This window comes from Sebastes fasciatus, chromosome 22 (genome assembly GCF_043250625.1).
Source record: "Sebastes fasciatus isolate fSebFas1 chromosome 22, fSebFas1.pri, whole genome shotgun sequence".
Classification (NCBI taxonomy): Eukaryota; Metazoa; Chordata; class Actinopteri; order Perciformes; family Sebastidae; genus Sebastes; species Sebastes fasciatus.
Window position 1 is genome coordinate 7,933,538 of NC_133816.1, and position 72,089 is coordinate 8,005,626.

The 72,089-nt window shown below is 39.4% G+C and overlaps 1 protein-coding gene across 7 annotated transcripts; it reads left to right on the forward strand.

Moving 5' to 3' along the window:
• The first annotated feature begins 13,344 nt into the window (after window positions 1-13,344).
• elavl2 (ELAV like neuron-specific RNA binding protein 2) lies at window positions 13,345-46,952 on the forward strand. Of its 7 annotated transcripts, none has more exons than XM_074623410.1 (8): window positions 13,345-13,366; window positions 29,439-29,529; window positions 30,685-30,928; window positions 36,034-36,137; window positions 39,031-39,184; window positions 41,144-41,330; window positions 42,095-42,133; window positions 44,312-46,952. In XM_074623410.1, exons 1-8 carry the CDS (start codon window positions 13,353-13,355, stop codon window positions 44,640-44,642), a joined length of 1,164 nt encoding a protein of 387 aa, XP_074479511.1. In that variant the 5' UTR covers window positions 13,345-13,352; the 3' UTR covers window positions 44,643-46,952. The 7 variants fall into 7 exon arrangements, with proteins under 7 accessions (XP_074479511.1, XP_074479505.1, XP_074479507.1 ...); XM_074623404.1 differs by having other exon boundaries at window positions 13,347-13,366; window positions 41,144-41,369; XM_074623406.1 differs by lacking the exon at window positions 13,345-13,366 and adding an exon at window positions 13,373-13,848 and having other exon boundaries at window positions 41,144-41,369.
• Window positions 46,953-72,089: the final 25,137 nt, after the last annotated feature.

Genomic DNA, 72,089 nt, shown 5'->3' on the forward strand with positions numbered 1-72,089 from the left:
ACATTTTGGCAGGTGAATTTTTTTGGGGGTCGTTGTCAGGATAATTTTTCAAGTGTTTTTTTGTTGTACTATTCATTTCAGCCACATGAGGCTGTTGTGCACCACTACCCCATGTTCTAAATAGAACAGCATTCATATTTTCTTCCAGGTGAGTTTTCATTTCTCGGTGCACGCTAAACACAAGGTACATATATTTTGTTTTAGCAAGTTATGTAACACTACTCTCGTGTCTTTCTTTTGGCGATAAATGTATTTTAATCTGCGCTAAAATGCCGTTAGTGAAAACTGAATTATTTTTATACCCCCGCGACAACATAGTCCGAGGTATATAGCGCTCCGCGTGTCCATCTGTCCGTCCTTCCGTCCTTTCACATGTCACACTTTTGTTTCCGGAGCAGAACTGGGAAACTATTTCACTTAGGAACTTCAAATTTGGTATGATGGTTCACAGTGTGGTCTAGTTGTGCTTTTTGGGGGTGAGAAGTCCAGGGTGCCCAAATTTTTGAATTTTTTCCAAAAGGGCAAAACCTTTGGCCCTACTTTAGTAGGGGTCAAGCAGTTAGTGGCGGTATGTAAGCCATGCTCACTTTTGCCTTGTATTCCTAATTAGAACACGTGGTAGTGGTGCACTTCAACCTCTTTTGGCCAAAATGAGTATTACAACAACAAACACTTAGTGTTTTATTACAAAGTAAATGGAGCAGATATGAGGGAAGATAAATAGTGAGGGGAAGCGTGTCCTTTTTCTTGCTTTCAGCTCAACATCTATCGAAACTGATCTTTTAACTTGTTACTCTATACTGACTGTGAGTGAAGGAATTTAAACGTATAAGCTATTCTCTACAAGGCCTTGGACCAAAGTAGTTCTAAATGAGTGAGCAAGTCCGCTTTGTCCTCTATGGATGCTTTTCCAATCACTTCACAATAAATCACTTTGCAATAATGAACGAGCAACATGCTCAATTCATCTTCCAAGTAAAGCTGGGCTGTCTAATTTGTACAAATATTTCTTTGGGTGAAAGCAATTAACTATAGTGATGCACTAATGTGACACTGCAGAGCTGAATCGTACCTCAGATGGTGAACCAAAATAGGAGCCAACGTGTTTCTCTTTAGTTAAATTCATCAGGGCGGAGAAGCCATTATCTCAGCAAACTGCCATGGCTGAATAATTAATCATCCCATCACTTGTTTGTTTGACTGTATAACATTTATCCCTCGCTCTTCGCCTCCTAATGAAATCCTTTCTTTAATTTGAGGAAAATGTTGGCTCTTCGTGTTAAGTCCAGCAAAGTCCTGGCTGACTCTTGATTTGGCTAATGCATAATAAATCGCAATTATGTGGCACTTTTGAAATGCAAGGTCAGGAGCACCTTGAGATATAACAAGAGGCCTTTTGGATTTCAAAAGTTTAACCACCACATAATCCTTTGTCTAAGAGAAATAAGTTGGGAGTTTTGCATGTTTCTTAGTTGAATTTCCCTCGGGATCAACAAAGTTACTATCTATCCATCTAGTTGCCACTCAAGTGGGGTCAGTCTTCACATGTCACACACGATAGCCAAAATGTGAATGATTCTCAATACTCTCAATGTTCTCATCGTGCTGATTTTGGACACATCCACAAGCAGCTGTTTTCTCTGATAAAAGCTCTAAAAACCCACTGTACAGTAGGCAGACACAGTTCGCGACTAGCTGGTGAACATAGTGGAGCATTTAGCAGCTGAAGAGCCAAATATTTAACTCAGTAGTTTAGGGGAGACCAAAATAAAGCTATAAGGAGAGGGAAATTTTGGACTTACGTTCATTAGGTGGACACAAACATGTCTCCAAATGAATGACAATAATAAAAAAATAAAAATAAAAGTCCTGAATTGAAAATATTATTTAAAGGGGGCAATGTGTAAGATCTGGTCAGAAATTTAGTTTAAAACATTTACAAAATGAACAAACATTATCAACATAATGTGAAGAGGTTGACGTTATGTCAAAGACATCTATGTATTGTGTTGCAGAGATATCAACTGAAATGAGCATGTTAACCAGCTAGCCTCAGCCCATCCTGTCTTGTTATACCACTGGTGCCTCGAGAGGCGATAGTGAGTCACTGTAGCGTCCAGTCTTCCCTCAGTCCAACATGAGAGGCCGAAGAAGTACAGCTGCCCTGGGAGCTTGTCAATCACATCGAAAGGAAAAGGTCTATATACATTTTGATGGTTTGTTTATTGGATTAAATCCAAAGTGGCAGAAACGAGAAACCAGCTTGTGTTTTCGTTTCGTCCCTCCCCCGACCACTTCGCCGGGAGGAGGGCAGGCGATGCCTCCGGGAGACGGACCTTCAGTTAGCCCCGACTTTGGTTGCCCCGAAACTTTCTGTTGCTGCCGTTACACAAGTTAGACCAGTGATCCACCAGCCCGCAGAGACTCCCGACGCTGGGGTTTGTGCTGGCTGAATTCAGTCCGTCTCCAGTGGGGGTAGTTTCCTGGCCTCGGGGAGGACGAGGCGAGGTTGTTTTTTTACCGTTTCTGCCACTTTGGATTAAATCCAATAAACAGACAATCAAAACGTACACGGACTGTATTAGTGGTTTCCATAGTTTGGTCAAGTTTTGCATATTCTTGCCCTGCTGTCAGTTAGTAGTTGGCTTTTTTTTTTAATAATTAATGACTGTAAATTTAGATTGTATGAACCCAGTAGTAGAGGTGAAATGCTGACCCATATGTCTTTAGAGCATGTATCCAGACTTTACACATCGCCCCTTTAAATAAAGGTATATATGTAGCAATATGTACTTAAAATATCAAAAGTAAAAAAAAGTACACGGTGCAGAAAAATGGCCCCTATGACTGTTTTTATATATTATATCATTAGATTATGCTCATTGATGCATTCATGTGTAAGAAGCATTTTACTGCTGTTGTGTGTTAAAGTGAAGGTAATTATTAACTATTTTTATAAAGGGCTACAATGATTATTTTCATTATTGATTAATCTGCTGATTATTTTCCTGATAAATTAATTAATTTTTTTGGATTGTAAACTGTCCGAAAGTGGTGAGGAATGTCCATCACAATTTCTCAGAGCCCAAGCTGGCCATATTCACTTTGTGCGACCAATATATTAAGTTTACCATAATTTAAGACTAGGAAAAGCATAAAGTCCTATCATTTAGAAAGCTGAAACCGTGTATGAGTTTGGCATTTTTTCTCGGAAAATGATACAAACGTTTAATCACTTATCGTAATAGTTGACCATATTTTCTGTCGATCAACAAATCCATTAAGCAACCTATCATTTCAGCTCTAATTTCATATATTGCATCATATTTTATAAGCTCATTATCTGTTTTGCATATAAAATCTTAATTTGTAAAGTAGCTCTCACATACAGTAAATGTAGTGGAGTAAAAGGTACAATTTGTCCCTTTAAAATGTAGAGCAGTAGTAAAAGTATACCTCAAATTTGTTCTTCGAGTCCTTTCAGAACTACGTGGACACATTAGTGACTTTTATATTAGAAATGGGAAAAAAATGCCATTTGTTTGTTTTTGAAAAGCTGACATTTTAGAGTTACAGTATTAAAGGCTTTTACATGGCAATGACCAAAACACCACAACAATAGCAGGCGGAGGTGGAAATAGATTTTGGCTGACAACAATAACCACAACTAATCATGCAAGTGACTGCACAACAATGGGGCTTTCATGTTTCTAAGCCCCAATAAAATGAAAGTGAAACACCCTCTGAGCTCTGCTATGTCACTGATTTTCTTGGATTGACTTTTATACTGTAATTGATCAGGCAGGTAAACATGAGTTTTAAAAGCACAGATTGTAAATGGACTTGTTGTTTTGTTAGCCAGGTGGGCAGCTGCAAATAAATAGCCTTTTAAAGGATTGTGCTTAATTGAAAAACAATCGTTTTTATGAGCTGAAAGAAATGCACTTATCTGACATAAATTAGCTAATGACTAACTTTCCGCTGGTCACAGTTTGACCCCTGGATCTTCACTACTGTATGATGCTCTTGATGAAGCAAAACAAACCTCACCCGTGTCATCAATTAAGACGCAATGTGCTAAAGCGTTACTGTTCTAATGAGCATGCATTACAGAAAACCGGATAAACACTGGAGACACAGAGGAGAAACCGCTGCTGATCAAAGAGCTTATTTTCTCAAAAGTCAGTGTATTTCTTGTGTAAAGACTTGTGCCAGAGGCTGAAGGCAGAGACAATTGGCTTTCAATCAGAGAGAAACTCCCCCTTCTTCTCAGACATTTGGATTTAAAAGGGAGCCGAAGATCAAATTGCACTTAAGAGACAAAGTGTGAGCAGTCTAGAGCTGCTGTTTAATGATGCCCTTTGTCTGTTTTCTGGGAACTTCACTTTCTAATCTCCTGGACTCCTGTGAAGGCTTGCCAGGGAGCGGTGCCACATAAAAACCCTTGATTTCTTATTTTATCTCTGGACAACCAAATCGATCGTTGTCTCCACCTGCACCTGCTCCCCATCCACCCCTCCCCTGCACCCCCCAAAGAGATAGGCCCACGCCGTCCATCCCGCTCTCCAATCAGACTGTTTAGGACCAAGCTATTTCAGGGAGAGAATGAGGCACTGGGTGGTCAAGCGCTCCTCACTGTCTCCAAGAAAAAAGTGTGTGTGAAAATAAACAACAACAAAAAAAAAAAAAATACATTGAAATTTCCCAGGATCTTGACACACCTAATTGAGATTTCATGCCCTATTTTCTCAGAGATCCGTAAACCTTGCACTGTTCTACCGCAAGCAGTATTTCCCCAAGGATCGAGATGAAAGAAAATGTTTTCAGGTTTTATTTGGTTTTTGTTGCTTTAAGGGCTTTTTTTTTATTATCACATCGGAGCAGCTTTTCAATAAAAGTGCCTTTTTTTTCTTCATTCAGTAGACAAAGTGACTGCCGTAGATTTGGTTTGTCTGAAAGGTAGTGAAAAAATGAATTCCAATAAATGTTCAGTTTATTTCGTCAGCATAATTCATTTGACTGCATGTGTAGATAAGTCATAAGTCTTGCAAAAAAACAAAACAGTAATACTATTAACTGCTGCGTGATAATGCTCATTTCAGCCTTTTTGACCTTCAATATTTGAAGGAAATCTATTAAAATGTAGAAATGTCTTTGTTTAGGTTTTCCTACTGTATCTCTGTGGCCTGAAAAGAAACTGGAATTGGTTAAATATCATATCACAAAAAAATGAATATTTGCAATGCACTCTACTTTTGGCATATATTTTGGCAAAGTGCCATGTAAAACAATTAAATATACAAGATACTTAATTTTCAATAAAGCCCATTTGTCCCATATCCCATATTAATCTGTCGAGCTGTATTATCTGCTGCCATGTCACACTGTCATATTAGTCTCGATGGTCCCTGTGCACTTACAATGACATCACCCAGTCTTGCATTACATAGCCCTGTAACAGTCACAGTGGGAGCTCTGGCTTCCCAGCAGGAACCCATATTGGATGGTCTACAATCAATGACATCATTCGTGAGCATCAGCCTCTAATCCCACTGGGAAATATACAAAAAGGGGCTAGTGATCTCAGCCCCCCTAAGGCCTTTTCTTCTGGTTTAAAGCAGGTGACATGACAGCAAGACATTAGCATCACAAGAGCAAAGACATTAAGTGATCGTGTTCTTCGGGGTTTGAGATTTGATGTTCTTTCTGTTTGTTCTTTTTTTTTTAATGCCTCACACCTTCAATGCTTACATAAAAGTAAGTTACTTTGAATGAAAACATTTTTGTATCCAAGAAGGGCTTATGATTGAAGTACAATACAGTAAGGCTTTATCAAAAAAGAGAGCACATGAATACATGAACTTAATGCTACAAGAATTTAGTAAAATACAAGTGTTTATGACACTGTGTGCTTCTATGAAGGGACAGTATACTTCGTTGGTTCATTAGACTTTTGTCAGACCAGGTTTCGCTTGAAGCAACATAGATCTGGGTCATTAGGGGCCTACTACGCCTACTACGTTATGAAAGCGAAACTTAAAAGCAGCACGTTCTAACACGTTGTAAAGCTGAATGAAATGTTACATTTTGAACACAAACAAAAAGACTTCTTTAGGTTTAGGCAACATAACTACAACTTCTTTAGTTTGAGGCAACAAAACTACAATGTATTTAGGTTTAGGCAACAAAACTACAACTTATTTAGGTCTAGGCAACAAAACTACACCTTTAGTTTTTAGGCAACAAAACTACAACTTCTTTAGGTTTAGGAGACAAAACTACAACTTATTTACTTTAAGGCAACAAAACTACAACTTCATTAGGTTTAGGCAACAAAACTACAACTTATCTAGTTTGAGGCAACAAAACTACAAATTCTTTAGGTTTAGGAGACAAAACTACAACTTATTTACTTTTAGGCAACAAAACTACAACTTCATTAGGTTTAGGCAACAACGGACTGGAGGTCGTGGTCGTGTTCTTTTATACCTTCTTTCGGTGATCTACCATGTGAGTAGATGATAAAACCTACTATTTGGTGTAGTAGGCCCCTATTTACCCACATCAATGGTGCTTATAGCGACCGGTAACACCTATTTAATAGCCTGATAACAGTCTAATCGGCTGGTTTGAGACTGGACAGAGGTGGTTTATGGAATGACTGTTGTGTTACTAGTGCATTGTTCTTTACTTGAAGGTACCTAGAGAAGTGTTAGCCATGCTAAACCATACTAGTTTGAAGGTGATCCCCTATTTGGTGTCTGGGTAAGGAGATTTTACACAGAATATTTGAGAAAGTATTTTTAATGAAATGTTTCCTGAGATATAGGTTGTGTTTTTGACATAAGCTCTTATTTTATATATATATATATATATATATATATATATATATATATATATATATATATATATATATATATATATATATATATATATATATATATATATATATATATATATTCTATTTGCTTTATTCACTTTTGTAAGTTTCATATCATATTTATTCCCCACTGGTCTTGTCTTTGGGTCTTTAGGTGCATCACTTACGGTAAAGGCTTTTTATTTATTCATTAATTGACTGCCCTAATGTATTGTTAATGGTATGGTGTGCTCCTCAGCTACACTGATATCATCTTGGAATATCTGTGTTGTTTGTGTTACTATTTTTGTGGATTCATATCTTTCACATTTTCTGCTGTGACCTATCTGACTTGTGTATGTTTTATATATTTATTTTCGACCAAAGCAGTTTCCATCTCTGTATATTTAGTTTGCTAATTCACTTGACATTCTCAGTTTTTCCTACAACTGATGACGCTCTGCACAAGATTCCTAAGAAGTGATTTCCCTGGAACGTAACACCAAAAGCTGCTCCCCAGACATTACACTGTGTAGTTAGATACACGTTTAGTTTCCACACAAAAATAGTGTGTGTTTTAGCATTGCCAACAATTATGTAGCAGAATTGAACCCTGTTTGGGTACAAAAAGATTTTATGTCCCATGACTTCACAAATTAAGGATAAATTGGTTTATATTGTGTTAAACGAAATGTACTAAAGCCAGGAGTGCAACATGGGAGTTCCTTAAAATGGTTGCATGGTCCTTTCTTTTTAAAATAAATAGAATAGAGCCATAGCTTTGTTATGCTAAGACATTATTGAGCAAAACTGTAGTTTGTCCCCTAAGAGAGCCCCCTGCCTCTGCACTTCTGTCTGATCATAGCAATCTTTGGGCTCAAGGAGCAAAAGGCATTCAAAGAGAGATTTTTGCCACAGTTTTGCTTATTACCCTCTTTTACCGCCTTTCAGGAGGCTCATCTCGACATATTTTTGTCCAGTCTCAGCAGGGAGCATTAATAATCACCTCCATGCAACACTGAGACCATTATCACACAAGAGGCTCCAGCACAGGGAGCGTTAATGTCTCAAAAGAACCACTATTGACATCTTAGTCCCTTTGGAGAGAGGACGCCTGTGTACGATAAAATGCTGGCCTGTCAGCCTCGCAGGTCGCCAGTAAGTGTGATGGGGAGGGCACTCACCCTTGACATTTAAAAGCAGGGGGTGGGACCCACTGGATCAGTCATACAGATTATCAATGAGCAGAGAGGAGATGATGGGGATCCAAAATGGAGGTACCAGGTCAGTACCTCGGTACTGGAGGCGCTGTTTCTGCCTCATCTGTGTGGCATCAATTTGTATTAATAGGATGCATTTTTCATCACCATATCTTACAATAACACGAGTGGGGTTTGCAGTCATTAATTTCCATTCACTTTGCTGTAGACTGCCATTCTGATTAATTACGTGCATTTTCCTTTAAAGTGCACAGTGGCGGATAAAGATTATGATCTTTCAAGTAAAAGTAACATTGCTAGTCGGAAAATACTCCACTGCAAAAACAAAAATCATCTGTTAAATATGTTACCTATTTCCTTCTGGAATTAGTAGAAGTATAAAGTAGCATATACAGGAATTACTCAAGTAAAGCACAAGTACCTCAACATATACTTAAAGGTGCTATTGATAACATTCAGCCACTAGATGTCGCATTCTCCCTCCCTTGTTCCATTGCATTCACTTCACAACAAATGGTTGCCAGGCACTTATCGTCAAACTCACCTTCCACACTAACTGGCAACTTGATTGCTGAGGACTCAGAGATACCATGTGATGCCAACGTTGTTATATAATTGGCTAACAAGCCTTGTTAGAAGTGGGAACCAAACGTCAGATAGAGAGAGATAAACAAAACATTCATTTTGGACCTGTCAACATTTTTAAAATAATTAATTCGCAATCATAATATTTTTTTTAGGAAAAGCCATACTTTTTTTCCGGCAAATTTCTAAGAGCTCTGTGGATGTATTATTTAAAAAAAAAAAAAAGATCATCTAAATAAAAATGTTATCAATAAGACCTTTAAGTATAGTATTTGAGTATATGTATTTTCCACAACTTGAGCGTGACCTTTTGTTCTTTTTCTTGCTGAGTTTCACCCATTACTCCACCCCTTGCATGCCAGATAAGCTACAGACCACAAAAAGCACAAATCTGAGGTACTTTGTGATTTACTGCATGAGTCACTTGGGCAGAAAAGACCGCCCCCTACTGTGAAGAGTCAGCGCCTTATTATTGACCTGAAGCAAGCAAAACAGCTCCCAATCCCTACTGTCCAAATGGTTTGACAACTTGGCGCTTCACATTACAGAGATGGATTATGTTAACGACCATTGACCTACATTCCCTCCAAGGAGGTGTACATATTACACTTTTGTTCATATTTGTGGCCCTGAAATATAGATGGCGACCTGATCCGCCGACAGGTTTTGGATGCTAGGGCTTTCTCTCCATTAGAGTCGTATTGCTTTACAGTAAAGAGTCCCCTGATGAACCTGTTTGCCACCTTTTAGCCAATGGCCAGTAAGCACTGTGACATAGCTGTAACTCCCAGTTCTTTTAACCAAAATCTCTTTGAATTATTGTCTTTCAACTGAATACACACATCTGTAGATCATTCTGTATTTACTCAATTCTCGCTTTGAGTATGTTCTCATTTCTTGTAAGTGGTTATCATAATTTAAGGTTGCCTTATTCATAATGTGATATTGTGTTTCCTTTAAGACCACACCCCTTGCACAGTCCATCATGAGTCAGGAAACCGTCCACATCAACAAGTTCCATTGTGAGTATTGGAACAAGAAGTGCAATTGATATGAGCCACAACGATGGGCCTCTCAAAGACTCTTATTAGCTTAGAATATGGATGCATTGCACATTTTATTTTTCATCATAACTATTTGAAAAGATGAATTGGAAGTGAGTAGTTGTATAAATGCAAAATGCATTTTATTAGAATTGTGAAGGTGTCAAGTATGATAGCTCATTGCAGAACAACATCGATTGGGATAAAATTAACTAACAAAAGGCCGTTGCTGCTGTTGGCCAGACTGTGTGGAAAAGAAATAAACTAATACATACAAGTTAAAAACTGCTGGTTGAATACTTTAGCCAGAAGGGGGGAGGAGCAATGTGCTAATATGCAATTTTCAATTTCCACAGGAAGATGAAAGAAGGAAGAGGAAGATGAGGAAGACCACTCATTGGGTACTTCTACATAGAACTACTGTTGCAAAGTCAAATATGTCCATTCCCCCACACTGACTGTACTGTGCTTCTTTGTCTCCTTGGTGGAATCAAGATGGTTGTTTTCTTACAGCTCCCTGGGTGCGGTGTGGCTGGCCAGGAGCATGCTGTGAGGGCCTGACGGGAAGATGGTGCTGGACCAAAGCTACAGGAGTCTGGTAAGATTCTCTAATGATTGTTGCCTTGGCTGCCACGCAGAGAAGTCTCCCGAGTAGCATAATATTTAATATGCCAGTGTTCAGAGAGTTTTTGTATTTGTTCAACCCCAAGCCAAAATTATTGACTGCTAGTCTGTGATAATGCCTCGCGGGGATTCAGCTTCATGTAAGTCAGACTTTAAGAAGAGGCCCAGCAGTGCCTGAAGTGAAAGAGTTGATTTGTCAGTTTGTTCAATTGACCCTTTATTAGGTGTTAATTTGCTGTGTCCTTATTTTTCCCGTCCAATTCTATCCCTGGAAACAAGTCACACGGAATTACTGATTTATCCTGATATATATTGACCCTCCCTTGTGTCTGATCTTTAAAAATATAATCTACCTACCCAGTAAGTCTTCCTGACATTCTTTTGAGGCACACTTTCACAAATCACCATTAAAAATAGGGCCAATAGGTCCATGTTCTCTCTCATTTTAAGAATTCTTATATGCTATCTAAATGCTAATGATCTAATTGATATTTGTGGGCATGAATAACTTCCCCAAAGAAACCAGAGCAGCGAGACTTAAACATGTGCCGTCATCAAGATGTGAAGCCTGGAAATACCTTTCAGAAGATTGATTTTGATTTTAACCTTAGAATGTTTGAGTTTTGTCATGCAAATTTCGAGTCGTCGGAGCCGGAAAATTGGACCGACATCAAACTAACTTAACTGATTTTCAGTGGAGCTGTACTTCAACGTAACATCCCAGATTTGAGCAGGAAACTCCTGTGTGTATGATCAATCGCACATACGTCATTTATTATATAAATCATACATGTTAATAGTGCAGTATTAACTAAGAATGATGCATAGTGGACCTAATTCATGCTGTGACAGAAAGCTTACACTAGTTTGTATTTGAAAATATCACAAATAGAATAATCTGAAATCCGCATTTTAAGTACAGCTTATTTTGTATATGTGCATATATATGTATATACTGTATGTAAACTGTGTATGTATACTGTGTATGTATATATATATATGTGTGTGTGTGTGTATATACAGTATATACTGTATGTGTATATCTGTATATATGTATATGCGTATATATGTGTATATGTATATGTGTATATATTATGTATGTATATGTGTGTGTATATGTATATATACATATATATATATGTATATATGTGTGTATATATATGTAAGTGTATATGTATATACTGTATATATATATATATATATAAAATACAGTATACAGTATGTATATAATGTAGTATAGTAGTCTATACAGCATGCAGGACGTTATAATTAATTAATTTCTGCGGTATTCTGTTCTTAAATATCGTCATCCTAAAGATCACTGAAAGGTTGTGATCTATTTTCAAATAAATACACTAATGTACACCCAAATTTGCACATTGATATATCGATTTAGTACATAAAGTCAGTCGTCCAACAGTTCTGAATAGAGTATATTGCCTCACACCCTATGGAATTATTCAGTTTACCTTAAGTAATGAATTGGCTGTGTTATAATGACAGATACTATGAAAGAGCAGTATGTGATACTTTCCATGACTCTCGTCGCTCCCTCTTTGTTGTGATTGGCACAAAGGTCCTCAGCACGCTGTTTATTTTATAATGGGCTTTAACCTAAGAATGTGGAACACATAAATAGTAGAAATCCAGAGAGATGTTTTTTTTCCCTCTAAAGGTTGGCTTTTCGATTTTAGTTTGTACATTCTCCAGGATCCCATTGTACACATTTCTTTATTCTGTATCTCTGAATTGAGACTAGTTCTTCGAGTAGAGTAGTATAACTTGAGATTTTCCATTATTTGTATTATTGACAGTATTGAGAAAAGCATCTGAACATATATACAATATATAAGGTGTCATTTCATGGCTATGGCTTTCCTCTGATACCGGTCCTATTGTGTCGAAGGCTTTCTGCAGTGAGCTTATGAGCTTATAGCCTTTCGCCACTTGCTACTGTACAGGCTTATATGTTTGAAAGCATCGATCCCCCCTCTTTTCACGCGTATCCATGCGAGCCTAACTGTTGCTCCACCCTCTGAAAGTCGACAAAAAGATGTGCATGGGATAAGCCTGCTGCTACTACCACTCCTGCTGTAAAAGCTCCACTATAGTGTGCATCGTGCTCACACTACTGCTGTGATGTTACTACAGGTGAAGCTTACATAAAAATATCTATTGTTTAAAATGTGTCAGGGGAGCCCAAACTGAACGCCCACCTTTTGTTTCTAGCCTTATAGGTGGAGCATTGAGGGCTGACCATTGACTGTAAGTGTGTGAGGCAGACAGTGGGAAGCATGTAGGCTGATCCACAGTCAGCTATACTGTAAGTGGAGGAACTGCGCTGTCCGTGGTGCTGAAAGATGCTGAAAGATGCTGAGAGCTGCTTGGATGCAGAGGGATTTTGCTTTCCTGCACTGATGCAAACGTTTATTGCAAAAAATCATTTTTCAGATATCTTGCCCATGACAATGATGATGTGAGAGTAATGAAATGGCGCAGACAGTGAGGGGGCATGATGTAGCAAAAAAAAAACACACCATGATGATGACGAGCGCGTTTGGTTTATTATAGGAGAATGTTTCAGAGTTGTTTTATTTTCTCATGTGAGGGCTGAAGAAGTGGAATAAAACATCCAACAGTGAAAACAGCACACAAATGAATAAAATAAGGATTTTTTTGTTCCTTTTTCTTTTATGATGGTGACATGATGTGGTGTGAAACGCACAAAAAACAAACAAAAAAAGAGGAATACTCTCCAAAGCCACGGTGTTATTCCCGCCTGCTGCACTGTGCGTGTCTTTTGCGAGGCGATGTTTGACTTCAAATGCCATATTTAGGGGAAAAAAATGCTTGATCGCGTTTGAGTGACTGTTGCGACGACGAATGGCATCTTGTGATTTTTGGAGAGAGACGCGTTGAGCAACACAACGAGGAGCGCGTAAAGAGCCAATCGCTGTCGGAGGAAGCTCCTGCGCGCATAAAGCGGTGGATGGAGCTACTCCGGGTATACTTCCGCGTCCAATGCGTGTTCATGTGTAGGTTGAATGGATGAAACGGAGAGAGAGCGGAGAGGTATAGGCATGCTGTGATACGGCCCTATATATTGTGCGTGCAGGACTATCTTCCTTTTAAAGACAACCTCCTCCTCGCATTGGTTTCCACTCAGTGATGTCGCGTGTTTGTGTGGCGCACCTGTAAAGAGCGAGACAGGCAGAAGCCGGGCTTTTTTAATTATTTGATTCCTTTTATTTCTTCTGTTCTGTTTTTTCCCTTTTTTTTTTTTTTGGTTTCATTGCATTTTGCTGAAAGGAAACTCATTTCTGTGTTTTTGATTTAATAAATATTTCATTTTCCCTCATTTTCTCTTGTTTGTGTTTGGCTTTTTATGTTTCCAAGTTTGAACTAAAAAGAGAGAGAGAGAGGAATCCATCATTTGACACTGCTATTTGGCACAGGTGTTTTCATTCAGAGATTTGTTTTGCCTAAAGGACGTCCATAACTTTCATTTATAGAAACGGTAAGATCTATTTTTACACATTTTGCTCATTCACCTGAAATCGATATTTTTTAATCCTTGTGTCAGTTCTTTTTAAGGACAGTGTGTGTGGAGAGCAGATCATGCATTCACTGCAGTCTTCTTCAGGCTGTCTTATATTGCATGCAAAAACGCGATAGGAAAAAGTGACCGTGATGCATTCATGTTTCCATTGACGGCTGATTTTCCAACTCTGATTTGCGGGTGCCTTGGGGATATCATAGACTTACACGATGGGATAAGTAGGCTATCTCTGCACGTGCTCATTTCAACATCTCCCCAGTATTAAGACATGGGCGTGTTTATTGCTGTAGTGTGTAGAAATATAGGCCTTGGTAGAAAGCTGAAACGTGGGATCCGCATAGTAGTCGCTTATGTTACTGCATCTAAAGTAAAAAAACGTTGGAAATATTGGACTAACACTGTTTTATAGCATATGTAGAATTTCACAGTTATGGTTGCAGTAAATAATAACCAAATGTACATGATTTTTAATCTGAGCATCAATATTATTATTATTAAGGATATACATTTAAAAACGTATCCAAATACGAATGTGATTCATAACTAAGTGGTGTGTTGATTTAAAATGTAAAATAGCTGAGTATTGCTGAGGTGTAACTTCAAGTGTAACTTCCAAAATGAGTAATGCTATATAGGTTAAGTGCAGTCTACTTGGAGTTGCTGGATGATATGTTCCAAGTTATTCTGTAATAATGAGCATATTTGTATTACATTTGTGAATTCCAGGTCTTATAGATGTAAAGTGTAGACAACACTAAAAGAAATCACACTCTGGATTTCATCTTTTTTCATGCAAAAAAGGCCACTTATCATGCAGCATTCACATTTTATTAGGTTTTTATTCCTATATTAATGCCAGATACATGATGTCTGTCCTGTATAGGCACAAACAGTGGCGAGATCTAAAATAGAAATGCTTATAGATTCCTGTTGTAGGCCTAATTGTAGTGAAATTAAACTCTTAATTTTGCTGGTTTCCCCCTGAACACCCCAGGGACCCTGATGGTGGCACCTTTGCTGCAGCTTTTGGGGACCACTTGCTCCAGCAATTTTCATGTGCTGTGTGTGTTTTTTTTCCTTTTGCATTGCCATTTTGGCTCCAAATGGTACTCAGGCTATAGGTAGCATGCAGCAAAAGAAAGTACACCTGCAGCAAATCAATGCGTTGATAGTGTATTTCCGGGTTTAGAGAGCGGGGTCTTCTCTGATTGGCCGAGAGGGTCTGATTAGTTTACTTAATGTAGCCGCGTTCCCGCCACCGCCCCCTTTTTTTCCTGCTGCGGAAACAACTGAGACCCAAAAAAGTTTGATGTCTGCAGACTTTACATCATTAAATACCCGCGACGCCGACTGAACGCCTTCAAGGTAAGACACCACAAAGGAATAGTGTAAAAAATATGAAGTTGCACGACCAACTGTGCAGAAAATGGACGTAGAACAAAAGGCATTTAACGAGTTACGGTAGCTAGCGAGGCCAAACCAAGTCGGACATGTTGGCGTGCAGAACTTCATTGGAAATATGCGCGTTTTAACGTCACACAGTGTTTGGCCTGTAATATCTAACTTGTAAGCTAGCTAAATTAATCATGCATGTAGTAGCAAACCCAGACCTACATATCGGGGCTAGCTTACATGCAAGATATTCTCATATACTCATGCAAACTTGAGTTTCATGCACGAACCGCGGTGCACCGGCGGAGTCTGCACGGCGCTAGCTCTGGTGTAGCGTCAAATGACGACTAGCATGCTGCAGTTTCACACAAAAGTTAAAACTAAAATGCAATTTGGACTTTTATCGTTTGTTGTATGCAATAGTGGTGTTGTGGAGAATGCACTGCGTAGTTTGGACTTTGCATGAACCGAGTTTCAGTCGTGTTGCGCAGTTTGCCTGCAGTAGCACACCACCAGGTGTCACAGATTAATCAATTAAGGAGAGCAAGGCAGCTCTCAACTCTCCTCCTCAAGTCACCCTTGTAGTTCTCCTAATTAGCATTACCTTTAAACTCAGTTGGGTTCAAATGCATGCATGTATATGGAGCAATGTGGCAGGTGTACTTTTTTTGCAGCATTACCTAAATACATGCATGTATATGGAGCAATGTGGCACTTTTTGTAGCACTATTATACCACTGCTGTTGCATTTTACAATACGTTTGGTAGATATCTTATCAATTCTTTGAATTAAAACTACATTACGATAATATTTAATTTAGCTATGAATTTATTCTGTGTTTACACACAATGGCCATTATTTTGTCAGTGCATCTGATTTTTTTTTTTTAATCCAGTACATTAAACCTTATTTTGCTATATATGTGATGTTTGACATTCATAATTTACTACCTGATATAATGGTGAGTGATGCTGTTACTCATACTAATGAGCGTTTTAACTGTCCACTTGGTCAAAAAAGGATGTTTTTAGCTTCATGGGGATGTGTTTAATTCAGACCATATTCACATGAATAAATACATGCATGTATATGGAGCAATGTGGCAGGTGTACTTTTTTTGCAGCACTATATTATACCACTGCTGTTGCATTTACAATGCTTTTTGCAGATATATATTCTTATCAATTCTTTGAATTAAAACTACATTACCATAATATTTATTTAGCTGTGAATTTATTCTGTGTTTACACACAATGGCCATTATTTTGTCAGTGTATCTGATTTTTTATTATCCAGTACATGAAACCTTATTCTGCTATATATGTGATGTTTGACATTCATAATTTACTACCTGATATAATGGTGAGTGATGCTGTTACTCATACTAATGAGCGGTTTACTGTCCACTTGTAAATGGTCAAAAAGGAGGTTTTTAGGTTCATTGTAGTTTTTGTGCTCAAGGGCTTTGAGGACAGTTGTTAATACTGTAATTTATGGTATAAACAAAGGCATATTATTTTCTATTTTGCATATTTTTGTGCTTATGATTGTAGTATCTGGCCTTGAATATTGAGCAGGTGAATGTGCTGAAGCCACAGGCGTCTGAGTTATAGTTGGCAGTCTGCGGTGAGTAATCTTCAGTTGGTAGGTCATGAAAAGATTACATATCGTCGAAGCCAGCAGCTAAGAGCCCGGCCAGTTAATTTACCAGGAGGTTGCCAACACACAGGACATCTGTGGTCCTGTGGGCATAGGGGGGACAACCCAGTAAAATGAAATGGGGATGTCACTCCTTACTGAGGATTCAAAGGTGAGATACTATGAGTGGAGATTCCTAGTATTTGTTAGTTAGAACATAGACGTTTGCACGCTGTAGTGTTTATTATTATTATACGTGGTTTCCTCTTAATTTTTTTTTTCTGATTTAATGATTTGACTCTGTGACAAGTGAGACATTTTTCAGACAGATGAAATGGAATATGATTAACAGACCAGAAGTTCAATATTTGTCAGTGATAAAGTAGTGGGCTTTGCCACCTTTTGTCCAATCACCTGATTACATATAGTACTTATGGTAATTAAATACCACAACTCTTTGTATGCAAAATATATTTTTCTAAAAAACAATGCCTGAATCAGGTTCCATTTTACTTGGGTCTTGGTGTTTGTGCTTTTTAGAGAACTGTTACTTAAGTAGTGATATTGTGCAATTTTGCTATTAATATCAGTTATGTCAAAAGCCCAAGAAAATATCTTAATTAATATTAAGTATCCTTACAGATCGCATCACAAGTCCAGCTTTAGTATAGATACGATATGCTCAAATGTTCATATTTATATATGCTGCTTTTAGGCATTTTCCTCTTCAGTGTTCATGCAACTTCCACAATTTCAGCAGCCTCTGTGCTCCTGAGAGCGACAAGAGATAAGAGCGGCTGTCTTAATGTATTATTGAGCCCCCACGTTTGCCTTTCTAAATAAAGGCTGCTGACAGAGTGACTAAAATGCAGGACAGGAGTGAACTTCCAAAGGCCACATCACTGTGCTCTGTACAGCAATGTGTGCTGCTGTCAGAACTGGGTTAGTATACAGTGGGTGGCTTTAAAAAAAAAAAAAAAAAGCAATTCCCCCCCTTTTGTCCTTCTTAAATGCCCATCCCCCTTTCTTCTCTTCATGGCCTCCCCCTCTACCCCTCCTATGCAGTTGATCTAGTCTGGGCTCTGTGGATGCTGCACAGGACTGTTTTCATTTGGTCCTCCATGTCTGTTGGCCACAGGGTGGCCCTCACTCTGCACGTGTGTGGGTCATTACTGGAGGCCAGCAATGCAGTGTTCTTGACCCTGTCACTGCATCACAGCAGCTTCTATAGATCACATTTCATGCTCTGTATAGGTGTTATGTGGTGAGTGTTGATTTGTGTCTAATGTTTGGCTGTATTAGTGTGTAGGCCTGTGATGGTGAGAAGAAGAGGTAGTATAAATAAACCTAGTGGTGCCTAAACATTCAAGACATTTCTTTTTAATTTTAAATTATTAGACTGAAGCTCATAGCGACTGTATTGCAATCTGTAAACCCTGATTTAGTGTTTGGGGCTTGGCTGCTAAATTGACAAAATCAAAGTAAGGTTAATAGTCTAAGACCTCTAGTCAAAAACAGTTAAAATAGCTGACGCGCTTAAGAGACTGAAACATCACAACCTCATCGATGAACCCAGTGCTAAATGAACAATCACAATTGTCACTCTCTTCTTAGTTTTAAACACTCTGACCTATAACGTTTTAAAAGTTGTACCTTGTAAATATATGGTTTGTTGTCTTGTTTTATCTGATATTAAGCCAAGCTTTAGCATGACACTCACCCTTTTTTTATAATATATGGCCCGTGCACTTTTTTATATTAAAGTAAATACGCCAGTAGCTGAAAATATGTTACAGTAGGTTTTACTAACAATCCATTCTTTGGTGATGTTACTTTTAGAGTTTAGTTATTAGTACAAAATGTGTAAATTCTCAGAATGAATTAATTTGTCATTGATTACTTGGTATTAAGTACCAATCAGTACCTCTGAGTTAACACATATTCATAACCAATAGTGTTGGTATGTTAAACAGTTGCAAGAACAGGCAATTCATGTGATAACAGATTCAGACTTATTTCTATATTTTTTTTATGAAATAAAAGAAAATTGTGAGAACGGATCAGGATATTTGGGCAATATTCTTTTTCATAAGTAATGACAAGTTGATATTTTTACATTGGTTCTCTAACAGCATCAAGCCAGAAAGAATAAAACATGCCTCTGGTCAAAATTCAGAATAAGTCAAATATTGATGAACATGTGTTGCAGTCTCTTGAGCAATACAAACTACCCAACTGAATATTATTTCAGGCAGACTCTTTGGTAAATGGTTTATTTTTTTGGTGAGAAATTGTACAGTTCACTTTGGAGGCAGCCTGCCAATTATAACTCAGTATTGCATCACTTTTCAGTATTATTCTAACTGGCTCTGGTATTAGGGAGCTGCTGCATAACTAACCCACTGTCAACCCTACCCACTGTAGCATTGCACCTTCAGGATAAACTTTATCAAAATATTAAGCACATCTATGTTGATACATGCTCATCTTTAAATGTTAATCTGTATTCAAAACTGATTTGCTAGGAGGAATAGTAGAGCAAAAATACATTGAAACACTGAGCAGAGTTTTGACTGCTGAGCAACACAACATCTAAGATAGCAATTGTCCTGCCAGCATGTGATGTAAACTACATGGTCAACAATGTTCACTTGTTGTCAGCAAAAAAGATGATTCAAAGTCGGCTACAGAATTTAATGGACCAGATGCAATTAAAATCAAAGTAGTAAATCTTTCGAGGTAAAACGTGTATTTCAGGCACACCAGGGAAAACTACATTCATTTTTCACGAAAAGAGAAATCAGTTGATATATGCATGGGCAAACTTATAAATTCACCATAGTTAATTGTACAGTATACCTTATTTTTCTCATCAAGGTACAAGTAGTCTGGATCATTTTACAGCATCGTATGTTGTAGCATTTGCCTTGGCACACTTCAATGTGTGGGTAGACTGGTCACATCTGTGTTTTCAGCTGGGATATTTTGAACTGTTACTTGTGGGCTTTTAGTTTTCAAGGACAGGCCGTGCATGTCAGTGTGTGCACTCTGGAGTTCTTCACTCTGCAGCTTGTCACGCATACTTGGTCAATTTAATCCTCCGAGGAGCTAGTAGCAGAGATTCGTGCCTCCTCACTTTAAGTGCTCAGTGTCACATCAGTACATGCTGATCTTGCTGTTGGCTTCAGGTTCAAGTTCAAGAAGTTCTTCTTCTTAGTCAGATCTGTAAATGGGCTACATTGCCCAATTGTTTATGTATGATAAGATCTTTAAGGTACTCTATATGATATCCAGAGCATTAATATAGCATCAAACAAGTATTTGCTATGTAAAGATATAAAGGAGTAATGGGTACCTGAGCAGAGAATGAAGTCTCTCTCCCTGTGTGTGTGTTGTAAGCAGAGGTTCTCAGTGCTTTGTTGACATAGCCGGGCCGGCCGCATGTGGTTTTAGTGCATGTTAGTGTATGTGAACGTGCCCCCCTGGCTAGCTCACGGCTGCCGCTCAGCACCTCTCCCGTGCTGCGGTTACATCTGATAACCCCGTCCCCACCGATGGCACCGTCGCGGAAGTGTAGTACGTACCATATTGCCGTTGTAGCTGTGCAGAGTACTGTAAGAAAATATGGAATATCGTGATATGTTTTGTGATGCTGTATCGATTCCCAAAAACACAGTACCGATTTTTAATTAATAGTTTACATGCAATGATTAACTCAGTCAGTACTTTATTTCATTGGCAAAAAGGTGCGTCCTCTCAGTGTATCAAACTGTGTCAAAGTAGTGCTATGATGTTGAATGTTATAGGGACTGATAAATGCAGATCCCACTGTTCTGGTGGTGTGTTCTTTATACTATGACAGAATTCCTAAAATAATTTTAAATAATTTTTAATATATCGCTTTACTTACAGTATTGCAATACGTCTTAATATACTGAATCGTAACCCCTGTATCATGATACGTATCGTATCGCCAGATTCTTGCCAATATACAGCCCTTGTGTGGCGGCAATAGAAATATTTCCAATCTTGCAATTAGCACCTTTAAAACTTTGTCCTACTGTATTCCCCCTCATCAAACTAATGTTTGTCAAATATACAGTAGTTATTTTTATCTTGTGTTTTGATCCCATAAAAGGTCTCACAGAAAGGAACTATATACTATATTGTTTTGTATAATCCCTGAAATTGACTGACTGGCTGAAGAAAATGCCAAATGCCTTTTCAACCAATATGTAATCAAATATAACCATTTTGTGCAATATTACTGGTAATACTTTAAAAGTATGAATCAGTGTGCTCATACTGGAAAAGAGGGGAGGGTGTTGGTGTCTTGGCTGTAGACTACATTTGTCAAGTACTGTAGTGCATCAGAGTTTTACAAGTGAACAATGTAAGGGGTGCAACTAACAATGTGTATTAATTCGTCTGTTGATTATTTTAATGATTAAGCAATTCATTTGTTAGTCTAAAAAAACATCAGAAAATAGTGAAAAAAGCTTGTCACAATTTCTCAGAACCCAACATGACTTCATCATATTGCTTGATTTGTCCGACTATCAGTCGCTGAACAGAATAGACACAAAATGTTATCAGGTTGTGACTGATTCCCTAACAGTTGATTTCCAGCTGTACTTCAGTCAAGAGGTTGATCAGCTGTGAAATATTGCTTCCAGACACCCACTCAGTCACTTTTCTGTGTAATTAATTAGCACAATTAGTGAACTGCTAAAACAGCCAGCATCAGAGGTAGAAGCATGACACAGGGCTAAAGCACAAAAGTATAGCAGCTGTCAAAGTATTTGAAGTAAAGTAATGACAAAGCTTTGTCGTTAGTTGAATGTCCCTTATGTTTTATTTTTGCATATTGTCCTAGTGACTAAAAAAAGATAACTTAAGCTTGTGTGTGTGAAGTCAAAATCATTCACTCTATTTGAATTGTGACTCTGTATTCTCTTCATAGTTACTCTGCGTGCAGAGGCTTTTCCCCCCCTTGTGAGAAGGCTGTGGGATCTGAGAGTACCAATAACTAAACACGCTACACTTTAATGAGTCCTAAAAGGCAGCCTGCTCGGTGGGGTAAAATTGTGGAGGTGGATGGGTTTATCTTAGCAATGATGGGAAAACAAAAAAAGAACCTCGTGGTCTTTATCTTGGGCTGGTTTCTGACGAAAACTGTGAGGCAAGGCCTCTAGGGAAACAAGATGCTCCGCACTCAAATGCCTGCACTAAGAGGAGGCTGCTGGCTGGCTGCACACAGTGAAAGCCTTGACTGAAATTTTTGGGGAGAGGCGTCTTGCCAAGCTTTCTCTTCCAAGTGTTTATCTAATGAAATATTTCTGCCTTGTGGCACTATCTCAAGCGGGACAATAGCCAATGTTTGTGCTTTGTACTTGGAATAAAAGGTGAAACATATGAAATGGAGATTGAAGTAAGTCATTTTCTTCAACACAATATGTTCGCTTGTGGCCTGCTTTTTTCTGTTACTCCGCATGTGGGGAGGCTGTTCGTGGCTTTGAATTGTGATTTTTGGCATATGGAGAACTTTGGCTGAATATCACTTTGGTCTTTGAGATGTCTGTCTTTGTGCCCTTTTTTGCCATGTTAACAAAACTGCAAAAAAGTTGACATGTCAAAGCAGTACTTACATTTTGCAGTCACCTGGTTTTATATTTTTTATATTAACATTAAGTTGCAGGATACAGGAAGTCGGCTCCAGTCTCTGGCTCGCTTGAGCGGAGCGAAAGAGTTGTACTTTCGTAGCATTTATTCAACGACAAATAAACTGTACACACACACTGTCTGCTACACCTACGTTCACAGCTATAACGCAAACAACCCCACACTTACCGCCAACACACGGTCTGTTGGAAACTCGCTAAAGTTACGCCGCGCTGACAGACTACGTGTGCGGCGGCAAGCACGAAGCCTCCGGCAATGCTAGAGCTGTCGGTTATCGGTTAAGAACATTTTTCAAAATGAGCATCCCTATTTAGAAGTATGCCGTTTATGATGCCTGGTGTGACTAGTGTGCGTTCATGTTTGTCATGGCCTGCAACCAGACATTACCTGCAATGAGAGTAGTCTAATGCAGCATTCAGTAGCACCACATGCAAGTCTGTGCACTACTTTACACTACTCTACTACAATTAACAAGGGGTTTGAATCTCCAATGCAGAGGGCTACTTTTAAATCATACTATATTTGTAATGATTCGTAATTAAAATAAACAAATGAATTAACCCACCTTAGAAAATAAACATGATGCACATGTTTACGTACGTTACGTTTCACCTTCCAATAGATTGATGCAGGGATGACGTACTTTTGTAGGCCAACCAGGAAGTTAGCATCCCACTGGTTCTCTCGACAAAAAGCCAATGGGTTTTTTTCCATTGCATTTTGGATTATTGCAGAAAATAAGCTCTGTGGCAAACAAATGTTTTTGATACTTACACGTTTTGTTCAGCAAGATAATCTCTTAACCACTTTTATGACTTTTGAAGTGTAAATGCAATCGCCAGAAGTCCAAAGCTAACGTTAGGCTATAAACTAGGGCTGTTAATGAATATTCTCAATTCAAATATATATTCTAATAGTAAAAAACAGATATTCAAATATGAAAATTAATATTCAATTTTGAAGAAAGAAAAAGCAGCGTAGACGCTGTTGGATCGTTACTGTATTAATGACACATGGACCATGAGCGGCCTGGCTCAGCTGCAGGAGATTTGGTGTGTGTCACCTATCCTTTTCCCTGTGACACGTGCGGTTCACAGCAAAAATAGACAGTGAAAATGATCTGTTGAGTGCTGGCAGTAACAGCGCTGCAGCAGCAATGTTGGCTGTGTGGACACCACACACGTACTACGTAGCAGTTCAGCAGGCTGTGCGGCTGCTCTAACCTGTTAACATGGACGCCGAAATGAAAAGCAAGAGGTTCCGCGTCGAAACGGACTATAGAAAAACTGTGGCTGTGAAGTAGCTCATTGGGTGTTGTATCTCCCTTGTGTGTGAAACCCTCTCCCTTGTCTAAAACCAAAGCTTATGTTTATCACGGCAATGACGTTATTGCAAAATCCATGTCGTGGCCTAATGAAACACCGGTGAACGTGATGAAACCAATATATCGCCCACCCCTATCTGTATGGAGTAAGTTTGACACTTACATATTATAAGGAATATTAATGATTAATTGAATATTTATTTCCCACTCTGGGACATCAGTTCCTAGGGTTGTGGTTTCCTATACAAGAGAATAGGGGGGATGATATTGATAAAATCCTCCATCATTTTGTGTAGTTTTCTATCAAAATGGCAGATTTTCTGGCAAAACTGCATGGTGAAAGTTGGTGTTTTTACCTTGATATTATGGAGGTTTGAGTGTTGATGCAATTAGCACTGTAGTCTGCAGCCGTCAATCTAATGTAACTAGTTTATTGCTTCAGCTCCTTGACCATCTCTTTGCATTTGCTGCAAAACATGCTGAAAATGTTCATAACCGGTTAAGAGATGCTCATTGCCCATGTCCTGGGAGATTGAGGCTGCTAAGTTAACTTGTTACTGGCTATGAACAATTGACTGTCCTTGTTCAGACTTTGAATGTTTCCATAATATGCTCTGTACACGATTGTCACGTGGGAGATGAATTACTCATCTGAGGTTATTGTTTCTTCTAGTGAATGAAATTTATGTGGTAATGGGTCATGTGGGTTGAAGCTATTTTCTGTATGGCTGTAGTTTCTATTTTTGCTTGGGTTATGTAGTCACTGGGTTTTGACCTTGGTTTAGGGACATGCCAGTGAATCAGTGAGTCATGTTTTTGCACTGGTGCACTGCATCATTGGTAATTCAGTTTGTCCACAGTACATTCAGAAGCCTGAAAACAGTGACGGTGAAGAAGGATGCATTTCATAAAACAGGAATAAAACAATCTAGGCTATATATGTACACACAAATGTCTCCCCAACCTGCAAGCGATGTTGGCCTGAATGTTTGACCTTTACAGTAGAAATTATTGATTGGACATTTTCAGTCATTCTCAGTTCAACCAAAACTTTGTATTTTATCAGTGGAGGAAAACAGTTCCTGTAGAATGGCATTGTGCCATTTTTATAATTGCCATATTTTGATGTTTGAAATAGGGTTGGGCGATGTGACCTAAAATTTATATAATTTTTTTTTTTTTTTTTTTTTTTGCTTTTGCGGTGACAGTATAATATCACGTTATTACAAAGTTAAAAGGGATGCTCCACTTAAAACATGATTCTACCTCTTTTCACTCCATTGGCAAGCGGTAGCAGTGCCGCAGCAGCAATGCTGTCTGTGTGGACACCACACGCTGCACATGAGGGCTGTGTGGCTGCTCGTCGAAATGAAAAACAAGGTTTCGTGATGAGACAAAACAGCGGTAGCTTGTGCGCAACCATAGACGGTATAACCTGTGTGGGTGTGACCTAGTTCATTGGATGTTGTATCTCCCTCGTGTGTGTGCTAAACCAAAACGTGTGTGTTTTTCACAGTAACGACGGTATTGTGAAATCCATGTCGTAGCCAAACCGATATACCGCCCACCCCAAGTTTGAAATAAAAAAAAATAAAGACCAAAACTGATGTCCTAAACTTGTCATCTGTCAGTTTAAAAAGAAAAAATCAAAGATATTCAGTCAACAGTATGAAACACAAGAGTTGCAGGTAGTATTATTGTCAAGTTTAGTTACATCACCGCCCATTACACAAAATAAGTCAGTCAGTAAGCCCAGTTCTTATGAAGGAGAAAGTGATGCTCCGTGTCGTGCCTAGCAACGCCCCTTAACTGTTGTAAAATCACTGTAAATGGCCCCCATGGACTCTCAAGTATACCTAACGTGAGGAGAAAGGAAAATAAATTCTCATCATGTTACAGTTACATTATAACCACATATCTATGTACCATCAGCAATTGTTATGCTCACTTTTCCCTGGGTGTTTTCACTTGCCAACGATATAATTTTTATCATGATAACAAAAATATCGCTAGCAGTTGACAACATAGCTATCTCGTAGACTCTTTGTTTATTTTGCCGGTATCTGTGTTTTTTTGCACATTCATTGTATGACAACGTAGCGTACTCCTGACCGTTCTCGTCCAGGTGGATAATCAGGTCTGAAAACAGCGAACTTACCACATAGTCTAATGGCTGCCAGTGCTGCCGTATACTGCTTTCCCGTCTGTTTCCCCATACCTAAACCTGAACCAGCCCTTATCCCTAACCCTTCCTACCGATGGGGGTACTATTATTTTAACAGGAGGGAAACACTATTCGAAGGGGGGAACAGACTTCATCACAACACCTGCTTTGCTTCTTAACATTTCCACCTCTTCAATTTCTCTCATTAATTTCAGCGTATAAAAATAGCAGTGTGTTTTTAGAGTATTTTTACAACGGGTTCGAACGCAGCTCAGACAATCATAATAAAGGACATAACAATTTTATAATTTAATATATTCACTAAGGAATCTGTGCATTATTCTTTTTTGCTGATCTTTCACATATCAGCAAGCATGGGAATGAACATATTGCCAGTGACATAGGATGTTGTTACTCCGATGATAATGCACTGTTGTGAGGAGGTTCTTGCACAGACTTCACCACTCAAACACGGCTTCTCGAACACAACTGACCAAACCAGAATATTGACTTGAGTTCACTGTCGTCCTGTGACAATGGATACTACATCAAATAATGGGTAACTAAAAAACTGACCAATTAAGACCATTTTTGATTTAATGGCTTGATATGGAGTATGTGGGGATAAGTGAACTTGTCAGTCAGGTGCAGGCAATGTAGTCATCAGATGATCGACATATGCTTTCAGATTAGATTAAGGAAACTGCCTGAAATTCTCGTCTCTTTTAGAAAGAACTAAAACTGTAACATGTAGTCTGATCACCTGCCTTAAATGTGAAATGTTTGCAATTGTTCATGGCTAAACGATGTTCTAAGTGGATGTTTTGCATCAGCCTTTCAGTCTTCAAATTATCTGGATTCAAACTGTTAAATTCTATAACAAAAAGATAAATATCTATATCTATATATAGATATGGATATCTATATATGATCTTCACAATTTCTTGAATAGTTTTTGTACTATTTGGAGCGAATGTAAAAAATAATTCTGTTCTTTACAATCCTGATTGGTGTGCTATGCGCTCAAACACACATTCTCCCTACTGACAAGTTTTCTTCTGTGCACAGAGATAGCTTGCCGATGTGTTTTCAGAGCAGAAAGACATCTAAATGTCTAGATAAATAACACTGTTAGGTACATTGCCATTTTTTGTCAAGCTATCCCTGTGAACTCTGACCACACACTCACAGTACACCTCCAGTTTTTCACAATGGATAAGCTGAGGTTTGTTATTATTTTCTAATCGAATAAGAGTTCAGAGTGGATCTACAGATGTTTGATCTGACTGAGCTGTTTGCTGCAATTTTCTCAGTTCACGTGTAATTATGTACATCATGATGCATTGCACAACCAATTGCTACAACTGACGGTGACAGCTGAGATGTGGCAGCATTGTAACACAATTAACAGAGAAAAGAAGAAAATTAATGAGAAATGGCTTGTTCAAAAAATCAAAGGTGATTCCTCTTCAATCATGACAGCTGCACTGACTTAATTTAGTCAAGATTCAAGTATACTTATTAGAACAAAAGTCTTTCACTGAAGGGCATAAAAGGAAAATGTCAGATGGAGGATGTGTGAAAGCAGAAGGCTATACAGTATATATTTATTGACATGTTGTGCATATACTTGTATGGACCACAGTGTGAGAGCACAACAGTATGTTTTAGATGGCAGAAATATTCTGACAAAATGCAATCAAGATGGCATCAATAATTTAATCTCTTCATCCGGTCCTCTGGAATAATGAAGAATATTTTTAATTCATACATTATCCTTCTCTATGGCTGAGTATGGTGAAACACTAAAAATGGCAACATTGACTGGTTTGAGATGCTCTCCACTAAGAAATATTGATCAGGTTTATGCCTGTCCACCCTGCAATTGCAATGCTGTTTTCATCACTTGAGTAGAGAAAATCAATTTGCATTTGAGTTATGGCAAGTTGACATTTTCACTAGATGCAACCAACAAGGTGAAACAAATTCATAAATAGGACACTAAATGCTCAGTTATCTGTGCTGTATTTTTTTTTTTTTAATGAAAAGCATGCAGCCTAAAAATGTGTTTGGACCTGTAATGTAACTTTAATTTACCAACACATAATGCAGATGGAACAACAGTAGCCTAAACATCAATGTCTATACAGTATGTACAGTAGAGGGAAGTGGTTGTTAAGCCACAGAAGAAAAATATAAAAACTGGAAAAAGCACAATTGCGCTGTATGCTATGCTCCTGCCTTTTTGTTTTTCCTAACAAGTTTAACATGGTGGCACGGCTGTATGCGGCTTAGTTTACTAGGTTAAACACAACATTGAAAAAAGGTCCATGTACAGGGTTTTAATTAGGAAATTAATTAGCAGACGAAGATGTGTGTAAAAATTAATTTCTTTTGATGTTAGTTGAGGCACCTTTATTCAGGTGAGGCAGGGTTTCCTCTACTATAAAACGCTGTGAGAAACACTTGTGTAGTGGATGAATCAAATCAGTACATTTTGTGTTAGCAGCACCTGACCCAAATAATGCAAAATTTGATCATGTTAATTGTCAACTGTGATCAATTTTGTACATTCCTATTTTGAACATACTTGTTTAAGTATAACAAATGTCCTTAAATTGTTTGAATGGTAATGTGAACATGGTACACTAGTCGTTTTGTGGTTAGTCATATTGAGATTTCCCTCACAAATTGCTTAGGTTTGCTATAGAGTATAAATGGAATTATTTTTGTTATTTGTTATGGTGATTTAAGTTAGTTTTAAGCTTTAGTTGTTGTCTTGTTGGTGAACGCTGGCTCATCTCACCTAGATGATACAAACTAGTTGTCAGTGGTTTGTTTGACTTTAAAGTATGACTTTACGACATATGGGAAATTTGTAGATTATTTCAATATGAATGCTTGCAGTTTTAATGCTTTGTGTGTGCCAAAGACTGGATAACAAATGCAGGATATGTCAGCGTAACTTAAGCACCGACTCTTTTGCTGGATGTGAGCAATCTGAGCAGACCGATTGATTTGTGCTTACCAATTTCAGCGATCATCCTTGTGCAACACTCCCATCCATTTACTAATTTGCCATTCCTCATGCTTATTGTCAGTGTTGTTGTGGCCAGGTTTCTCTCTTGACTGGTTCTGCTGTTTGATCCTTACTGAAGATGAATTGTGACAAAGTGAAACATTGCCTTTTGCTTCTCCCTGGTTTAAGCCAATCTGCATGGACAGCTGGCTCAAAAAATATAGCCTCCTTTTCTCCCCCACCACAACAATGACATGTGATCACCTCTGACTGTTGCTCTTGTTCTTGCTGATCTAACATGAAGTACTTTTTGTGTCCACATTTTCAGACGGCAACTCCAAACTAACATGGCAGTCAGACTGTGCGATGTGGCTTCTCTGCTTAGAAGTGGTTCGTGGGCGCCTGAGCCTTGGACTGGGGTCTGTGGCACTTCTCTTCTTAAAAACAATTTGGCCAGATGGCCTGCTTTCTGTCTCAGCGCTCAGGCCATACCAATGACGTGAACTCTGTCATATTTTGACACTAAAATCAAATTAATCACCTGTCCAATTTGGAATTCAGACACTTTGGGGTGTTGTGTAAGAAAACCACCCACGTTGTTAATGTTTGACTATATTGGTATGGTCTAAACCTGTCTGCAACTGTCTACTCTGATATGTTTATCTCATTAAATTACTTGAAATGGTGGCTTTATGGCCTCTGCACAAATTAGTCAAAATGTGATGCTTAAGAATAATATGCATAGTCGTGTGATTACACTGACCTGCTTTCTAGTCATGGTGAATGTGTTAACAAAGGATGGATCTTCATACAGTAACTTGTTGCCTTAACTGATTCCCATATTATTTAAGGCCTGCTAACGTACCGACGGCTGCAGATTTGGTGCAACTATAGGCTTTGCATACTGTATCTAGTTTATTTTGCAGAATTAAATGATTCACTCTTGTCGCCACATTTAACCTTGAAAGATATGTTTAAACATGCCACTTACCAACTAGAATATTGTTTTATCAATTGTTGAGCTTCTGACAGATTAATAGACCGTCACATTACTTTCTCAGTAGAAAGTCTCTCCTGTTTGCCCAGAAACAATAGCAGCAATCATGAATAGCAAAGAGGGAATTCATTGTGCAGTCTTTTTTTTCTCACCTGTGGTAGCACTGTTAGATCTAACATTTCACATTTGGCCAGATATTTATGCTAAAGACACACATTAACATAATTGCACACACATCACGGCTTCTACTTTCTAAAAATGTAATGGCCTGGAATGTTATTTCTACTATGCTACACTAATTTATGTTAATGCACAATAAAAAAACGGCATGAAGAATTTTTGCAACAGTCTGTATCCTTGACTTGTGTCTTCCCCGCAACCTACTTGTCTTAATGATTATTTGTGTTTAGGTTATACATTTTTTATAAATATGTATATATTTTAATTAGTCAGTATTCCAACAAACCAATGTTTCAATGTGTGAAGAGTGTCCCTTTTCAACTATCTGTTGGTATTTTGGTGTTTTTGTCTGCATTTGCATGTGGTTTTGACTTGATTTTTTTTTTTCTTTCTTCAGCAGGTAATTGCTGCCATGGAAACACAGCTGTCTAATGGGCCAACTTGCAACAACACAAGCAACGGTCCTTCAACAATCTCAAACAACTGCTCCTCACCTGTAGAGTCGGGGAGCATAGAGGACAGTAAAACTAACTTGATAGTCAACTATCTGCCTCAGAACATGACCCAGGAGGAGCTGAAGAGTTTGTTTGGGAGCATCGGAGAAATCGAGTCCTGTAAACTAGTCCGAGACAAAATAACAGGTAACTGTTTTCATTGATATGGCTGGTTAATCGCACGCACCCAATAGATATGTGCTAAGAACTTATTGGCTGCAAGTATGTGCATTCATATTGCCATTAAATTGGCACACAATTTGATATAAATTTTATATACAATATATTTAATGTAAGTTGAAAGTACAATAAGAACATCAGCATTGACTAGCAAGATTGTTCATGTCATACGCTTTTCTGTTTATGCATGGACAGTATGTGACTTCCTCTTTGTATAGTTGACATATATACCATCATACATTATGGAGCTTTTTACCCCCAATAAATGCAGAGGCCTTTGTTTTGAAAGTCAGCCAATCATTGTGCATTTCATTATGGAAAATATCAGGCACTGTCTTTACATATAGTAGCAATTGTAAAACCTACCAAGCAGCGACACAAGGACTGATTTTAATTGCTATATAGATACTGCCTTAATATGTAGGATAATACTAGTGCCACTAGCAAAATGACATTTAAAAAAAAAAAAAAAAGGCCCTCAGGAAATTGAAAGGGATACTATTGAATACTTTCTACTCGGAGGGTATTTCCTTGGTTCTTTACTACAGGAATTTTAAGAGACACTCAAATTGAATTGCATTTTTACATTCCTTATATTTGGCCAGGTAGAAGACTTGACAATTATTTCAGGTTGTTTTAATGGGAGGAATGCAGCTGCACCAGTGTGATGTGAGCAGGTAGATAATGGCTAAGGCTGCTGGATTCTTACTGCTTGCTGTTTTGATCAAGGTTACTTAGACCTTCGTCCATCTGCTTCTTATAACGCAGTCGGATGGTCCGGCACATGATGATGTATACACACATCTGTTACATTTGCATTTGGTCCTGAAACATCAACAGCGTTACTTGAGTGAACAGATCTTTCCATTGAAATGAGGCTTATTGAGAAGCACTGTTGAACTAAGAGGCTAGAACTTTAATAATTATGGATTATATTTAGAGACTCCGAGGTAGTCACCTTCATTAAATTAACATGGAAGATGTGCGCCTAACCGCATATGGCTTTGAAATATTAATAATGTTTAATATTTCAAAATGCTTATGTATAGCTGACCAGTATTCACATGTCTGGCTTTGCATGGTCGCTTGCTGCCGTTCCCTGTAGCTGCTAAAAATATCCAGTGCTCCAAGTATGTTTGAACTGTCTCTCTGCTTGCTTCTGTAACCACGCTATACTGTCTTCTTTTAGGTTTTCTCTAACAAACATTTCTATTACAGAAGCATTTGTAGAAAATAACTTTTTTTTAAAGATAGAACCAAGTGGTGGCTCAGTTGGAGTGGCACTGTATAAATTCTCTATATACAGAATCAAAGCTTTCATATTTTATGTCGCTGAAACCAAATGGCAGTAAGTGGTAGACCACAAACCAAGGTTGCTGCATTTGTGGGGATGGAAGGCATAAGGGGCTCTCATTATGTATTTACTGAATTTAGACTTTTGGCACGCAGCGATGATGAAAATTGTCAAGTGTGTAGTCTTGCGTGGAATAAATGCCCTTATGTAGCCATGCATACAAGACAGGCATTTGATTGTTGATGTGTGAAATGGTTTGAGCTGAATTGACAAGTGATCCTCGTTTAAAATCAGTGTCGAGCACAGTCTGCTTGGGTGATTGAACATAAACATGCTTGATGGATTGCATATTTAGTGGAGCAAGTGTGAACATAGCACTCCAAGTAATTTAAGTGCAAGGAAATAAGTGAAACAAGTTGTTTGAAATCAGCCTGCCCCTTGAGTGAAAAGAACTTAAGGCGATACTACATGTCCCCATAAAGTGGGGCAGTGGAAATGTAGATTCAGATTGAACAAGTAACATAAGTGAACCTTTTTGTGGTTTGACCAAGGAAACTATTTGTTGTTGGCCCCCTGATGACTCAGTCAAGTTTGGTCTTTTAGGTAACCTGTAAACTAAATAAATAAAAACATTAATGGATAAACAAACATTTTACCAAAGCACGGGCTCCTCTGTGGTGACATATGCCTTCTTGTTGCTTTGTAGACATGGGTGATATAAATGTTTTCATTAAAAGCAGAAAAAAGAATAGATCCAACCAGACTGCTTGACCTTGTAGACCTGCTCTCCTTTAGTGTTGGTTTAGATTTTTTTTAATGTCTGGAAATCTAATGCATGTTTAACTAGATTATATGTTGTCTGCACACAGGGCCACTGTGGTTTGAACCCCAAAAATTGAAGGAAGATTTCCTTTGTAATGATTGAGAATCACAGGAATGTCTCACATAGTACAGTATCGTCTCGTTTTTCTAGACCAATCTAAGTTAAATTATATTAAGTCAGAGATATTTGCCACCGAAGACATTAAAATTAGTATTTGTTTTTCAAGTCAACAGTTCTTTTTGAAAGTAACCTCTAAGGGATGTTCCCTTGCTGTCTTGGATGGTATAGTAATTGTATGTCGGTTGTTTATTTCGCTTGTCCTCTGCGTTATCCTGTTGTAGTAAATCCCAACCGTTGAGTTGAATAAAACTGTTTGCCGGATCATCTGTGTTTAGCATTGCAGTCATATTTATCTTGTATTCGAGTGTTGGGAAGTTGTACACATCTGTGAAAACTTGAATGTGTCATGTTAATTTCTAGCTTATACCTTTTTACAAAGAGAAACAAGTGATTTAGAGTATATAAATTACACAAGCTTCACTTTGTTTTCAGAATGAGAGCTTGTGTTAGATTGGATTAGGGATGACAGTTGCACCGGCATCTTTAGTGAAACTAAGTGTGTAGATGGGGGTCTGTTTACGGCACAATTCCAAAGGCTCTTAGCACCAGTGGTGATCTGATTAGGAGTAATTAGCCATATAAAAACAAATTGCCTTTTTATTAAAGAAATACAAATGTAGCCAGCTGGAAAGGGTGAGTTCTTAGCTCTCCGGATGGCAGTAGATACTTTCCAAACAGGACACTTAAGGAAGGCAAATTTCTTTTGGGGTAAATGTATAAGCAGCACTGACATTAACTAATTCAAACTTGTTTGTCTAAAACCTAACAGCTGTTCCGATGCTTGCTCTGAAGGAGCTAAACTTTCACTGTGCCCATTATTGCTTAATGTGCTACTGCAAAATGTATTTAGTATGTGTCAGAATTTCAGTTACAGTCGTTTGGTCACATTTGCAAAAATCTGCTATTTTAAATCCCAGGTCTGAGTCTGAAAAGGGGATTGATCCCTGCTGTTGAGCAGTGCATTTATAAAGCATCCATTTGATTATACAAGTGGATTGATAATGAATTGATCAGCTTTTTCCATCAACAGTAACTATCCAGCAGGCTATTATAAATTAAGCAGTTCAGCTAGTATTTCTTTTATTATTTTTAACTGATAAAAACTTGAATTGGGGTGGGAAAAACTGACTTCAAACTCAGTTGGGGGAAAAATTAGGCCCTTAATGTTATTCAAAGCCTCCAAGTCATTTCTCAGGAACGATGCTCTGATTTCAATCTCGGCTCTACATAAAACCCTATCCCCTCCAGACTGTGTTGCTTTTGTCTCTCCCTTGGCCCTGTGGCAATGGATTTAAGCCAGCCTACATCTGTGTACTGGTGCTACATCAGATGTTAAGTAATCACCAGAGAGATGTATGCTTCCTCTTTGCTTTAAATGTTCTCGCCTTGGCTGCTGCTGCTGCTGCTGCTGCTGCTGCTGCTGCAGCTTAGTCTTTGTGTCATTTTCCTCCCACTATGGGCAGCACTAGTCTTTTACTGGAAGCTGGGTGCAGCTCTCTGTTTGAAAGTGCATCCCAGCATGTCTCCTCTACTCCTTTTAATGACAGCTGAAAGTGAGCAAGTTGTTTGTTATAAGAACATGTTTAAGGCCTCCCAGGCGGATGTAGCAGCTACTTAGACGTTCCATAGGAAGACATGACTATAAGGGCAGAGTGTGCCCACATGCAGCATGAACAGTAGAACACAGTGAGGCAGGCGGTTTGCCCGCAAGGCTTAAGTAAAAGTGTCATTTCACCAGCTTATTTCAAAGGCTCGGCATGTTTCTCCTGGCTATAACAGTCCCTAAGATGTAAGGTGAAATTAAGTTTATGAACTTCACGTGATCACAGCAAAACAACCCATGAGACCAGTGACTCATGGTGGTGAGACAGATAATGCCAGTTTGGATGCATATAGGGTGTTCAGATGTACAGTAAAGCTAAATTGAAAGCAATGCTGCAAGCAATATTTTGACAGTTGGTTGTCTGTATTTTCCTTACTAATACAGCAATGTGGTCTTATTTTAACATACTTTGTTAAATGTATACGTATTTCATAGTTTGACGGTCTGTAGATTGTAAAAGTTGTTGAACTTATTTGAATTTAAAGTCTTGATTTAAAAAAACAAATGTTTGTGATTTTGTAAGTGATGGACAAGTCTGGACCTCTCTTGTGGATTTCACATCACAACACACATATACTCTCAATCACCTCTCTGAACATGTCTTGTGCTTGAAATATTAACCAGATTTAATCTCATGTAAAGTTTGATACAATTCAAGTTGCTTATGCTCTGCATTAATATGCTGAAGCTGCTCGAGCTGGTGAACTTGACCGGCAGTGGAATTGCAGAGAGACCCAGCAGTGTGGGTGGAGGAAATTGAATTGCCTCTGTGCACATAAAGAGTGGGTGTCAATCTATTGTACATTTTAGAGATAAACTGTAGAGGGAGGGGAACACATTGAGCCTCGGCGGCTACTGCACTGTGTCAGAGATGAGTTGGTGTGAAAGCAGAGCAATTGCCTGTCGTTTTTAATTTAAGACATGTTTGTCAAAGAGTTGGTTTGAGAATTTACTATAGGTTGTAAGCTAAATAGATTTTGGAAATGAGCCTCTGACCTCCTGTGTTTGTTCATGCACTGCCAAATTAGAACTAAAGACTGTTCATCTATATGCTAGTATTACAGATACATAATTTTTTGAGTAAAGCTGCATTGACGCCATTCACCACGATTCACAAGACAGTTTTGTCCATATTTAGTTGTAATATATTACCAGATGTTTGTATTCAGCAGTCACCTCTCACTTTCTATTAAGTGTAACGCTTTATGTATTTTCTGGTGTTGTGATTTCAGGGCAGAGCCTAGGATATGGATTTGTGAATTACGTGGACCCGAAGGACGCAGAAAAAGCCATCAATACCTTAAATGGCTTGAGACTTCAGACTAAAACCATCAAGGTAAGACGTCATGCATGATTTTTATTTTTTTTTTATATATATATCGCTAACAGACATTGCCATGTTCATATCTCCAATAAGCTACCAAATCAGACGGTCATATTCAACTCACAGAAATCTGTTACCATTCAAGACTGGCTGCAAAAATCCAAGATATGCCGTTCATGTCTAGCTCTCTGGGTTGGAGTCGAAGCATAATGAGGCTGGAGAAATGTGGGGTGGAAAGGGAGAGCCTATTGTTAATCTGGGCACATGCGGCTTTGCCTGGGCCTCAAGTAGAGCAGAACTGTTTCTATGGTTGCATGTGCTGTAGCACTGCTGTATGCCTTTACAGGGAGGTGGCTGCCATTAGCATTCATCAGGCAATGTAGCACTCAATGTGGTGGTGGAAAAACTCATTTGCTTCATATAGTGCTGCAGGATTTATGGATGGTGGAGCCAGATTATTAGATGTGATATTTTTTCACAGTGGTTTTACAAGGAGCTAGCCAGATCCCTTCTCACATCGGGCAGAGGTGTATTCATGAAAATGTCTGTGGGCAAAAACACATTTTGTGATAGAAAATTCATGTTTGAATAGCACCAAATCTGTGTTTGGTACGCTTGATTATTTCTGTATTTAACACTTAAATATTACAATTGAAAATGAGGCATGTTATGAGCCATACCTCTTTATTCTCATGAATCAAACTGAACACATCTTTCTCAGTCCATACCTGTGAAAGTAGAACAAAATTCTCTAGCTGCTCCGTCAAGTGCAAATAAACCCCAGTGAGGTAGAGGAATAAACTTTGCAAATATTAGCATCAAATGAAGTGTGAAGGTGAGACTGGGAGGCAGGGATGAGGAGAAACGAGGGAGTCGCCTGGCTGTGGGCAGGGAGCTTCAGCTTTCACGTTCACTTTGTCAGCTTTCCCTTCGGGGCAGGAACAGGGCACGTTTTGAGATGGGGTGACCAAGTGGAATTCTTATCGATCTGAGAGCACAAAAAGGAATTCTTTTTTGAAGGTTTAATTAAAATGAGTGATTTTTTTTCATATAATCCATTGCATAAGATTAGAATGACTTGGTATAGGACCATTTAACACGTCTGACATTGTAATTAAATACAGCTGTGGAGCCTGTGGTGCTATTCAGGTAATTGACAGTCAAGTTGCACCAACCTGGAGCCACCAGACAGTGAATAGCGAGATACAGCAGATTCTTGACTGCACTGTTTCTTTCTCTTCTCTCTTTATGTGATTCTTTCATTTAGTCCTCCACCAAACCATCCTCAAGCCATTCTTACACACCAGCTCCTAAATGTAGGCTGTATGGGTTCCTTCTGCATGTCATTGTATAAATGTCTACATGACTGAAAATGGGATGGTGCACTGAAAAAAAAAGAATTTATGACTACTCAGGGGTGTAATGACGTATTGATTGGCAGGACCTGGTAGATGACTCTCTGGTCCCCCTCTGTTTTCTATTACTCGGCTGTGTTTATGGACAAATGTTGATTTATGCTGCATATTTATCTAGCCTGGTGCTGGGGGCTGTCCAAATATCTGACTTTAGAGACAGGAATGGGCAAGATTAGTTTTAATAGGCAGCCACGCTGCTCTGTTGTCTATAGAAATTATCAATTTATTTTTTAAATGAGAGCTGTCGAGACAGGCCTGATGCTGCATCCATCTCTGTCAGGTTTCCAACTGAGTTGGACAGAAAATGGTGCAAGTTTAACTTTATTCTTGACAGACTGATTCGTCACTGTCCATTTACCCAGTGAGAGTCAATATATAGGTTGACAAACAGACTATGGATCAGACACATTATTGTATTGCATTACCCTATTGTTGTAGGACCCAAAGGGTTATAAAAGCAATCGTAATGGAGAAAATCTGGCAGAGCAATGGGATGAATACAGATTTACTGTATATTTTACTGTTGATTTGTAAGAGCACAGGTATGAGCCAAATGCATATTTATTGTATCACCTTAATGCTCCATAAAAATCTGGCACTGTTTAGTCCACTCTGACAAATTAATGTGGTTCTCTTCAGTTGTGTTCAGACTGAACAGGAAGCACATTTTTATTTTGCTTTTAGCTAATTTAATTGTTGTGCAGTGATTTTTTTTTTTTAGTCTGTTTATTAGCCACAAACAGCCAATGTCGGCAGAGATGTTTGCTGCCGCAGGCACCAGCTGTGTGTGCTTCAACTTAGACTGATCTCAATTCGTACCAGGAACTCAATTTGCATATCCAGACCCTCTCCTTTTCCTCTTGTCTATACAGTCATGGAGTCTCACAGCTTTGGGATAAGCAAGAACTTTCAAGTTGAAACATTTTCAAATTGACGGGTTTTGCCTCAAGTCAAGCTACCTTCAGTAAATCTGTCTGATTTGCATTTTGCATAATTGTGATGAATTGAAGTCAATATTTGTGTCATTTAGTCTGAACACACCTTTAGAGCTGTTCTCTTGTAAGTCATAATACAGGCTTTATTTGAGCAAATTTAGTAGAAAACAGAAACTGAGTACTGAAGTATGGTACAAACATTTGAACTAAGCATTTTTTTGTGATTGCATTAGCTATATATATATATATATATATATATATATATATATATATATATATATATATATATATATCACATACACAGTGACAAGTGGGCTCTGTAGCATGAGCATATTTAAAGAAAACTCAGTCGGTTAATTACGAGTTAGTTTGCTTTCTCTCTGCTAAAAATGGGTCACAGCATCTGCTCCTCTGCTTCTATTCATTTGAACAAATGTAACATAAAAAGTGATGAATAGCCTACCCTGATTTGTATTAGAGGTATACGAGTTCATTACTGCGTGTGCTTAAAGACTGTAATGCAACGGTGGTCATGTGAGCTGTCTCTGTCTGCAGGTTTCCTATGCGCGTCCAAGCTCCGCCTCCATCAGAGATGCAAATTTGTACGTCAGTGGCTTGCCAAAAACCATGACTCAGAAAGAACTGGAGCAGCTCTTCTCTCAGTATGGACGCATTATTACCTCACGCATTCTGGTGGACCAGGTGACTGGTGAGTAGGACATGACAGCTGCCCCCCACACCCACACCCACCCCTCTTTTTGTTCATTTCTACTTTGCTTCTTTTCTTTTTTTTCTTCCCCTCCTTCCCCCAGTGACTCCCTAGCAAAATGACACAGCCAGACCTGAGAAATGCATCAGAGGTGGTGGTGGTGGTGGTGGTGGTGGTGGTATGAGGTCCCCAAAAATGCAATTTTCCACTAGAGGTGTTCATAAATATGCATAGATGGATAGAATATGAAATGGGTGTTAAGTAGCGGGACTCAATGCCTCATTTCTTTTCCCTCCAATCTCCCTTCTGCCTGCGCTTACCTTCTCTTGCTTTCTCCCTCGTTCTCTTCCCATCCCCGAGGTGTACATGCAATGCCTGTTTCGTGGCAAGAAATTAAATGCATTTAGAGCAGTTATCTCTATTTCTCAACTGTCATGTGGAGGCAGAACCCTTATGAAACACATTTCCCAATGGTTTTGCCCCTGTGTGCTGTTGAACCATATGATATTCCTTCAGGTATGCATTATGGGAATGGTTCTCTTTATTTTTAAAACACAAAACCATTTTTATCTGGAGAATTCTTTCACTTTTATTTTAGTATTAAAGGAACCATCTGTGATCCAACTGTAAGAAAAGGGGAAACCCAATCACTAAAATCCAAAGCAGGCTTGCAACCTGCTATTTCTCACAAACTAAGACTGTCACTTTATAAAAAGGTACCCATGCTTCCTGATGCCTTTTGAATAAAGTGTCTCTCATAAAAACTCATAAAAGAAATAAAGCACAAACAACAAACAAAAGGAAATGCAATCCATATCAAACACTGGAATGCATACAAAATGCTTAAGCACAAACCATAAGAGAAATGCACTTCTGAACAACAAACAAACAAATGTCAAAATAAGAAATGCGCAGCAAGACGTAGTACCACAAGTAACATCGGGGTGCTAGGGCGATGGACCTCTTTTTGACTTGGCAAAGATACTGATGCTCAAGGCTGATTGGCAGGCAGCAGGAAGAAACAAGACCAAGAGCGAAAAGACATGCATGGATGTCCCAAGAGGGCAGTAAGAGGTAAATAAGTTAAAGGACTAATGTTTAAATTAACATATAAGATCTGTTGGCTACAATCTGTTTGCTCAAAATAGCTAGCTAAGTAAAGCTAAAATAAAGTAGTACTGTTGGTAGATAATGCTAACTTGCTATCACTTCACAAATAAATTACTAGCAGCAGTTAATGTAATGCTACTCTACCTGTCTGTAAAGTTTGAGTTACGGTGGTGTTTAGATAAACATTGTTTCTTACTTCTTTTTTCTTCTTCACCTCTTTCTGCCGTCCTGGATAGTCTGTGCATGTCACGATCTTCGGTCTTGGTCTTTCTCCCTGCTGCCTGCCAATGCCCGTGATGGGGAAGCTTTCTATTGTTGCTGGTGCTCAGTTGAAACAAGTCCACTTTTTCTCCTCCCCCATGTTTACTCTCTTGTTACACATTTCTCTTGTGCTTTTGGTATTTGCAGCTTTCCTTGATTTGGAATGGGTCACTATTAATGTTTGTGCTTCTTCCTCTTGTATGTGTTTCGGTATTTGCAGTATTTCTGAACACATTTCCTTCGCCATGTAAGCAATGTTTGTAATAATTCAAGTGAAATGGGCTTGGATTTTTAATTATTGACTAAGAAATGAACAAAATGCTCCCTTTTAATAGAAATGTATACGTTTGTTCATATACCTGGTACAACTAACATCTATACCATTATTGTATTAATCAGCTCATCAGTTTCAATAAGTTTTAAATTTGTAATGTGTAAATATACTCCAATAAAGTTTTTTTTTTTTTTACCCCTAAACTACTGTTTAAGCCGTGTCGGTGAAGTTCATGCTGTCAGTACTGCATGTTTTCATGACTGTCAAGAGTAACTCAGCATATGACTAATCTTATGTTAATGTCCTCTCCTCAGGCGTTTCCAGAGGAGTTGGTTTCATTCGTTTTGATCGGCGAGTTGAGGCTGAGGAGGCCATCAAGGGTCTTAACTGTCAGAAGCCACCAGGTGCCACCGAACCCATTACGGTCAAGTTTGCGAACAACCCGAGCCAGAAGACCAGCCAGGCACTGCTGTCCCAGCTGTATCAGTCACCCAATCGAAGGTACCCAGGACCCCTCGCACAGCAGGCACAACGCTTCAGGTAAAAGGGGCACATCAAAAAATAAATAAATCTGATTAGAGCCAAGCCTATTTAATACTGCTAGTGATTTTGAGTCTGTTGACCCTCTGAGGCTATTTGAAATTAGCATTTAAATTGTCTCACAGCAGTACTTTTAGAAATATTCTGTGATGGAGCTCAATACTCTGGACAGAATAATTCCTCCCCATATTCACATTTTCAACTTTGCTGTGTTCCTCCTGTTGCAGAAGTAGGCCTGTGACACAATTGGGTTTGAGCAGATTTCGACAAAATATGAAAATGAGATGAGCAATACTCTGGTGGAAAAATCAATAGGTGGTCTGAAAGTTTTGCCCAGTTAGTGGCCATAAATGTGAAAATGAATCCATAAATGAATTTGCTTTTCAGTCCACTGAATGACCTCAATGCTTCTGCATGCAAAAAATATGTGGGAATTGAATATTGTGAAGTTATATGCTGTGAAAGCTGCAGTTTTTCCAGCATAACATGCACTTTCTATATGAACAAAATGTCTCCCCGTTGGCTCTATTGTGTAGGCTGAATATTGATAAACGAGTTCAGTCAACAGGTTAATAAGAACATGATGATTCACTTGAGTGGAACAACTGACTTTATTATGATATCAGACATATTACTCATCTCTGTCATCCTGTCAAAATGCATCATCAACCTCATAAAAAGCTTTCTTTATATTGACAATAATGTGTGTGTTGATCTTTTTTTAGGTTGGACAATCTGCTGAACATGGCCTATGGAGTGAAAAGGTAAATTGATTGTCTCTTTTAGATCTCATAGTCTGCTTTAATTGATCCTGAGGGAAATTCAGACCTAACATGATAGTTGATGGGATGCCTTTTTTTTCCCTTATGTTTATTTTTCCCTGCATGAGCTCTTGGCAACATTGCGTAGGTAGTTAACACTGCATAAGGTAGCACTGATTCAATATGAGATTGTTGATCAAAGAAAAATGCTTTTGTGTGCATGCATTAGTGCTCCCCTCTACAAACAAATATATACATAATCCAGTCGGTGTGAGTGAATCAGGCTGTTTGTCTCAACAGCAAGTGATAATGTAAATATTTAGCATGTGTGCAAGATGCACAAAGGTAGACTTGTGTATGTTACGAATAGGGAAGGGACGACCACAGTTGCACATGCTCATAGGCAGACACTAGGGATGGGTGTCACTAGAGACTACCTGCTCCCCTCCCCCGGGACACTCACTTTCCCTCTGCCACAGTACAGTAGAGCTGGATTCCTGGGGATGGCACTGATTTGGGTGATGTAAATGGGTCAACACACTTTCAGTTTAAGTATAAATCATGTGAAAGTGGTTTCTCAGCGTTATATGTTAAGTTATGCTTGTGCAGCATAGGTGCTTTTTTCCTACACTGAGCCCATTGTAACTGCTTGACCTAATATGCACAGGGAGAACAACAAGGCCCCAGTGGCATTCAAGCCCAGGATCTTCTGAATAGGAGGTGGCACTCTTAAGCACTGAGCCACCATATAGTAGATAGGTAACTGAGTCTGCAGTTCAAATTTATTCAGCTGCAGAGTCTGGACTGTGCTGCTGAACAAAGACTTTGTAAATTACCTCAAGCATACCTGCTTACATAAGATAATACTGTTTGTGATTAGTGGCCATGATGATGGCCTTCTGTCATATTGGCCAGACTCTGCAACATACACTTTATTTCCTTATGTACAGTTCTGTAAATTAAATGTGAGCCAGTTCAATCATTTGCACTTTAAACTTAATTTTGACTGGTAATTATTTGATGCGCCTCTCTAAAATGAGGTTATCGACTGTATAGGATGAGGTCAGTGACGCTGATGCAGTGAAGTGCTTTATTCTTGACATAATGTCACAACATCTCTAGATTAAAGTCTACACTGCTTGTCTACATAACAAAGGACAGAATTTTACAATGTGTTACTTGCTATTGCACAAAATTGCATACTTGTATTCTGAGCTCCATACTCTTACCTTGATCTATTATAGACAGCCCTGTCCTGTTTTAAACTTTGTTGCGTCAGACGTCTTTCAGGATTCGCCAGGATACCGGTTTGTCTAAGTTCAGTTTTATAAGAATGCCTTCCTCAAGTATGATTGAAGTCCAATCCCCTGAAAGCTCAAAGGCCCATCACTGGCGACAATAGACTTGCGATTTCTCTTCTGCCCTGCTCGTTGGCTGACGTCTTCGTTGCCAAATCTCTCTGCGTGTCCTTGATGCTGGGAGCACACCTGTCATGGTGGATGTTCCCTGAGAGGCCAACTGGAGCAGCTAATCTTATGTGACACCTGCTGCAATAATTCATAGGCTTTCCATGCACTTTGAATTTTGTTTCTTCAAACTGCAAAACCACATTTACCAAAAGCCAGGGCTTTTGCGTGCCTTTTCATTCCAGTCATGGCACAAGCTCCAACTTTAATATGGTACTGATTTACCATTACAATTTGCTTGTTTTTTGTTTTTGAGTAAATAACTCTGTGGTCCTGTCTCTGTAGGCGCATGGTGAGCTCAAAAAGCAGCTACAATTTCTGAGAAGTGTGTTATGCTGGCTTTATAATCTCCAACTCTAATATGAGATAACAGTCTGTGCATGCATGTTGACCTGTCTGTGTGCTGCACCTTTTGCTGCTCAGTCAGAATGACAGCTCAGCTTTTTCCTTTTTTACGGAGCCGACTTTTTATCCAGCTGAAGAATATTTACTTATGAAAGAATAACCTGAACAACTAATGATTTATGAAAACACGGTTTCTGAAATGAAAGGAGGGTGTAAACACTGCTCAGAATGAAGCATGGCTACTGCTGATCTCTGCAGAGACTTGTCAGATTCTGTTAGGCTCATTGGCCCAATCTCTTGTCTTCTCAAAAAGCCCATTTTGTCCTCATTTTGGCTCTTGCCTTGAACCATGTTACTTTGTCTTTTACAGCAGGTTCTCCCCCATGGCCATTGACGGGGTGACCAGCTTGGCTGGCATCAACATCCCGGGGCACGCAGGCACTGGCTGGTGTATCTTCGTCTACAACCTGGCTCCAGATGCAGATGAGAGCATCCTTTGGCAGATGTTTGGGCCGTTTGGTGCCGTCACAAACGTCAAGGTTATTCGCGACTTCAACACAAACAAGTGCAAAGGATTTGGTTTTGTCACCATGACTAACTACGACGAGGCAGCCGTGGCCATCGCCAGCTTGAATGGATACCGCCTCGGGGACAGAGTACTGCAAGTCTCGTTCAAAACCAACAAAACACACAAAGCCTAATACCCACTGAGATTGTTTCTAGAAAACTCAGCAGAAAATGGAAACAGAAAATGGAAGCGCATTGACCGTAACTTTCTACATTAGTAAAAACAGCTTTGTAAATCGGTGTTACGAAGAAAAACAAAATTTAGCGTCCAACAATGTGATTTTTTTTTTCTTCTTTTCATTGCTACGCTTTGAATCTTCTCAATATACTTTAAAACAGGAAAAAAAATACTGCAGGTTTTAATGCCTGTGATGTTGAATCGCTGTCTTTACAGATGGACCATTTAAAACGTTACTATAGGTTTTGTCATTTTGTTGCACATCTGCTTTGAAACAGTAAGTCTTGTAAGGTTATGTGTAGTGATTTTCTTTGTATTTCTCTGTGTCCTGATTTGCCTTAGGTGCGTTATGCCTTCAGTGGTTAGCAAGTACTTATTTTGAACTATTTGCGGTTTTGTTGATTTTGTAAGTATTCCGTTCATTGTAATATGAGTTGGTTATTGGTTGGCTGCATAATGTTGCTTATTGTAAACTTAACGGATAAAAGACAAAAAAAAAATTCTTAAAGCAGTACCTTGCCAAAGAGCTAAGAACCTCTTTGATGTGGGTTTAAAAAGCATCTATTTTTATAAAAAGAAAAATTTGGAGAAACTTTTTACTGGACCTGGAACAAAATATTTTGACTTGGATACTTTGAAAAATATCTTCATATGACACCTTGTGAGCTTTTGAACTTTACAGGAAAGTTTGCAGTGGTTGAAATTTCTGGCGAGATTTATGATGTAAAAGATACCTTTTGAGATCTTTGTATTATCTTTAGATTATAGAATCAATGGCAGTGCTGGTTTCATTTGTAAAATCATCTGTGGGTCCCCCCGTCATCCTGGTTGTTACACTACTAGCAACTCGCTTTCCGATTTGATTTGGAAACGGACAAAAATACAAAGGTTTATTCGCAAAAAGTGCATGCAAAATTATAACGTGGAGAAATCTTAAAAGGTAAATGGGGGATAAAATCAGTTCTTCCTAAAGGATTCTCTTCAGACGAAGCTCATGGTGTTTTGTGGTGTACCTACGATATATCATTAGACTGATTTTGTCTTAATATCGACCAATAACGGTCTTTACATACTTTGTATGAAAGATTGAGGACAAGCCAATGAAGGCAGCAGCTTAAGAAAAACTAGTCTGAAGAATAGAACGGATTATTCCTGAGCTTTGAGCTATGTAAATAAGTCCTTTTTTATGTTGAGTATTTGGCAGACTTCTTTTGGTTCTAGTTTGGACTTCATCGGAAAGTGTGATATTCTATATATCGTTTTTCTTTTTATGGAGTATGTAAGGTATTTTCATTTTGGATATTAACCTTTAAATTTCAGTTTCCCTTCAGTTGAACTACTTGATTTGTTGTCCCATGGACTAGCATTACAGTGCATCAAATTTGTTGGTTGTTTGGTCTGTAGATAGTCTTGCTTCGTAAAAAAAGGTATTAAGAAACTATAGACATGTTTTTGTTTTTTATATATAAACATTATAGATATATATTTATGTGGTAAAGAATGGATATAAAACCACAGTTTTGAACTATTTGATTATTTTTTGTTTTTTTTCATACTCATATATATACGTAATGCATATAACCTGTCTTTAAAATCGTAAAAAGGTGTATATTGCTTTATTCACTTTGGGGGAAGGTCAGTGAAGCAGTTCCATTAACGATAGCAAAATTGGTTGCAAGAGTTTGTCAAACAACATCTCAGTAATCTAGAACAAACAAACGGAGGCTAGTCGAGCCTTAGATGCACTTAATACTGCACCTGCATCCTGCTTGGTATTTAAACCAATTACTAGTCATGCTTCCCCTTAAATGAGCAGTGTGCTATGCATTATATAATTATCTTTGCAACTGCTTTTTCTTGTTTATCTATTCCTTCTTTGTGTTACTTGTAAAAGTTAAATTTAAGTCTAGCTGAGTTGTGAAAACTTGCTGCTGTGGGGTCGAGACTAAATTTTTCATGCCTAACCTGTCATTGTTGAAAATATTCCTTTTTTCTTTTTGTAACTTCTTCATGATGATTTGGTCTTGACAAATTGTGCTGATGGTCCGGCATGAAAAATTGTTCCCTCCCACCCCTCTTATCTCAATTCTTAATATAAGAATGATTATTTATTTGAAGTTGTATAGTCTGACTTGGTTCACAGCGTTTTTTGGAATAGAATATCTTTTGTTGAGTATTTAAAAGGATGTACATGTTATTTACTTTGTGTTTGGATACTTTGGATTTTTTCCATGTTCAGTACATCAATAAATAAGTTGAAGGGCAATGCAGATTTGTGAATGGATCCCATCATTACTCATAAAATGGTTTTGCCAATTTATCATCTAAAATTGTTCGCAATTCAGATATTTCTCACCATTCTGTCTTGTTTAATTGAAATTAACTTTACACCGATGTTAATTTAAGCAGAAATCACACCCATTATCATTTTATTTAATTAATCTAATTGCTTTGCTCTCAAAAGAAAATCACTCTCCTCCACTGGAGTCTTGTTGTCCACTTGACCCCCTGTAAAACCATAAATTGTCATGTTTACACTTGTTTTTTTAGGGTTAAAACAAAAGTGGTATAACATTTTCCTGAGTGAGCTTTAGAGGTGCTGGTAAGCAGTGTTTTTCCCATTTAGTGAGAGCTGTCTCCCATTGCTATTCCTCTTTATGCTGAGCTTTACTGTTTGGTAGACACGAGGTATCAATCTTCTCTAACTTTTGGAAATCAAGTGAATAAGTCTATTTCACAAAATGTCAAACTATTCCTTTAATTTATCCTGATTTAAATGCTAAATTATGCTGTACTGACTTTCCTTCTAGACAGTGCAATACCTATCATTCATAATAGTGACTTTCTTTTTTCTTTGTGAATTATTGACATCTCATACTTTTTGTTTTAACATGTTTAGAACCAGCCAGCCCTGTAAACACAAAAGCCTGTCCCTGAGTGAGTGATGAAGTTACACCATTTCCCGGTCGAGTTGGTGTTTCCCCACATGAATAAGCGTGGCAGTGTTTCCGCTGGTAATGTCTTTGCCTTCGCTATCAATCATCTGAGCCACTTCCTCAATAAAGCCCAGAAAGCTGCATTGAACATTTTAGGAGGAGCTCTAAAATATTGCAAGTTCTGTATATATTTATATTTTCCTGTATGTGTGTTTCAACCCTATATTTGTAGGTTATGACACAGTTTGATAATGCAGTGTGTGCATAGCGAGTGTGTGTGTGTGTGTGTGTGTGCGGTCGAGCGATAGAAGCGACAGTGGATGAAGTCAGACCAGACAGGTGTCGGCGATCGGAGCAGAGAAGAAATTAACAGTAAAGTTGTCGAGTGGAAGTAAGGGTTTGAGTTTGTCTATGAATAAATTCTGCAACTTCTGGCATGTTCTTAATGTCATGGGATGTAACCTCGGTCTTGTTGGTTTAACAAAGTAACGCAAACCATTGCCCGTCTACTGTGCGTTGCCATTTGACTGAAATAGGACCCTAACGCTGTAGATCCAGAACAACAAAGTTGAAAATAGCAAGATTATAATGTTGAATTGTTTAAATTCAAGCAGTCCTCAATTATTTTGTATCTTAACCAGGTCATGTGATATGCACTTTCAGTTCACTTTAAGAACAAACATTACTGGGGCCTCTACAGAAAATAGCAGATCAGAACATTTAATATCCAGGAATTCACATTATAGACACAACTGAAAATCAGTTAAACAATTTGGCTACAATTTAGCACACTGGCCGCACACGGTCCACCCTTTGACCTGGGCTGTTTTCGGAACCTCCTACTACATACTACTGACAGTATACAGTGCATACTGCACACTGTGTTCCTCAGTAGTATGCAGTATGAAACAGTTAAAGCGTTTTGATTTGCAGTATGCTAGACCAAGCTTCAGCCTTTAAACAAGCTCTTAAAGCACTGGACTTTATATGATACTGCATGGTTCAGCTCCACCACCAACAATTTATTGTCTCATGGCGAAAAAAGACAAACACGATCCTCAACGAGGGGAGACAGTAAATATAAAACATTACTCAACAAAATGTACTCAAACTGCTTTTTCAGTTACAGAAACAAAATAGTGGAATGATTTCCCTACAAATATTACAGTAATGTCAAAAAAGGTCATGTTGTCTCAGCAGGTATCTCTCTCTTTCCCTCGCCGCTGACTGCTGCTCTGTAGCCGGTCTGTGAGCGTCACTGGCCGGCTCTCCAGCAAGCTACACCCGCGGGCGATTATGGAGCTTTTCAACTCCAAAACAGCAGATGACCACAGCTTCCCGTTAATTTGATAATGTAGATTTGTGTTGTTAAAAAGCCTCTTGAGTGAGCTCCAGCCAGCTCATAGCGGTCTGTGAATGTGAATGGCCAGCTGGCTGGTAGCGACTCCCGGCAGGTGCTAGCTAGCTGTCACTGCAGTTTGTGGAGCTTTTCAACTCCGAAAACGTCGGCGAAAATGGTCAATTCGTCATCTAATATCGTAAAACTGCCAATATTCAAAATCTACACGGTTGATTTCTTGCCTCAAAAGTGAATTTAGTGAAGAAATGGCTACGAAAAATGTGAAACACGTGCCGTTTTTGGCTGTTGTTGTTGTAACCATAGCCTGTACCGTTCCAACGCTTTGCATTGTGGGATTCAGTATACAAGGTAGACTGGTCTGACGCATACTGGAGATTTTGCTCGGACACTACAAGCTACATTTTGGTCAAATCGGTACGTACTATTAGTATAGTACGCGATTTGGAATAGTCTTGTTGTCGTAGTGATGAATGAGTGTTGGTAGTCATGGTGGTCGTGTTTGCTACACTTGTCGATTAATACTTTCTGGTGTAAAGTTGCACGACATTGAGGATAAAGGTGCCGGCTTGAATGCACCGTCAAAGAGCAGCACAAGGCTTGAAGGAAGAAGCCTGACATAGAGAATTGATTTTTCTTTTCTTTTTTTTCCCCCCTTCTTTTTTTATTTTTTTTTTATCTCATGCTCCACTTGAGGCAGACAGCCTCGCTGAAGATGAAATGGCCTGCTTTGAAGTGCGCTCCCCTACTGCGCAGCCACCTCATGCTGCCCGACTGTCATTTTAGGGGCATTGCAAGGACGCAGATGGGCGCCGCTGAAGAAACCACACTGCCTTTTTTGTAAAGAAAGCTTCTTCAAAGCATTTACTGTTTGGGTAAAAAAAAAAAAAAAAAAAAGTTCCAGCACGTCACTCAGTTTAGTGAAAACAATATTTATGGCATGCTGCATCATGTAGTCGTTGTGGCACTCTGTTTGGCTAGCAGAAGATAAGGAGGCTAATCTGTGCGCTGCTTAAAAAGCTTTCAGAGTCTCTGATTTTACTGTTCCATTAGCCTGCATGTTAGACCAGAAATAATCTTTCCTGACAACAGTTTTTACTATGAAAGGAGTCATTTTTACAGTTTAAAAGCATCCCGTATGTCAATGTTAAGGTTGCGTGGCACTTCTTTGGTTTGTTGTCCTTTACTGGAAACCGATATTGATGTGAGGAGCTTTGGCTGAGTGACAGCATGTTTAGTTCTTATCTGGCATGCTCGAGGCTCTCCTCCCAGCTGAAAGTGGTCTTATCGTGGCAGACACATTATGTGATTGGGCATCCTCGAGCTATATGTTGTGATTACATGCTGCTAGCTAATAGGATTAGGCTTCAGCAGTTAATGGCCATCACAGATGAGTTGGTGTCAGTTGATGTCACATCCTTGACGTAAAGAAACAGATTTTCAGTCAGTGGGTTTCCTCTATTAGCGCGCTGAATCATCAGGGTTTTGACTGGTGCTTGAAAATTACTTTGACTCCTTTTTGAATGCTTTGGACAAGCAGTCATTCAGATCACAAAATGAAGTACAAGGGACAAAAATGAGCTTTTAACTTTGAAGGGGACACCGTTTTATCCTGAGTGACGTCTCTGTGCTTCCTATGCAAAGGCTAAAATTTTAAATTGTGGTGTGATGAAAAGAGCCAAATCAAAACTCACCCAGACCATTAAGTGAGATAAAGTAATCACCTTGCTATGGCACCATCTGGTCTGTCTACTGCACTGGTTCACAACCTTTTGTATTACACATCCCCCACAGCGCTGTCGGATGAACTCAAGTACTTCAACAACCTGTCATGTTCTAAATGTGCTCATTCATTGTTGATCTTAAACCAGATGTTATTTGGCACTATGAATTATATAAAAGTGAATATTGTTATTATACAATTAAAATGTCAGTTTGGTCAAGTTTTCAATTGTACTACCACAACTTTGAGTGGCAGAAGTATGTCTAACAGCCATTTATCCATTAAATTTAGTTAACTATTTCATTATCCATCATAGCTACTGTTTATTTGTTACTTCTGGATAACTTTCATCTTCTTTATCCGTTACCTTTTTCTATTTCATCTGTTTATCCGTTACTTTTGGCTAACTGTTTCATCTGTTTATCCATTACTTTTGGCTTTCTATTTTATCTGTTTATCCGTTACTTTTGGCTTTCTATTTCATCTGTTTATCCGTTACTTTTGGCTTTCTATTTTATCTGTTTATCCGTTACTTTTGGCTAATTATTTCATCTGTTTATTAGTTACTTTTGGCTAATTATTTCATCTGTTTATTAGTTACTTCTGGCTAACTATTTCACCTATCTATCCGTTACTTTTGGCCATCTATTTCCACCATTTGCGTTACATTTAGAAATTTCTCTTAGCTAACTATTTTGACTTTATCCATTACTTTTAGTGAAGTATTTCAAATCATAATTTCTATGTTTAGCTACCCTGTACCCTCCTGCCAACTGCAGAAGCACCCCCAGGGGTACAAGTTCCCCAGTCTGTGAATAACTGCACTTTTTTGCATAATGGTTGAATTTTCTATAGTATAAAAAGCCTCTATCCTGTATGCCCTCGATGTACAGTAGCTATAAAGTGATGTAGCTTTGACCTGCAGCTCCCACATGGCCAGTATGTGGAGATTTTAGCACCAGCACTGTGTCCTCTATACATTTTCTCCTTACCCTACCCTACATTTCAGTCTGTGGTAATGAAGAAAGGGGTCACCCAGATGGTCCATGCCACCCATTTGCCGCTCTCACCCTTGCACTTGTGAAACCTAACATACCTTAGCATGGTATGTAATGGAACGGCAGATGAATAAAACATGCTTGTACATTTTGTCCAGAGCTGCTGATGTCAGCAGGCGCACGTAAACATATTTGCATATGGTCTGTCTGCTGATGTGATTTATGGCCCACCAGGTTTTCTATTACACTCATTTATAACACCTACCCTTCTGTTCAGATTCCACAGCACAAAGCCTTCTTCATCTCATGGTTTTGTCCTATTGTGCATGTTGAGAGCTTGTATTCATGCGCAGATAAATGGGATAATAGAAGTGTTAATTAATGACAGGATGTTTGTACTTTTGAGCACAAACGTGACAAATCTGCAGAAGTTGGAACATCAGCATTTTGCATACCGACAAATTCCTTGCCAGGGTTACCACTGAAAGCTTAATAAACCCTAACTATTTCTAGACATAAAACATTGAATTAATAACAAACAGGATAGCTTCAGTTGGAATGGTTTAGATTTCTTTGGCATTTACAGTATCCCCCATCAATTTATATTTTATTAAGGCTATTTTCTTTAACAGTAATCCAATTTGTATGGCTTTAGACCAACATGTTCTTTGTCAAGATATCCATGCAGCCCTTTTGTTTATCCACTCTGGCAATTCTGATTTAATGCAGTCACAAATTTATCTGATTGGCCTCTAGAGTTTGTTCACTTAAAATAGTTGATTTTCAGGGCTGGTCTTGAAATAGTGTCCTCCGCCCCCATAAAATTGGTTTCAAATTATAATATGTGTACCTGGTTTTACAGCAAACTTTTCTTACTATACTAAAAAATAGTTTTTAACAGGACAATATGAGGGTTCTGTGAGATATAATTCAGTTACAGATTTCTGAACTGGATAAGATAGATGTGCATGGCACTGGTTGTTTCCATCTGATAACACGGAAATAGCAATAACATGTCACCGATAATGCATTGCCGTCGTCATGCCCATTCTGTAACAAATATTGTATTTTATTTTGAATCCGAATAACTTTGAAATATATACGCATCATAGAATAATTTTTATAGAGATTTAGTGTTTTGGGTTGTGCAACGTCTGACGCTCCACAGAGTAATTTAGAAACAATTAAACTTGGTTTGAAGCTTAATTACCCCAGTCGCAGATATTGCACAACACTGTAGCTACAGTTAATTAATTTCTGGGCCAGAATTGGGTTGGATTGAATCAAAAGAATGTAGAATAACATTCATTTACTTTCACCACATTACCCAGTGTCTGTTTGATACGGGTTCAACTCTCCATAACAACAGAGTGAGGAAATTAGCACAAAATAGTGTCTAGCTTGCTGCGACATAGAAATGTTATAGATGCATTGGTTATGTTTTTTGGCGAGTGTCACCCTGCAGACATAATTGGCAATATATTTGGTATTCAAACTTACCTGAAGTCCCACTTTCGCCTCTGTAACAGTGTTTTTCAACACAAATCTGTTGCTATATTTTGTTGTGAAGACGCCTTTCATGTGTGAAATGGTGCAACCCTCCTTGCCAGTGAAGCATTCGCCAACATCTGCTTTAGCTTCATGTTCCTTCATGATCCTTTGACCCTCCAGGTTAAAATGCATTTGTGTCATTCATCTCATTCTCTTGTGGTTCATAGTTTGGCCCATGCACAGTTGATCACTGAGTATTTGTCCTCTGTAGAACATTAGCTTTCATCCACCGATGAAATGCTCTTGAACGTTTTAAACGAGAAGGCCTTTAAAGCTGATTGGGGTGGAGTGGATGAATAGTGGTCCTTTATGTGACTCGTATATGATCCCTTTAATGGCGCCGTGTCACGGATAATTCACAGGTAAATTCACAAGTACCTTCTCTTTGTGTGAGTCTCGTCCATTAAGCACTCCCTGAAATATTCTTTTTAACAAGCGGTTACAAAGGGGTTAGACATGTTGCACCTGTCTATTTAAGAGGATAAGTGGTGATCAGTGGCCCTTGTCGATTGCGCACGGATTCAAATGAGTCAATTGCAAAGTTGAAAACAGTGAAATCGGGTTAAAATTGCATTTTTGACCGGCTTGAAATTAATTACACGGCGAAGGTCAAAGGAAGTAAAAACCCTTTTTAAAAAATTCACCACACAGAAATGTCCCTCTAACCCTGCTGCCACTGTCAGGAATGCCATGCGGCTTACACAGTCTAGTATACAATGTTGAATGCTTCTCTTTTGCATCATATTTCCATTTTTCAGACATCAAAGGCCTTCTGCTCAGTACACGACCTTGTTCTGCTGTCTTCCTATTTCTTGCAGTCCACGGTCAAACATGTTCAGTGATTGGATTTAAGTTCTTACATCACAAATGGTCGGTGCTTGGCTTCCTCCAGCCCTGTCAGATCAGCACTGACTTCCATCAACAAGGCATCATCTATCTTCCCTAACGACTCTTAACAGGGCTCCATGTTATTCTCCCTATGAGGCCTTGGCACCTCCGTTCCATAATGAGGCAGTGAAGAAAAGGGGTGCAGATTAGAATAACAGCCTTAACTAATCCATAACAGGCCGATGAGGCGCCACGTTTGGGGAAACCGTGTCATTTCTCATTTTGCAGTGCCACGGAAAAATCTCTCTCTCAACCCCCACGCAAAACAAGCCCCAAGAATAGCGGCTGTGGCAAGCCGCCGGCACAAGGACGGCAATCAACAAAACATTGCTTCTTCCCCTGTCTCTCTCTCCTTTTTCTCAGCTCCCGCCAATAGTCTGAGGAGAGAGAGAGAGAGAGAGGAAATCCATGCCTCTGACTGTTGACTTTGGAAATCAAAGATGAGTTTCAGCTCGGAGGAAACTACTGAGGACTCCAGCCCATCTCAGGGATAGAGGCTGCTCTGCCAGTGATTGCTATCGACAAGTCTTGTTCTTTAGTGATTTAGGCTTTCTTGAAGCAGCGAGGCTTTCCAGCCAATAGTTTTTGAAAATGGGTTAATTTCTCCAGGCTGGGAGTGTTCACTAGGGGCCCCTGCTGGTCTAAAGAATAAACAACAGACAGGTCTATTATAGATTTAGATAGTGGTGCAATAAGACAGCAACTATTATGCGCAACAGTTGGTTCAATTACGCTTTATATAAAACTACTGATGCAACAAATAAAGGGGGCAACACATAGTTAACCTGAAAAGAACGTTGTGGTGAATGTAGAAAAGCCACATGTGACTTGTAGCTCAGATCGACTTCTCTTTGACGAAATGGTCAACAGCGTTTACTGTTAAAAAAAAGAAAATAAAGATTAAAGCTGCAGTTGGTAACTTTTTAGCAAATGTGATGACAAGTTATCTATTTAAAATCAGAATGTTTTAGGCCGTGTGCTAGGTTACATTGAGCATTACGATATATGCCGATGACACACTCATATTATACATAAATGCGATACAATTTAATGAATGTGACCCAAAATAGATCCTCGAGTAACACTGTAAGCTACGATCCATTAGACACATAACCATGAAACTATCTGCAAACTAGTTAATTAAAACAAATGGATGAAAGCCTTTTAAAAGAGTACTTGTGTCGAAGAAGGTATGAATCCATCAAGGCTAAGTCAGTAGGTGGATTTAAAGCTTCCTTTACCACAAGCATTAAAAGCTTGTAGTTGTGCAAATGGAGTCATGTAGTTACTTATTATAAATGTTTAGGATTACCATTTTTATTATCAGTAACATGGCTTTCCAGTATGGTATCCTTAAAACAATAGCAAATAGCAAACATATTGGAACAAAAAAATAGTGCAGCCTCTGCATTGCTGTGATTTTTTTTCCTCTATTATGATGTTTATGAAACCTGTCACTGTATTGTACTCTAGTAAAATCCCCCAAAAATGATCTTGTGTAAGGAGAATCACACTCCTGTTGTGCAGCAGCTGTAGCTGGATTCAACACGAGTGTCAGGCTCTCTATCGCAGCAAGTCGGACTGATGCGCTGCTGCAGTTATGGCCATTTTCTATCACTTGCACGGCAACTGCAGGCAATGATATGAATGACAATGGTGGGCAATGTGGAGCACCTTCTGTTGCATGCTAGTGTCAGGTTACTACTGTAATTTAACCTCAACAGTGTTCACTAAGCAAATTACCCTCCATTTACTTTGCTCATACATCGTCTAGTGTGCCTCTGTAAAATGTAATTTTGGGGCGTGAAACAAAGCGACCAATAGCATGCACGGGGACTGAGACTCTTTGGACACTCGTGACAGATTACAACACCCCACTGTGTGTGTTGATAAATGCATGAGGCTGTGATGAAAGCTCAGCATGAGTGTGTCTGTCCTAGAAGCCTCCGTTTATGCGTGTTGCACATGTGGATGCAATGTTTATGATGCGTCCATACATTTACGCCGTGTGAGTTTTGCATCGCTGTTTTCATGTGTGCTATAGGCGGAGGAAGAAGCAGCCGCTCTCTGCGTCGCCAGAGCCTCTTCTCCTGTAATAAGGCCTGATTCAAGGTTGCCCAGCGCACACCAGGAATAGTGCCTCGTCCCTCATTTCCTCTGCAGCCAGTGGAGATGAGATCTCTTCACAATATTTACCCAGGGAATAATGATGTTTGATTTGACTCTCTTCTGGGTGTGTCTCTGTGAGGGCTATTTTCGCCCACTGCTGCCACTGAGAGAGAAAACAGACAGAAGCTATGTCCACATGGAGGAGAAAAAAGAAGCCTCAGATCATTGTTTATGGATGATGCTAGGTCGGTGTATTTCTGTGCCTGGCCTTCAGAATGAAGAGCTGCTGTGTTGCACTGTTGGTAGCGTGACTCACACTCGTTTTCTTAGCTTATTGCGTTTCACTCAGATGCTCCTGACCAACTCAGGTTGGATTCAGTGTGAGGATGCTGCATTTGAGATTCTCAACATTGAAAGGGAGTCGTTCCGATCGCACAGTAAGCATGGACACAGACATGTAAAAGGCTCCAACTCTCCTATAGTAGAAAGGAACAAAAACCTACAGACACAACCACGCGTTTGTGGTTGTTTTGGGCTTCTTTTTGGTCATTCTGCGTCTTTTTTTTGTGGTCGTTGTACATCACTTCTTGTGGTAGTTTTACTTCTCTTAAGTCGTTTTACTGCTCTTTTTGTGGTAGTTTTACATCTCATTTTGTGGTAGTTTTATATCTCTTTGTGGTTGTTTTATGTGTCTTTATAGGCATTTTGTTTCTCCTTTTGTCTATTCGTGGTCATTTTGTGTCTCTTTTAGTCTGTTTCTAGTCGTTTTGCATCTGTTTGGAGTCATTCTGTGTCTCTTTGTAGATGTTTTGCGCCTCTCTTTGTATTTATCTAGTGTAATCCATCCATGACAGTACTGTAAGTAAAACATAATCTGATTTTTGTGAAGCTCCAAAAATAGATGTTTTGATTTCCGCATCGAATATTTTTGATTGAATTACTGATATGGATGGATTTATTTATTTAAAATCTGAATGTTTTATCTTGACAAGCATTAATGTGTGTGTTTTAGTGCGGACAGAAATGAAAAACAAACATGCGCTGCCGTGGCTTTATTAAACCATCATACATACTCGTGTACCTCAGTATAAACAATCATGTATACTGAGTTAAAATGGCTTTTAGGGGAAATAAACAAGGCAAAGAAAAGGGAATACTCAGCTTTTCTAACAAAACAATTTATTAAAATGGCCATTCTGATTATAATTTATTATGTATAGTGGCTATTCAAAGCTAAATTAGGGCTCGGGAATCCTCTGGGATCGTGGGTTGTATTTACCCACCTTGAGTTTCCTCAGCAGCTCAGCTCCAACACTACAGAAACGCACCGTAGAATTTACCTCATTATAGTCTGCACACTCTCTGTGGAGCGGAGTCATTTGCATGGCTGCTTGTCAAACCATGTTAATATTGACAAAGATTTGCACCCATTTTAATCACGCCACGTAAAAGGTATACAAAGTTGTTTATGACTGCTCCGCCGCCGAGCGATAGGCACATCCCGTACCGCAGTGCACATTAAAAAAGATTGCACTTTGTTCGGAGCAGCAATTGCAAATCACAGACGTCAGAGAGGTAGAGGAAAAATAGATGACTGCGATGGCAGTTTGAGTCTGACGAAAATGCATTTACATATTAAACCACACAGCAGCGTGTGGAGCCGAGGCTCTGTTTGAATTGCACGCTCCAGCCTGCCTTCCCTCAGTGTGTAAGGAGTAGCAGGGGCCCCGACGCTGTGACTGCAGTACCGTAAATTTGAAGTTGTTTACGGATGCTGCCATCTTGGTGCGCTCCGGGAGGGAAACTTGGAGCGGGGCCATTTACCGGCAGCTTGATGAGAGTGCAGTGAGGCGAGTTAATTAATACAACATCCCTGGGCCCACAGGCTAGGCTGCAAAGCTAACCCAGGAGGGAGGAAGAGATAGAGGGAGCAGACAGAGAAAGGGGACGGAGGAAAGGACAAATCATGCGTGGGAATCATAGATATATATATATATAAAACTGTGAAGACTAAAGCTACAGAACCTGCTAGGCAGCAAAACACAATGAAATCCCAGAGCCAAGATGTACTGATACGGCTGAATTAACCATCTTGATCAAATCCCTGATGATCAGACTACAATATGATAATTTGGTCTTTCAAGATAGTCACTCTGTCATATTAAGCGTGCATAGTGTTATACATTCATTGTGTGAATTGGCAAAGATACATTGCAGACGTTGGACCCCGACCAACCATAGCCTGCTGTCTTTCATGACTTGTACATCAACACGCTCTCATCCCAACTCGTCACATATCGCCGCTTTGTCACACCCCTTGGCGTCAGTTTAGGATTAGCCAACAAAAATACAATATTTAGGTTTAGGAAAAAACAACGTGGTTGGGCTTAAAACTACTGCGTTTGTACAGTGAAAACGACACTCGACGTTATGAACACAGGACACGAACGAACAGTTGATTGTAACATGACGCACGGAACACAAACAGCGGTCTCCTGGATGAAAAGCCTTGTGTTTGTTGTTTTTTTTGCTCTTTAAACTATGTCACCACTCTCCCGGTGCACTTTCTTAGAGTGTTTACTGTTGCCGCGGATGGGTTTACATTGTAGATAATGGAACGCCTTTTTGCGTTGGGTATCGAATGCCAATGGCCATGACAAAGCCTCTGTATTTTACGCCTTGGAAATGAGAACAGGCTGCGTACAAGTGATCAGCTGTTGTCACACCCAAAGCTACGTCTGTCGAGTCGGGGCAAGGAGCTATATTTCTGGGATTCTGGTGTAGCCAGCAGACATCCAGGTGTAGACTTAATTTTCCCTGTGCTGCTCATTGTTTACAGTCCGATTAGCAACTTGAAATGCGAGATTGGAGTTGGAGTTGAAGACGTGTACGACCAGATTGTTTCACAAGTAGCCAGTTTGCAAGCTATTTTTAAACCAATAAAAAGCTAATTCATTGTCAGACGATAGCTGTTGGGTTCCCAGATTGCATTTCGGCCAATGCGTTCCGCCTCTTTTGCTCTCCGCACGGACCGTTTACCCGCATTCAACCAAAGCCCGCTCGAACATGATTGGTCAATACTACTCGGACTACAAAACAGACACCAAAATGCTGCCAAAATGTAGTCCCGTTGCCTACACATTCTACACGTGAATGCAGAATCTGTTTATAGAGATTAGGCCATTATTGATAGTCTGATCTTGGCACAAGTAGATGTCAGAGTCACATTGAGGAAAGGCAGGCAATGGATCAGATTTGACATTGATTCGAGGCTTGGATTCAGTGTTTCGGTTGAGACTCACCTCACTGTTTTCTGCAGGAAAATATTGGAGGAGAAGTCACACCTCAGAGCCTTCGACACCGCATCGAATTCAGAAGGTGATACAGGACAGCCCCGGCATTTACTCACCCATAACTACAAGCTACATTGTCTAGAATATGTTAGACCCTATTAAAAATGCATCTGGTACAATCCCACTCTCCTACTGGAATAACTGGATACTACCACTGAAGGTAGAGTGAGAGGGAGACTGACAGCAGACGTGCGCTCCAGTGAGAGGGCTTTTTATAAACTAAAGAGGATCTAGGTCCAGCCCACTCCAACATAAACTTGAAACAAATGGATCTATTGGCCCCCATGACCTCTAAATCAAAGTGGGAAAGGAGTAACTTTGGTTTCCCTTCCCCTGCAAACCGATTTTCGGTTGCGAGCTAAGATGTTTTTCAGCCATGGCACCGCAGTTGCCGCTTCCCCTTAACTTTGCCTCAGTGAGAAAACTCTCGTCTGTTGAGCTCCATCAAACAGAAAAACTTGCCTGGAGATAGAGGAGTCCGTAGGGAGGTCCTCGCCTCCCCCTCTCACTCTTTCTCTCTCCTTTCTGTATCCATTTATTTTAGCTGGCAAAAAACAACTTTGGGACCAAGGTTGTCAAACAAGACTTTTTTTTTTTTTTTCCCCCGCTGCTGAGGTGCATAGAGGGAAAAAGCAAATAATAACCTGCAAACTCAGCTTTCCAAGAGTATTTTTTTATTGTAATACATAACAATGTGCGTAGTCTATGGAATGAATACACGTCTTAAAGAATAGCTCCGACTGGACGGTGCTCTCCTATTGCTAAACAGTGATATCATTTTTTAACAATAAGCTTCCTCATTCATTGACTAAGTTTATCACGTTTGCAAATCAGCCAAATGACGGCAGCAAAATACTGTAAATAGCACGCCTGCCAGTAGACACAAAAGAGAGAGAGGGGCTATAAATACCCTGAATAAATCCTCCTAATCAGGAAGCGGGAGAAGCACGAGTTGTGTTGATATAGGGAACTGGTGGCTGAATCCCATTTTTAATGCTTTCGCCAGCTTTTCCTTTCTGGTTAATGTTTAGAATTCACTCGATAATTACCATATTAAAATGCATGTAGGAGTCTGTGCAGTTGTGGTGGGAAAAGATAAGGCTGCGAGAGTAGGGAGGGGGAAAAAAAGTCCACCGGAGGCCTATCAGTCAGTTCTGAATTGCTTTATAATTACGGAGATGCACAGACATAATTTCCTTCTAAAAATAATGCAAAGTTTCATTTCTCTCCCCTCCCTTAATACTGTTGCGCGGGGGGGAAAACTCTCCCCCACTTTCTCCCTCCCTCCCTCCCAAGCATTAACTTAACCTCTTCCTGTATTAGTCGGTGTGGTGCCATGTTAAGCACAGTGTAGCCTAGTTTCTGCACAGCCTGAATGTTACTGCCTCCGTGTTTTGGGATTGGAGAAGAATCTAAATTCTGACACATTGGGGTTGTGTTCATGAATATGACATACTGACTAGCACAAGTTCTTTCAACTTGTTGGAGTTTTATTTGCATAGATTTCTCATAAGTTTTAATCTTTTTGTGTATGCCGACTCTAAATGAGATAATGTATTCTGTGCACAGGCAAAGTTTCCCATCCTGAATAGCCGGATCTGTCAGTATCGTTTGGCCTTAATTAGGCTGAACCTGGAGACTGCCGCCAATTTAATGGGCTTTATATGATGGAGGTTTGGTTATTAAAGTTTAGACCATTTTTTAGGCCAACGGATGGCTGGATTTTTTTTTTTTTTTTTCTGAAACAGTTCAAGTAAAGGTGGATCTGTCCCGTTTATAGTTAGTGCTATAATGAAGTGGAACCAAACTCATAACCTCTACGATTGAGCTTACACAGATAGGTCTTTAATAATATCTTTGGTAACCTTTTTGTTGGCTTTTCTTTACAATTACTTTGCAACGTAAAAAAAACGACATCCCTTCATAACAAAGATATGACATAGAAGGTCATTTTCTCCTCTTGCTCCAATTTCTTTTTGGTTTGTTTCCAATACTGTACATGTTTTAAAGGGGCACTCCACCAAAACATAGGAAATATCGTTGATGAAGTCATAGTGGTGTTGTCGGGGTTATCTGGGTTTGGGCTCAGATACGACAAAATCATAACAGAAAGACTGAGTGAAAAGTCTGGGATGTTGACCAGACAGGAAGGGTCTAATGAAAGATGCTATCAAGTTGTTATCAAATGTTAGCATGCTAACACACTAAACTGCAACGTGGACCATGTTCACCGTCTTGGTGAACATGGTCCACGTTGCAAGCTGGTGTTTAGTTAACATGCTGATGCTACCATTTAAATCACAGCCTCACAGAGCTGCTAGCACTGAATGTGTAATACTAAATTACCTTTTAAGATGTAAAGGTATTGTGGAGTTCACCAAAACAAATTAGGAATAAAAGATTCAAAGAAAATGAACATGATTTAGCAATATTTTCAGTAACCAGGATGTAAACGACTTTGACAAAAGGGTTGCTGTATGTGATTGGGGGGTATTTATAATCTGGGTAAACACCAACATCTGGGACAATACAATTGTTCTTCAGGAGCCCACAAAAATAGTAGCAGAGGAAAGGACAGAAAAGGAAAAGTTTGCAGGAGGGGGTGTGCGACGACCGGCAGGTTCTCCTGTGATGAAATATTGATGGTGCTGACTTTGATTCTGCAATAGGTACTTTTGATCCAGATCTGTCTCGGCAGAGGAGACGCCCTCCCCCCCAATTCTACCTCAGGTGTATCGCCGGTCTTTTCACTTTCCAAAACTGACATCCCCCCCCCCTCCACTACCTTTGATCAAACGTGTAGACTTTGAAGAAGGACTTATAGAGATCAATGATGTGTATATACAGGCAGGCAGATACTGTAGGTCTATAACTCAATATGTTGCAGTGGGTGCTGGGTGAGCGCCAACGACGGGGCTTTGCAGTTAGTCAGTTGTTGACTTTTATTTATCACGACTGCTGCTGCTGTAATTGATGACTGAATCAAACACAGTGTGGAAAAAAGTAACCGCTGACTTCTTTGCTTTCTCAGCTGAACAGCGATCGTGTCTCTTTTCCCTTCCAGCACTCATCTCAAATTCAAATCCAATACTTCCAAAAGAGGGGGGGAAAAAAGCAAGCTCTATTATTTAAAGAGACAGATTTCATTCAGAAAAAAACTCAGGGCATTGTTCGGGCTATAAATCCCAAAGGCTACACTGTCAGTGTGTTCACATCTCTTGTTCAGCTCTTTGCAGAATTTGTAGATCACCCCGGTGCATCCTCTACACGCATGCTTTGCTGCCTCTTTTATTCTCTTAAAAAGAGTCAAGTGCTCTTGTCTTTTTGTCTGCCTACAATCCAGTGTGTGAGTGGAGTGGAGAGTATGATGTGTCCACTGCAGCGCTGTGTCCCTGGGTAATGGAGCAGAGAGCCATCTGTCTGTCTGGCCGGCCATCCGTCCGCGTCCTCAGATCCTATCGGTGTGTCTCACCTGCTAATGAAAAGCTAGCAGGTGCTCTGCCGCAGCCCTTAAAATGGATGACTTCCCTGCACGGCGGAGGCTGCCGTGCACACTCGGCTCCCCCATCACTCTTCTTCTTTTCTTTTTTCCTTTCCTTTCTAACCTTCCCTGCAGCATGCTAAAACTAAAATTCTGACCATTTTTCTATTTTTCCACTTGTTTGATCTAAATTTGGGGCTTCACACGACGACCACGTGTGCAAATATTAACAGCTGCAAAAGCTAGCGAGCTTATGATCCACAGTCTGTTTTTTCTCCTTTTTCCTAAATAACATTCTGGTATTTGTTTTGAAAGCTAAATTGGCTCCTCATTGTTCAGAAGAATGCGGTAGTTACTTTGTCTCGCCCCTCCCCGGGAACCTGTATTATGCAACACCAAAATAATGGCCCAGCCAGGCCACGCTATATGTTTGAAATGCAAAGCAGAGACGGCGCTTCGTTAATAATTGCCATAATTGTATAAGTATGTGGAAACTGCTACACAAAATGGAGCAATGACTATTATCAGGTTGATAACCAATAATTACTTACAAACTCTGTGCTCATTAAGCAGCTCCTGCGGAGAAACTGAGCTCAATATAGCCCTCCAGAATCCCCTCCCCTCGCCCACCAGGATCCCGCTGGTCTCCCTCTCCCTATATCCCACTTTCTCTCTCCTCTTTCTCCAACCTGCTCTGCTTTTCATTCCATCTGTTACCCAAATTGTTCTGTTTCAATCAGTTTCCATCTCTTCACTCTGACCCGCTCGTCTTTGCCCCCTTCTCTTTTTCTTCCTCGGCCTTCCGTTCTCTCTATCTGTGAGTGGCGATCACCGCAATCTTTCTTCCCCTTCCACACATATTCCTGCTAAATCCCAACATCCTGTTTATTTATGTGCATGGCATGCTGCTCACCACCTCCCTCCTCTCTCTGGTCTTTCTCTCCCTGAAAGATTAACCATCCCCTCTGCATCTCTTCTCATCTATCATCCTAATGGGGTCTACAAGAGGGAAAAAACAACAATTTGCAGAGGGAGAAACAGCCGCAGAAGGGCAAGGAAAGTGTTTGGATTGCAACTGTTGATCAAGTTCCAGTCGTGACGTGACGTGACGCTGGCGGCACAGGACCAGACCTCATCTTTAACAGCTGAAATTGTCATCTGCGACGGTACTGTACATACACAAACACACCAACATGCAACCACCTACGTGACATTCACGCTCGTGTCAAGCAAATTAAATGAGCGGAAAGATAGGTGATGGTCATGTGTTCAGAGTTTGATGATGAATGGATTAACAGATGATTTCGATGTCCATGCCAAATGGCAAAAATAGAAAAATGAATAACTAAATAATAATAGAGATTTGGAAATGAAGATATAAAAAGAGAAGCACCTGGTGAAATAATCGTGCCTCATTACCTCTCAGCTATTAGCTGGTATTTGGTGTCAGTTGATGTTAATATCTTTTGCACTTTAAACAGCTCATTATTTGAGGTTTTAATTAAAAAATAGAGAGATATACATCTATGTTCATCTATGTTCATTTGCAAAAAAAACAACCTGAAAATTGGTTTAAAAATACAAATATATATTAAAAAATCAGATTAGATAAAATGCAATTTACAGCACAAACACTTCATAGTTAAAGCGTTTGTGTTTACATACTTAAAGGGACTCTGGGATATAATCAGCAGCTCATTTGCATAGTCTTAACTTTTTATTACTTGAAACATTTTGTGACCTGTCCTCAACGCTACAGTGAACTGGAGCAGGGAAAGCAATAACTTTATGTGGAGATGAAATGGGTGTAAATTAACTTCTGCCAATCATCTCCTGTAAAAAAAAAAAAAAAAAAAAATCTTATTTTTTAATGGATCTCCTTGAAAACCAAAAAAGAAGTGTTAATTAAAAACCAGCCAATAGCAAATAACCAGTTCAGTTTCAGCTTTTCATCATGTGATTACTCTTAATGTCAATTTGTAACCACCGTTGCTTTTTGTCAGTGCCGTTTTTCTTTGTTTGATGTGTGCTGTCAGATTGCTCCCCTTGACATTTGAAACCATTTTTCATTTTTTTTATTTTTTTCAGCAATGCACCTGCACTTTGGGCACAGATGATTGTATCTTTCGAGCTCTGTTTGCCTCAAATATCGTAAGTGCTGATTACCAGCTACACACTGACATTAAATCTAATGTGACTCACCTTTTTGGAAGTATGAGTAGTCATCCTTAATTGAATATGCCCTGTTTGTTATGGTTATTCTATGTAAATTTTTGGGAAATTAAAAAAAATGCCCATTTATTCCTTGGCTTCCCAGGTCCTCAACCTCCTCTCCAAAAGCATCCTCTACTGTAAGTGGGAGAAGCCAACCGCGGGAGGCCCCTGGTAACCACATGCTATCACAGCTCGGCCTTCCAGCCTCCAACCGTGACACGCTTACACTCATCCACTCCACAGGGGAAGTGTTGAGCCTCGCTCGCCGACGTGAGAGCACAAACACAGAAACATTTACCCTCCACCAGATAGGCAGTGCTGCTTGTACCTCCCCTCCCTCCCTCTTTCTCTCAGTTTCCCATTCCTCTCTCTCTCTGCTCCTCCCACTGCTGTTTTCTAGTCAGTTAGTTAGTCTCTCTCTCTCCTCTCGAAGTGCGCTTTTCCCTCAAGCTTCGTCCTAGGCTCTGTCATTTTTGTTGCTGTTTATTTGTTTGTCTGTGTATCTTTCCCTTCCTCCCGCTTCTCTTTCCCATCCTCCTGTCAATATTAGTCTTTGTTCATCTGCATCTCTAATTCTCTCACTCCTCTTCATTCTGATATGGTGTCAGCTCGCTCTCTTACTGAGTAAAGCAATGTGCGATGCTGAAGCTGATGCTATTCTACAGTATATATTTACCAGTGTTTTTGACTTCTTGTAGATTTTGATTTAATACCGCTGACTGTTTTCAGATTTAGTTTTCCATTATGAAGACAGTAATATTCACATTTTTTTTGCTGATGTTTCTGAAATATTGTACAGTAATAGAATCAGCCTGTGCAGAAGAAGTTGCCCATAGCTTCTCAAAACCTTAATTAAGGCACAATGGAACAAAATGAAAGCTAGACTATATAACGTTTGAGAGAATAAACAAAACATTCTGCCTCTAACAAATGAAAACTAGAATTCATAAAGAACCTTGCTTAATTTAGTACAAGTGACAAATGATGTAAAAATCTCTAGATGGCAGCTCACGTAACTGGGATAGTTTGGCTTCAGTGTTGTAAGTACGTCATAAAAGAAGTAATAGTATCATGAAAGGTCATAAACGGTCAGCAAAATGTCATAAAAACTCATTAGAAGAATCGTAGTGACATCGTAATGTCAAAAAAGTCATACAAATTCACAAAAAAGTCCCAAGTATAGTATGTCAAAAGTCATAAAATATGATTTTCGAAGAAATATCTTAAAAGGTCAAAGTAAAGTATGTCAATAAGGTCATTACAGAGTCATAGTATAGTATGTTTAAAAGTCACAGTAAAGTATGTCAAGAAAAAATAACAGTATAGTATATAGAACAATGTCATAAAGTCATAGTATAGTACATAGAAAAAATAGTCCTAGTAAAGTATGTCAAAGAAAAAAAATTATAAGATTAGATTGTTAGATTTAACTTTATTGTCATTACACAAAGTACTGGGACAACAAAATAAAGTATGTACAGTGTGTATACAAAATGAAACACTATGTGGAATTAACAGTAAGGGGTATGAAAACATTAATCATATACAATATGAGCACTATTAACAGTGTGTATGATTGCTGTTACAGAGGTGCAGACTTCAGCAAGGTGTCAGCTGAGGAGAGAGCGCTTTTCCTGAGCCTGCTGGTCCTGGATTGGAGCGTCCTTTAGCGCCTTGCAGAGGAGAGGAGGGCAAACAGTCTGTGGCCGAGGTGAGAGTTGTGCTATTACTATCATAAAGTCAGTCAGTGCTGACTACTATGACTTTTTTTTTTTTTTTTTTACATACAATTAGATGACTTTACTTGTGACTTTTTTTCATCATACTATACAACTTTTTTATAATTATTTTTTTGACACACTATACTATGTTTTTTTTTTATCAACATACTGTATACTATGACTTTTTTACAATTAAATACAATATGTAAAGTATACAACAGAAAACAATTTTGCATTTGGAATAAGTAGTAATAGTTATGAATACACTAGATATATACAGCATTAGCAGTATAAACAGTATTAACAGTGTGTATGATTTCTGTCACAGAGGTGCAGTCTTCAGCAGGTGTCAGCTGAGGAGAGAAAGCTTTTCCTGAGCCTGCTGGTCCTGGATTAGAGCGTCCTGTAGCGCCTTGCAGAGGGCAGGAGGGCGAACAGTCTGTGGACGAGGTGAGAGTTGTTATATTACTATCATAAAGTCAATCAGTACTGTGTAACGAAAGATATATTATACTATACTATGACGTTTTTCTCAACATGCTATACTTTACCTTTTTTTCGACATAATATACTGTGCAGTTTTTTTATTTTTTTGACATGCTATACTGTGCCCTTTTTTTCAACATACTATACTATGACTGTTTTTTTCGACATACTATACTATGCCGTTTTTTTAGTTTTTCGACATGCTATACTATGTCGAAAAAATAAAAAATCTGCACGGTATAGTATGTGAAAAAAATTAAAAACGGCACGGTATAGGTTGTGAAATTTTTTTTAAAACGGCATAGTATAGTATGTTGAAAAATCGGCATAGTACAGTATGTCGGAAAAAAAAGTCATAGTACAGTATGTCAAAAAAACAGTCATGTTATAGTATTTCGATAAAAAGTCATAGTATAGCATGTTGAAAATAATTTTGAAACATACTATACTATCGCTTTTTACTGACTTTTTTTCGGCACACAGTACTGACTGACTTTATGATAGTAATAACAACTCTCACCTCTGCAAGGCTCTACAGGACGCTCCAATCCAGGACCAGCAGGCTCAGGAAAAGCGCTCTCTCCTCAGCTGACACCTTGCTACAGTCTGCACCTCTGTAACAGCAATCATACACACTGTTAATACCGTTCATACTGTATTCATACCCCTTAGTGCTTATTCCACATGAAAAATTGTATTCTGTTGTATACTGCATTTCATTGTCTCAGTCCCTGTACTTTGTCAATAAAGTTTAATCTAACAGTTTAATTTAACGTTTTTTATGACACTTTCTTATTGTACTATGACACTATGACTTTTTTTTGACAAACATTACTATGACTTTTTTGACATAATATACTATGACTTTTTCATGACTCTTTTTTTGACATATTATACTATGACATATTTTCAACATACTATACTATACTGACTTTTTTTACTATACAATGACCATAATAGCACAACGCTCACCCCGGTCGCCGTTCCTTTTGTAAAAAAGTCATAAAAGTCAGTATATGTCATAAAATGTCATGGTATATTTTGTCAAAAAAATAATTGTATAGTATTTCATAAAAACTCATAGTGCCATAAAATACCATGCCATTACAATATCTTATTTGTTGCACATACCTTGAGACCTTGCTTTTGTGAGTCGGAACATTAATGACATCTCAGCGTTTTCATGTGGGTGCCATGCTTCCTCAGCGTTTCATTGGCGGGTTTGGCGATGAGCCCTGGCGTCAGGCTTGGCTCTTGCTCTTCAAGGCCGAGTCCTCCACTCCCTTGTTGCACGTGGCCAGCGATATCTGGCTGACTTTGCCTGCTCTGTAGCTGCTGACAGGGTCCACTTCCTCCCAGTTGCCTGGGTGGGAGCAGTTTTGGCTACACATGGGTCACGGGATTCTGTCAGTGTCATCTCCAGCCTTTGTTGTACTTGTACTCCTCAGAAAGACTGGAGACGGGAAGTTTCAGGATGCCTTTTCCATAGAGACATAAGGATGTTGCTAAGCCATCTGGGGAGAACCAGACACTTTCTGGCGAATTAACTGATAATCCCCTCCAGCTTGTCAGCCTTTGAGACTGGGGCCTTGTAGATGGTCAATGGCCATATCAGCCAGAGAAGGAGACCAAATTGAAGGCACCAGAGCTTCAACCTGCCAGGAAGCAATGACTTTTCGGTACTCTTGTACGCTTGTGGTGTCCTGCCAAAGCTGGTCTACTTGGTCTGTGTCTTTGAGGGTTGCATCATACCAGCGTCCCGGGCTTTTGACTGGCTTCTCTATCACAGTTGGTATGGGCTCATCACTAATGTGGAAGCATTGATCTGACGGCTTCCCCTGGACAATTGATATGCTCCTGGACTTGCTGGGCTTTATCTTCATCCGGGCCCACTCAATGTTCTCCTGCAGCTTTCTCAGTATTCACATGGTGGATGCCTTGGTTGTGTGAGTGTGGTCATGACATCCATTTATTCCTTAATGAGAGGGAGCCGTAGGCCAGGTTTTAGCTGCTCTCCTCCCACCACCCACCATGATGCTTGGAAGATGACCTCCATGAAAGCTAGCGAGGAGATGGTGCATCATGCCGAGATGCCTACTTCCAGATGTTGCCATGCCGTGGTGTACTAAGCTGTCTTCAAGCACAGCTGCACGTCCTAGAAGTAGGTTTTGACAAGGGAAGTGATAGCCTCTGGGATCCTGAAGTAGTTGAGTGCAGTCCAAAAGATGTTATAAGGAACCCAGGAAGTCCAGGAACACGACGTGGAGATCTCTACCATCCTTTTTAGCGGCTTGGAAAGCCACCCAGGAAAGCCTTGAATTCCTTCTTTCTGCAGCGATTTATTGATAAATTGGTTGCTTTCTAAGTAGACAGACAGCCTGTGAGGCACTGCACTGAAAAAGATTTTGCCTTCAACGTTCAAAAGGCTAATTTGGCAAATGTCCCTCACCTTAGCAATTAGGGTACCTCCTGCCATGCCAGGCTGTTGGTATTGATAGTTTCTGCCACACCACATTCATCAGTATCCGTAGAAAACGTAAGACGTCTGGTGCATTTTCATAAAGACTTTATCACTCCACTCCACTTAAGGGGGCTCTGCGATGTTACGTGTTTGCCACTTCCTTCTTGAACAGACCCTTCACCAGCTTGAAGGGGTCTTTGAAGAAGCTTGTCCTGGTCTGTTCCTGCTTCTCTGTCTCTTTCTCATGTTCTCCGCTCTCCAGTGCTCTTAGCCAGTTTTTCATTTCTGCCTGCAGCAGGTCTATTCCTTCCTTCTCCTCCCCTGAGAAGCTTCTTCAGCTGCCTTCTCTCCTTGACCAGTCGCTCTATTTCCAGCTGCCTCCTGAACTTGGTCGGGATAGATGATGCATTCTTCTTCTTTAACGCAGCTCCAAAGCGTTCAGAACCGTGGCTGTAGATCAGTTCTCCCATTCTCTCCAGATTCTTCTCTGCTGTTCCTCCAGTTGTCCAAGATTTTGCTGAGGTCTGTGTTGACCATTTTCCACTTCTTTTTCTCACAGGATTTTGGCCACATGATAAGCATCTTTCGCTCCTGGATCTTAGTCTTGGTTGCAGGTTGTGGTAGGATAGGAACTCCAGGTGACTGCCTCAACTTGCTTCTTAAAAAGTAGTGATCAATGCGAGGTTCCTGTTCCACAACTTTCAAGCACTTTTTCCTGCCATGATGTATTCCCAGGCCTGCAGTGGAGGTTACCTTCGCCCAGCCACAAATGCAACTCTGGAACTTGTTTCCTGGTGCAGGTGTTGTAGTCATGCTGATCATCTTACTCGCCGTCGGTTTCGTTCCTTGGTCGATTGCTGTGGTGTCTGCCGGTGAGTCATCTTCCACCCCTGCTCTCGCTGACTCTGGGGGTATTTCCTACGTTGAACTTTTCGTAGGACTTTAGTATGTCGCTAAAGTCATAGTATACGATCATAAAAAGTCATAGTGTAGTATGTCATAAAAAGTCATTGTATGTGAAAAAAGTCATAGTATACTATGCCATAAAAATTCATAAAAAGGTCACAGTATAGTATATCAAAAAAGTCATACAAAGTCATAGTATAGTACGTCAAAAAGGTCATATTAGTAATATTAATACAGTATGTCAAAAGTCATAAAAAGTAATCGTATAAAATGTCAAAACAATCATAAAAGTACGTAGGGCTGGGTGTCGTTTAAACAATTACGATATCAATACCAATACCAGTACCCTTAAACGCATACCAATAAAGCCTAAGCCAACTATTTGGTGATAGTTACTGTTTGGCTTTAGTAGCTACCATTCTCAGCCAATCTCATTACTGGACAAAAAACTCCAAAGAAAAACAGGATCCCATATTTAATTTTAGAAGTAAAACTTTTTAAAAGGAGATAATGCCTTAAAATATCTTAAGAAATAGAAATTGTACTGAAAATTTGCGTTACTGTATTCGCAATACATATTGAATAACAAGTATAGGCCTGAAGCTGTATATACTTTATTCCCACGAACCTAACGCCTTTAAATGGTGTTGTTTGCAAAAAAATATGTAGGCTCGATGCTGACTGTGAAGCGTCAGCATCATGACTGAATAAATTGGAGTAAGCGTGGACGTGAGGGAGATGGATGTGACTGTCGCACGCCGACTCAACGCGAGCGCCCTTTTTTTTCCCTCTCAGCCCTGGAGGTATAACTGGCCTCCCTTCAAAAGAGGGAGCTTAAAAACAATCTCCAAAAGAGTGAAAGCCGTGCTGGGTTGTGGTGGGCGTCAGTCAACCAGTCAGTCACTCACTAGTCAGTCAGTCAGGCAAAGGCCCCGCTGTCTCCCACTCCAGAAAACAGGTACCCTGAACTAGTTTCTACAAAAGCTGAGTCGGAGATTTAATGCAATATAAAGCCTCTGGGCCCTTTTAGCAATTTGGAGTCAACACACAAATACGCCCACGCTCAACTGGAAAGACTTTCCATCCCTGCCCCTTCATGTGCAAATGTGCTGAATGGAGGTGTGTAAGCATGCGCTAGTGTGTGCGTCTGTGTGTGCTCAGTTTCCCTACTGAATCCTTCCCACAACTCCCTCCTTCCCTTTCTGATCTGTAGCAACAC

Bases quoted from the DNA above. Each gene is read 5' to 3' on its own strand.
- elavl2 (XM_074623404.1), top strand. The intron at 30,929-36,033 runs GTAACTGTTTTC...TTGTGATTTCAG, and splicing joins AGTCCGAGACAAAATAACAG to GGCAGAGCCTAGGATATGGA. The intron at 42,134-44,311 runs GTAAATTGATTG...TGTCTTTTACAG, and splicing joins ATGGCCTATGGAGTGAAAAG to CAGGTTCTCCCCCATGGCCA.